The sequence below is a fragment of the Sorex araneus genome, chromosome X (assembly GCF_027595985.1).
Source record: "Sorex araneus isolate mSorAra2 chromosome X, mSorAra2.pri, whole genome shotgun sequence".
In the NCBI taxonomy this organism is placed as follows: domain Eukaryota; kingdom Metazoa; phylum Chordata; class Mammalia; order Eulipotyphla; family Soricidae; genus Sorex; species Sorex araneus.
Window position 1 is genome coordinate 100,213,180 of NC_073313.1, and position 72,089 is coordinate 100,285,268.

A 72,089-nucleotide genomic window follows, 5' to 3' on the forward strand; every position below is an offset into this window, starting at 1 on the left:
AATTGTATTACTGTATTTCATAAGAAGAAAATATCATTATCTACTAAAAATGAAAGTTTACTGATTTGAGAAAGATTAGTTATTTCTGAAAATACTCTTTACATTTCTCAAATAAATCTCAGTCTTTACAGGTCTTGTATAGTATGTCTGTTCTTTGTGAGACTTCTTATATAACATAAGAAAGAATAATTACTTGCTTAACACACAGGTATACTAGTAAATCTAACTTCCCTAACTTATGACTGGCAATGGCCAAATGAAGATTTTAGTAAGAACAACTAAAACATGTGAGTTACAGGGCACCCTATTTTTCACTTTTAAACATATCATCTTCATTATTTAATGTATCTCATTAAATAGCTGTACAGCAAGAAAAGAGCAGAAAAACCTGTTATAGAAATTTCAAGCAGTGTTTCTCAACATTTTCCCAACCGTGGTCTGCTTCTGACCTTATTTCCTTCCTGTGGTCCCCTTAGCTGCTGGTTGATCCCTAGTCTCCTGCTATGGATCTCCCATTTAAGTGATTTTTACCTGTGGCCTCATGGAATATCCTGGGGGGTATACCAGGGGCAATATGGCTCTGACTGGGGAAAGCTCATTTAAACAACCATTACTGAAAACTCAGAAGTTATAATTACAACTCTACCACTGCAATTATAGACTAATTTCACTGTACTGAACATGCCATGTGTTCTACTTTTTCATCCTTCTTTATACACAAAGCTTGCAAGCATTGATCTGTTTTGTTTTTTGGGGGGCCCCACACAACAGTGCTTAGGGATATTTCCTGCTCCTTGCTTAGGGGTTGTTCCAGATGCTCAGTGCTCAAGGACAGGGGATCATGCGGTGATCGAAGCATATAAGCTATCCCCACAGCCTCAAACACTGATATTACTGTCTCCATAGTTTTGCTTTTTTATATGTCTTATGGTTGGAATTATACAGTACATAAACCTTTCAGATTAAACTTTTTTCTCTTAGTGGTATTCATTTAAGTACCCTCCATGTGTATTTTTAAGTAACATTTTTTATATTGTAGTATATGTTTCAGTAGTTCTTTTTCATGTCTCTTCAAAAATAACTTGTTATACCACATCTGCCACCAAAGTGATGAAATCCCTCCATCACCATCTATCACCCTCTCTATAATTTTGTCCCCTTATTCCCTCTCCTACTGGCTACATGGACCTCTTTTTGCATGGAGAAATAGCTGGTGGTGCTCAAGGCTTAATCCTGGCTCTGTGTTCTGGTATCACTCCTGGCAGTGATTAGGAGACCACGTATTGTTCTGGTCATTGAATCAGGATCAATCACCTGAAAGACAAGTACCATAACATCTGTACTATTTCTCCTGCCCCTGGAAGGACCTTTTTCAAAGGAAAAATATATGCAAGCATTTATGTAAACTTTTTTCATATTAATATTTTTTCCTTAAACTTGGCTTGTAAATGAATCTCCATGAGATCAACGTACATTTCTCACCACCAATGTCCCCAGTTTCCCTCCTAATAACACGCCCCCACCGGGAGTCTGCCTTTATGGGCAGACACTTTTCTTCTCTCTCTCTCTCTCTCTCACACACACACTTTCTCTCTTTTCTTTTAGGCACTGTGGTTTGCATACTGTTACTGAAAGGTCATCATGTATATCACTTTACCTCCACATAATAATGTTTATTAACCACAAAACTAAATATAAATCTTGAATGTTCATAAAATTTTATAGGAATTAATACCAAAACAAATGTACAGGAAGTTCACAAATTAAACAAATATAATTTAATGTGACATGTGATGATTTCTCAACCTAAATTGTCATTAAAAACTTGGAAAAACCATTGACTGGTCAACAGATGTTCCTGGCTTTCAGCATGATTCTGTGCCTTACAAAGACTTTGTTTTCCCCATACTTTCCTCTTTTCAATCAGTTGCAAGACTTTCATTCATATTACAAACCATGTAGTAGAAGGCTCACCTTATTTTCTTCCTTACCAGCTGATGACAATTAAAGTAGTAGTACTTTGTGCCAACTTGATTGTAAAAGAAGACTCAAATACATGTTATAATTATGTGGCAGCTGTTATCATGCAGTCATTCAGATACTCCAGAATATGCTTAAAATTAAAAGCAAAAGTAAAATTTACTTGGACAAAACTAGCAGGCTGTCCTTAGACTGTAGATTGAAACACCGTACTTTCACTATTGTGAAAGTACCTATGTGTAAGTTGAAATTTTTCATTAGTTTATTAATATTTTCTGGTGATATTACCTGAATATCTATATGATTATGCAGCACTTGACTTGGTCAACTGTCTTCTGTTTGTGGGGATTAAACCATGGCTATTTCAGGCTCACTAGTCCCAGACAACTAGGAATTATATACACTTGTACCAGAACTCAAACCATACTCATTCTTATCTTCATGATTTTTTTTTGTTTTGGGCCACACCCAGACATGCTCAGGAATTCCTGGCTCTGCACCCAGAATCACACGTGGCAGTTTCCCAGGTACCAAATGGGATGGGATCGAACCTGGATTGGGTTTGTGCAAGGCAAACGTCCTACCCTCTGTACTATTGCTCTGACCCCTTCTGAATTATTTTTAAACGGATCAGTCCCATTCTGCTTTATTTGCTTATTTGAAGGGGATGTTGCAGCCTCACCCTGGGTGCTCAGGGCATACTCCAAACTCTGTACTTAGGGATCACTCCTATGGTGTTCTTGGGACCACATGCTGTGACAAATTTCTCACCCTGGACAGTCAAGTACCTTATCTGTGAATGCTTCCTTTAAAAGCCACATTCACAATACAGCATACCTTCTTGCAATCCAAATGAAAAAAAAAATAGACATGCTCAACAGTCAGATCATCAAATAGCCAAAGTAAGATGACAAATTTTAAAGGTGCTTGACAGTTGTTTTCATAAGAAGACAAGTCAAGGAGCTCAAAAATTTGGAGGGCTTTTTTGTATGGCTCCACTTCTCTTTTTTTATCTTCCTCCTGAGTTTTCACTCTTTCCCTCCTTAGCCACCTAGTTTTATGCTTGCATGTAGTTTCAGTGTAGTAACTTTTTCCTATAAATAAATGTTACTGATTTTTTTGCTTTGAGTTTATGGCCTGATTATTTTTATATGAAATGTGCTTCCTTTCATAAAAAGCAGTTTTTGTAAATTGTCTCAAAATGGATTCTCAACCTCTTAATTTCCTCTGAATATTGAAATAAAAATGCACGTGTCCAAAATCTGGGCCAATTTGTCTAGAAGACAAAGGAAGAAGAAATGAGAAGAAAGACCAGTCTGTGACACCTCCTGAACTGATTCAAGCTGAACAAGTTAAGCGTCAGATTGAATTTTTCACGGAATCATGGGCAGAAACACCGACTGACGTTTCGTTCAGGAGTCCAGGGTGGGATCACAGAGGAGACAACATCTGAACGTGGGCTTTGAGGATTAAGTAAAAGAGCCAGGTCTTTCGAAGCAGAAGGCCTAAGAGCAGTGAGAAGGCAGAGCGCTGCATCGGCCCGCAGCGCTGGGTACCCCGGTGGCTAGCGCCTGCAGTTCGCGGGCTCGTGAGGTCGGGGAGGAGGCTCGTGTCCTTTCCCCAGCTTTGTGCATCGGTGCTGGGCACTCATGCCTCGGAGCTCCATCGGGACTTGTTGAGCTGGGGCAGGGTGCCGAGCTGCGCTTTGGAGCGCAGGCCTCCCGTGTCTTTCTCACGCACCCACCGTGCGAGCTCGGCCGAGACCGTTTTTCGCGGAACGGTGGCTCGCGGCTCGGGCAGCAGTGGCCGCCGAGAGAGCCGAGGAAGCGGGGCGAGGAAGCCGGGCCGGGCGCGCGGGCGCGCGGCGCGGGCGGCGGTTCAGTTCCTCCTCCGCTCCAGCAGAGGGCACGGGGCGCAGCTTCCTGCCGCCCTTCCCTCCCGCCGGCCGCCGGGCCCACCGCAGCCGCAGTTCCGAGCCGCGCGCAGTGGGCGGGGCGGCGGCGGCGGCGCGGCTCCGCCAGGTCTTGGGCTGGCGGCGACCCCCGAGGTGGCCGCGGAGGCGCCGGGGCGGGGCCGGGGGGAGGTGCCGGGTGGTGGCCGCGGAGGCGCCGTGCTCTGCGGCAGCCCCTTTCGCGGCCGCGCGCGGCGTCGAGTCGAGCCCGCCGGGGAGCGGCGGCCGCGGCCGGGTCCGAGTGGGGGCGGGCAGAGGAGGGTTCCGGGCGCCGTCCGGGAGCCCCCGGGGGCCGGCCGTCTCCCACCATGTCCGACGAGGCCGCCGCCACGACTTCCTTCGAGAAGTTTCTCACGCCGGAGGAGCCCTACCCGTTCCTGGGCCCCCCGCGCGGCGCGGGCACCTGCCCGAGCGAGGAGCCGGGCTGCCTGGACATCAGCGACTTCGGCTGCCAGCTCTCGTCCTGCCACCGCACCGACCCGCTCCGGCGCTTCCACACCAACAGGTACGGGCGCCGCCGCGCCGCCGGGGACCCTGGGGCCGGGCCGGGGCCGCCTGGCGCGCCCGCTCCCTCCCGGCCCTCGCCGCCGCCGCTCCCCGCGCCCCGCGCCGTCCCCTCCCGGCCAGCCGGCATCCCCCCCTCTCTCCAGCCCCCCGCCCCCGGCCGGGCTTCTGAGCGCCGCGATCCCTCCCTCTCGGCCCACCACGCTCCGGAGCAGGCGAAGCCCGAACCCCCCCCCCCCCGCGCCCCTTGATTTTCAGACGCTCCCGGGTTCCCACCCAGCCCCGAAAGCTTCACCCCTTCCACTTCCGCCACGGAGCGCCCAGCCGCCGCCTCCCCGGCCACCCGGGGCTTCGGGGCAAGGGGACGCTTCTCGGCGCCCGGTGTGCCGTGTGTGTTTCTCCGTGTGTAGTCTGGCTCGGCCCCGTCTCCACTCGCAACACCACCCACCCAGTTGGAGCGCAGCTCGAGGAAACCAGACGATTCTCTCTTTTTCTTTCTTTCATTTTTTTTCCCTCCCGCCCTCCTCTCCTTCCTGAACTCTGCCTCCGCGCCTTAGGCCTTTCCAGAATGTGCAAGCTTTTCGATCTGGAGGATTTCTGGAAGAAATGTTGCCTTGGTTGGGAACCGCCACTGGAGGGATCAGGACTTCGCATAGGTTTCCTTGCGGGAAGGATAGTCGAGACTTTCAGGCTAGGTTTCTAAAGCAAATGCATGCGGAGGGGACATTCCTTCGTTGGTTTTATCGGAAGGCAAAGTGTGCTGTAGCGCTGTCTCACGCAAGCGTTTAAGTGTTACACCAAAATAGGGAGATTTCAAGATGTTTTATACATTGCCCCAAACTTTCATAGAGGCTCGCTCTCTCTCAGATGCACACACACACACAAACACACACACACACCACACAGAGGTGAACTATGAAGTAGGCATCTGCTTCTTAAATCTGATCCAGGTTTACAATACGAATATAAACAAATGCTTCTCCTTGTTTGGGTCATACCTGGTGGTGCTCAGGGCTTACTACTACCTCTGAGCTCAGTAATTACCCCTGATGGGGCTTGGGGGACCATATGCAGCGCTAGGGATTGAACCCATGGTAGGTTGGGGACTGTACCCAAGGTTGGGATATGACAGGCGCCTTAACCTCTGTACTATCTGTGATCCCTGATTCCTCCTTTTAACGTCCTTTGCTGCCCCCACTTTAAATCAGCTTATAGATGTACTGAGTTTATAATAGGTATATTTAAGGCATATTCTTGCCTTTCAGGCTATAATTTCAGTTATAGTCTGGAGCCAAGATATTATTGTTACAATACTGATTATGCAGAACAGCAGTGTAATGCATTTCAAAAATGAGTGGACTTAGATTTGTTAGGCTGTGCCAGATCTTGATTACAAAAATGAGGCCCAGAGAGAGTTCAGGGTCATAAAACCTAATAGGTAGGCAAAGCAAAGACTACTTGCTTTGGAGGCAGTGATGAAACTTGGGACAGAATTGATGGGTCCAATATTATAAATGATATAGTTGTTGACTAACAAAACGTGTTCAAGCCGTGATGTGACTCGGGTGAAATGTACCATATTTATGAAATCAAGCATGGTTAGAGTTATATACTTTGGAAAATAATACAGACTATTTTTACACATACTGGATATTTAAGTTTTGCAGCAGTAAAGCTTACAAAGGAAAGACAAAATGATATCAGGAGCCAGAAAGATAGAACAGGAATTCAAGTATGCCAGGAGTAGCCCCAGTGTACCTCTAGGTGTGCCTCCCCACAATTATTCCAAAATTGGTCAGCACTGATGAGTGCAGGTGATTGGGGACAAAAGATCAAAATAAGCACTGCCTGAACAGGTGGAGGTAATGGGAAATGAATTATGGAGATGAATATATTTCTTAAAGCTTTTTCTGTTGTTTTGTCATCCTCTGTTTTCCCCTAACCCTTCTCTAACCTCTCGGTGAGGTCAAAGTTGTTTTCCCAGACTGAGTAGTGAAGATGAGCGGAAGAGAATTCTGTTCAGACCTACATTGTCCAAGTCAGACATTTTCCCAATATACAGGCTGCTTTATTTAAACCTCCCTCTCCTCTCCTAATTTTTACAGGGTTTGAAGTGGCAATAGGGGATTTAATGTATCTTGCTCCCTACTCTTTTTCTGCAGAGATTGGGGGAAGTGGAATTAGCAGTAAATACAGAATATTTCTGCTCTAGGCTACTTTGCTTTTTCATTGTTTTCTTCTGGAATATTCTGCCTTCTTTCTCCTCCTCAAGATGGCATTTGAGAGGAACATATGTTTCCAGCCATTTCTTTTCAGGGAGATGCAAATAGCTAAATTAAATATGTGGGTAAAGTTTGGTTTCAGGAGTGATTTGTTTTGGAATTTTATCTGGCACTTTTCCCCTACATCACATTCCCCAATTCAAGCAGTACTCTCCAAGTCAAATCTGGGGTAGTAAGTACTGAAATTCTTCTTTGAGTTTAGTCTCATTATAAAACAAACGTTTGGGGGCCAGAGAGATAGTACATTGAATAGGGCACTTACCTTGTATGGGACAGGCCTGAGTTCGATCCCCGCCATCCCATATGGTCCCCTGAGCACTGCCAGGAATATTTCCTGAGTGCAGAGCCAGGAGTAACCCCTGAGCATCACTGGGTGTGGCCCCCAAATAAAAAACATAAATAAGGCAAATATCATTTCAGGTAGAAAGCTTGTTAGTGGATAGAAATGGTAGATAGTGATTTGCCTTTATTTTGTTGCTTGTTACCTAATAATAAAACTGTCTTTTTTTAAATACAGTTTGCCTCCATTATCTGAGAGATTTTTGTGTCTGAGAGTTGATCTTTTAAGTCTGAGAGCACTGTTACAATTGATTTGAATGAAATATTTGAGTATCCCCAGAGCCCCCCAAATAACTTACACCAAATAGGTGCACTTTACTTACAGATACCAGGGATAGTTTGTAAATGCTACCTTGATAAGGGCTTTATGATGACAGATTTATACCTGTTCATTTACTGGACTCTGGAATATATTTGCAATTCTCATTAATCAATTAACAATGGGAGGACAGTGCTACCGGACAGTGCATTAATTGAAAGTTTCTCACTCTATCTTATGATATCTAAGGTTGAATATTGTTAGTGCTAAGATTAGAGTAACTGAATTAAGTGGCTGTGTCTGTAGTCTAGGTTTAGTGGAAAAGAAATGACATGATCACAGCTAGTTTTCTAATAATTCGCAATTTCATATGCGTGCATTTTAGGGCTGAATTGGATTTGTCTGTAATTTGGGGAGAATCTTAATATTTAAATACAGTGTCATTATAGAATGCATGTTTATTTTTGCGTTTGTTTTTTTTCCCTTTGTATTTTGGAGCCATACGTGGCTGTGCTCAGGTCCTATTCTTGGCTTTGTGCTAAGAGAGAAGTCCTGGGGGTGCTTAGGGGAATGTATGTGGTGCTGGGGGTCAAATGCGGGCCAGCTGCAAGTATTTCAAGTGCCTTACCTGCTATATTATCTGTCTAACCCAATGTTGAAAGCAGTTTTGCTCTGTTTTGTTTTGGGGCCACACCCAGTAATGCTCAGGAGTTACCCCTGGCTTTGCATTCAGAGATCACGCCTGACGGTGCTCAGGGGACCACAAGGGGTCCTGGGGATAGAACCCGGGTCTGCAACATTCAAGGCAAGTGTGTGCTACACACGCTGTCTCTCTGACTCCCTGAAAACATTTTGTTTTGGGGACAAGATTTTATTTTATAGCACTTGTCCACTGTAACCTATTATACCATCATCCAATAAAGGGTGTCATTTAGCAGATTGAAAAGATTACAATAATGGTAGGGCCTGTAATTGTGAGAAGGAGCAGTTTAATATGAACTACTTGCTGTATCATTCTCTTCAACTTTCAGCTGTGTGTCAGTACTTTGACATTAAACAGTTGTAAAATGTGTGTGGGAAGACTGTGCCCCACTTGTGTATACTCTACTGGCAGAGTACGAAATGAACTGTTGTATAAATCAGTTATTCAGTTATGTTGGCTGAGAGCCTATTATCAGTTACCATTCATCAGAAAGAGGTAAAGACCACCGTGTACATTTTGTACCACCTTGTTTTCCTTTCCCATCATAGAATTCCAACTACAGAAGAGCTGTGAATTGCAGGTGGAAGAACTACTTCCCATGAAGTGATGCTGGCAAAAGAGGGAGAGAGAATTTGACTTAGGGGCTTGCTGAGACAAATTGACAATATGGACAAAGCTTTGGAGAACTATTGTGGGCTTGAAATATAAATCTTGGAGTACTCAAAACCAAATCCCAATAGTGTGTTAATAGAATAAGACTACAAAGTTTGAGATTGTGTAAAAAAATATACAATAAATTTGGTACGGGAGAAGAGATACACTATTTGCAGTGGTTTGGACCGGGAGAGGGTGTGTGAGAGTGTGTATGTGTGTGTGTGGTTGGTTGGTGGGGGAGGTGTGTGTGTGTGTGTGTGTGTGTGTGTGTGTGTGTGGTTGGTTGGTTGGTGGGGGAGTAGTTTTTCATTTAGCTTTTATTTTGGTTTTTCCAGAATAGAGATTTTTGTCTCTTTTGAAGCAACCCATTAGGGAAGGGAGAAATTGAAATGCAAGGAAGGGTAAGAGTCAGAGAGATAGCACAGTGGGTAGGGTGCCTGTCTCGCACACGGCCGACCCGGATTTGATTCCTCCATCCCTCTCGAGAGCCTGGCAAGCTACCGAGAGAGAGTATTCCGCCCGCACAGCAGAGCCTGACAAGCTACCCGTGGCGTATTCGATATGCCAGAAACAGTAATAAGAAGTCTCACAATAGAGGCGTTACTGTTGCCCGCTCGAGCAAATCGATGAACAACGGGATGACAGTGCTATAGTGCTGGATAAGATAAACATCCAAGCCAAATGGAAGATTTAACCTTAAAAATCAATTGAGAGTACTTCTTACAGAGGCTATAGAGGAGGTAGGAAAAATGGGTAAAGAATAATAGATAATTCAATTCACTGGAAGAAGAGGGTTATTTTTTTCAGGTGAGGGCTGGGGGTCTTCTAGCCAGTGGTCAAGGAACCTGGAGGCCACTCCTGGTGATTCTTGGTCAACAAGCTGATAATTTAGTGCTTGGGCTTGGGAAATGCAGTGCTGCTTGGGTCCAGAGGTTCGGGGTCAGCAGGGAGCCATTTGGTATTCAGGAAGCCATGTGGTGCCAGGGTATCGAACTTGGGGCCTTATGAATGAGAGGCATGCACTCGAGCCCCTTGAATTATCAGCTGAGCCCCCAAAGTTGGAACTTGACTATGTGGAATAGGGAATTTGTACTCTTACTTGGACGTCATGGGTTTCTGAGCTGCAGAGGTTAAGGTGGCTGTGTGAGGATTCTGGCAGGAAGTCAGTGATAAGTGATGCTAGGTGTCTGTCCTCTGAACTGAATACCCAGCATGAGTATGGAATGATTTGTAGCTGCTTGATAGTGGGATTTCGTTTGAATAGAGCCCACTTGCTGGATTTTTCATCCTGATGAGTAATGGTTAGTAGTACTCCAGAGAGGAAGAGTTTTCAGAAGAATATGTACATGATATGCAAGCTCAGGGACCATGCAGTACTGGGCATTAAATGGCTCAGTTGCATGGAAGGCAAGAGCCTTGGCCTTGTAGCATGCTCCAGCTCCTACACATGCTTTTCTTAATTGTACCAAAGGATCAGGAAAAGCCTGTGTACTTTATTTTTGGTTTTGGGTCACACACAGCTGCACTCAGGGCTTACTCTTGGCTCTGTTCTTAGGGATCCTTCTTGTTAGTATTCAGGGAACCAGATGAGGTGCCATGGATGAACTTGGGTAAGTCGTGTTCAAGGCAAGTAATCTACGTAATATACAATGACTCTGAGCCCGGGCCTATGTATTGTTTGTGAAAAGCCATGAAGATAAGTGTTCTTGGCTTCACTTTAAAAAAAAATAAAATTTGGCTAGTATACTATGTTTTTGACTTAAAACACATTTCTTTGTATCCATTTAAAGAATTAAATCACAGTGAGATACGCAGTCATCAAGTTTTTCATGATTGAGTTTCAGTCATACAGTGTTCCAACACTTCACCACTCTACATTTTTCACCATCAGTGTCTCCATTCTCCGCTCCCGGCCCCTCCGCCCCCCCTCCAGTCTGCCTCCATGGCAGACATTTTTCTTTTTTCTGTCTTTTCTCCCCATTCTTGCTTTTTAGGCACTGTGGTTTACAATACTGCTGTTACTGAAAGGGTATCATGCATATCACTTTATCTCCTCTTAGCTTCAGTTTGTGTCTAGAGTTATCATATCCGGCTGTCATTGTCATAGTGGTCCCTTCTCCGTCCTAACTGTATTCACCCTCCCCATTTCTGGCCCTCGTTTCTATTGTCTTTGGATATTCACATACTATGTTTTTTAAAAAATATTCTGTATCATTCTATGTTTGCCTCTCTCCAACAGACTTACTTCACTCAGCATGATACTCCCCATGTCCATCCACATACAAGCAAACTTTATGACTTCGTTATTCCTAATGGCTGCATAGTATTCCATAGTGTAGATAGTATTCCATTGTTTCTTTATCCATTCATCTGCACACGGGTTGTTTCCAGATTCTGGCTATTGTGAATAGTGCTGCAATAAAGGTAGTAGTGCACATGGCTTTTCTGCATTGTATTAAACGCCATTTCTTTGGTATTCTTTTTGCCAGGTTTATTTTATTCTTACTGTTGTAATAGTGTTAACGTTTATGCTTTTGGAGTATAGATTTATTACACCTCCACCACCACCGCCCAAGTGCCCAAGGCCCTTCACCACTGTCTTGATGTCACTTCTGGTTTGCCTCTTCCTCCCCTATCTCCCCATTGCCACCAGTTAATAACCTTAATTCGTCAATCAGCACTTTCTTTCAATATTTGAAAACAGTCCTTTGTGAGAAATTTTTGGCTCTAGCTAGGACCTTAGTGTTAGGTTTTTCTTAGTGAAATGAGAGATAAGGACTTTGTAAATTTGAATGATCTACTGCTGAGCACATGCACACATTCATTACACGTGTGACATGGACAGACTAATCTAAAAGACTCATACTCAGTTTTTTAATCACAAAAGCCCCTTATAGAAAATTGCATTCTTTTTGTTTTTTTTCCACATCCGGCTGTGCTCATGGCTTACTCAGGGATCACTTCTGGTGGTGCTTGGGGGCCCATACGGTTTGCCAGGGATCTAAACTAGGCCTGCTGCATGCAAGGGAAATGTCCTACCCACAACACTATTTGTTACAAGCCCTGAAAATTGCATTCTTAAGCAGAGCTATACAGATCATTCCTGATCCCTTTTCTTAAATAATAGTTTGGGCTAAAGTGATGGTATATCAGGTAAGGGGCTTGCCTTGCACATGGCTTACCTAGGTTCCATCCTTGACATTTTTTACGGTCTCCAAACACCACCAGGTGTTATTCCTGAGTGCAGAGCCAGGAATAAACCCCTAAGCATCACCTGGTATGACACCCGACCCCTCCCCTGCAAAAAACCCCAAAAGAGAACAGGGTCATTGTTGATATTAGGCTTTTTATATTCAAATACAATTAAAAATAAAGATTCAGGCTACATATTTAATTTGTGTCCATACTATTTGCACTTACCTAGTGTTGTCTTATTTCTTTGTTCTAGGACTGAAGAAAATGAGATGCTTAATAATTAAAAAGTACTTATTCACATGTTATTTAATTATTTCCCATGTTCTTAGGTATATATTTTTCTTTTCTGGTTATTACACATAATAGTTTTCTTCATGCTTTATTAATGCACATAGGGAAAATATATATACCTAAGAACATGGGGAATAATTAAATAACATGTGAATAAGTATTTTTTAATTATTAAGCATTTCATTTTCTGAAGCGATAGCCTAGCGGCTGGGCCATTTGCTTTGCACGCGGCGACCTGGGTTTGATTTCTCGCCCCTCTCGAGAGCCTGGCAAGCTACTGAGAGTAGCTTGCCCGCACGGCAGAGCCGTGGCGTATTTGATATGCCAAAAACAGTAACAACAAGTCTCACAATAGAGACATTACTGGTGCCCGTGCGAGCAATTCAATGAGCAGCGGGATGACACTGATACCGTGACAGTGACAGTGATTAATGCACTGTCATTTACAAAGTTATTCATAGCTGAGGTTTAGACATATGATATCACAGCTCTGATTCCAGTACCAGTGTCAATTTACGTCCACCAGTGTTTCCAGGTCTCCTCCCATATCCCACCCCCTGCCTCTCTCTCCCTTCTTATCACCCCCCCCCCCAACATGGCTTGCCCTCTTGACAGGCACCTTTCTAAGTTGGTCATTAAAGTTTGGGTCTCTTGATCTCAGAGTTGTTGACTCTGATTTGGATATTTAGCTGTCATTCCTTAACATCACCTTAGTACCGGACTCTGCTGACCTGGTCCCCCGTTGCTGTCTTTTAGTTTTAGCCCATGTGTCTTTTGCTGTATAGAAACTTTTAAGTTTGATGTAGTCTCATTTGTTTAATTTTAATTTTTAGCCTTTGCCAGTTGCATCATATCATTGAAGAGTTTTGAGGTCTACCTCTTGGAGCTTTCTGCCTATATTTTTCTCATTGTACTTTATAGATTTGGGTCTGATCTCAAGGTCATTGATCAATTTTGAGTTGACTTTTGTGTAAGGTGTGAGATATGGATCCAGCTTTTTTGTTCTTTTTGGGTCACACCTGGCGATGCACAGGTGTTACTCCTGGCTTTGCATTCAGAAACTACTCCTGGCGGTGCTCAGGGTACCATATGGGATGCTGGGAATCAAACCTGAGTCAGCTGCGTGCATGGCGAATACCCTACCTGGTGTGCTATCGCTCCAGCCCCAAGGAACCAGCTTTATTTTTGCATGTGGTTATCCAATTCTCCCAACACCATTTGTTGAAAAGACTGTCTTTATTCCATTTCATGCTCTCAGTTCCTTTGTCAAAAATTAGGTGATCATATATATGGGGTTTATCCTTGGATATTCTATTCTGACCCATTGGTCTGAGAGTCTTTATTCCTGTTTATTCACAGTGACTGTAGTATAGCTTCAAGATAGGTAGTGAGATTCCTCAGTTTCTTCTTTTTCAGTATGGTTTTGGCTACTTGTCTTCTATGATTTCACAAAAACTTTATAATTGACTGTTTTAAGTCTTGAAAAATGTTATCTGAATTTGATTAGGGATTGAATTGAATCTCCATAGTAGTTTATGTAAGATGTTCATTTTAACAATATTGATTCTTACAGTCCATGAGCATGGGATGTTTCTTTCATTTCCTGAGATCTTTAATTTCTTTGTTGAGTATTCTGAAATTTTCACTGTATAGGTCTTACCGATTTTGTTAAGTTGCTTCCTAGGTACTTGATGTTTTTGGACACTATTTTACATAGGATAGACTCTTTGATTACAAAAATAATAGTCATCTTTCTCCCAGATTTGTATTTGGGAATGGGAATAGATTCCTAGAAGGAAATGCTCTCTCTCTCTCTCTCTCTCTCTCTCTCTCCCTCTTTCTCTTTATCTCTCTCTCACACACACATACTGAGTCCAAAGGAATAAGCTTTTTTTTAAGCACTTGATATGGAGCTTGGATATGTAGCTCAGCAAAAGTGCACATGTTTGAAATATATGAAACCTTGGGTCTGATCCCTTACAGGCTCTATCCACACCTAACAAGAACAAAAAAGTTCTTGTCCAGAGTCATTATTTCCAGCTATCAATAAAAAAGCAAGAAAGTTAAGGTTCTTCAGTAACACAAGGGCCAGGAATATTGCCCCATATTTGGAAGCTCTCATGAGCTGGGGGAGAAGGCAGCTGGAATAGAGAAGGGATCACTAAGGCAATGATAGTTGGAGGAAAAGTTCAGGATGTGAGACGTGTGCTGAAAATAGATAAAGGACCAAATGTGATAACTTCCCTGTATCTATCTGTATTGCAAACCAATTCCCAAAAGTTGAGAGAGAGTATGGGGAAAATTATCTGCTGTGGAGGCAGGGGGAAGGTTGGAAATGGGCAATATACTGGGGACATTGGTGATGGAAAATGTACACTGGTTGAGGGATGGGTGTTTGATCATTGTATGATTGAAACTCAAACATGAAAACTTGTAACTATCTCAAGTGGTTTAATAAAAACACACATAAACAATGACATGGGGTGTAATAAATACAGACTTTTCCATTTATATGTACTATAAATTGCTTTTCATTAAGTAATGCCAGTTTAACACCCTTCTCAGTTTTGTTTCAATTTAAAAATTCCATCAGCAGTAACTATTTGGGTTTTAATCATATTTGTCTTAACAATAAAATATTAGCAAATTAAAAGATAATAGAAATTTTAACATTCTTAATATTAAAAAGTACTGTTTTCTTATTTTGCAAATGGGTTTTCAGCTGTGATCACAGTGGCCTTTCACTGTTAATTTTTTGAGAGAGGAACATAGCGAAAGCTTCTGAAAATAGACAGGAAATGAAATCATGGGTTGTGTAAATAGAGGAACATAATGATATTTCCCTAATATAAGAATACAAAAATCAAGCAAATTCCTGACTCCCCTGCCAGTGATTTAATCAGATCATTAAATTTTTTAAATAAGGAAAGTTGTTATTTGTTCATGGAGGGGAGCTCATTTCTGCAGAGTTGGGCTGAAAAGAAATTCTCATTAAGCACAGTTATCTAACAACTTTTATTTAGCACAGGACCTGGCATAAAGAATATGTGAATTGAATATTTATTCCATGAGTACATGTATAAAGGTAAAAAATGTCACATGCAGTTTGAAAGTATAAGAGGAAAAATAGTTTCTCAGAATATAATGTAGATTTGGTTTTCTATGCCTATGATGGATCTGGTGATCGCCATTCACTGCTTTTATGTTGCCTTTTTGCATGGGTCATTTAGCTAATTTTAAATTTGTTAAAAATGAGTTTAGGGGCTGGAGTGATAGCACAGTGGGTAGGGCGTTTGCCTTGCACACAGCCGACCCAGGTTCGATTCCCAGCATCCCATATGGTCCCCTGAGCACCGCCAGGCGTAATTCCTGAGTGCAGAGCCAAGAGTGACCCCTGTGCATCGCCGGGTGTGACCCAAAATACCAAAAAAATATGAGTCTATTTTATATCTAGAGTGTTCTTGAATTCTTAGATGAATTTTGTTTTATTTTTTCCTGCTTATAAATCTTGAAATCTACTTTTAATAGTTACTGAACTATAATAGTTCAGTGTATGTAATTATTTGTATTTTTAATTTATGTTGCTGCAATATGCTTTACAATAGTATTTAATATATTAATGTTTTTGACATATAGTGTTATGTATAGTGTTACTGGATCACACCCACCAGAGTTTACTTCCAAAATATACTTACAGGTAAAGATAAATGTTGTCATTACATTTTCAGTTTGTGGCCAGTGATGGTAGATCATGTATTTTACATCACCAAACTGTATGGTTTTCTGAGCACTTCAAAGAGTAAGCAACTGATCACCTCCAGGTGTGACCCAGAAACAAACAAACAAAAATTCAGGTTGCCCCAATTTTTTAAAATCAAGAATTTCAGAATTAAGGTTATCCATAAGATTAAAGTGGCTGAGGTAAATGAACTACATAATTCAAAGAAAAACTGGAGTTTTTTGGTTCTGAGTCACACCTTGCATTGCTTAGTAGTACTTCATCCGCACTCTGCACTCAGGGATCACTTCTGCCAGGCCTTGAGAAATCATATAAGGTACCAGGGACTTAATCTGGCTCAGTCACATGCAAGGCAAGTGCTCTGCTTGCTGTACTATCTCTCTGTCACCCAAAACTTGGATTTAATGAGGGATAAGAAACTAATAATAAAAATGGAAGTACCTATCTCAAGAAAAAAGTTGGCTTTATTTTTAAATTTTAGTCTTTTGTAAGATTTTATTATTGAATCACTGTGAGATAGACCTTTACAAAGCTGTTTGTGGTTAGGTTTCAGTCATACAGTGTTCTAACACCCGTCTCTCCACCAGTGTACGTTTCCCAGCACCAGGGTCCCCAGTTTCCCTCCCATCACTCTCCATGGCACCTTTCTCTCTCTTTTTTTTTGCTTTTTGGGTCACACCTGGCGATGCACAGGGGTTACTCCTGGCTCTTTACTCAGGAATTACCCCCTGGCGGTGCTCAGGAGACCATATGGGATGCTGGGATTCGAACCCGGGTTGGCCGCGTGCAAGGCAAACGCCCCAGCCGCTGTGCTATCGCTCCAGCCCCCACCTTTCTCTCTTTCTCTTTCTCTCTCTGAAAGCTGAAAATGAAGGATGAGAAATAACCTAATAATCGGATATGTAAATAAGCTTTTATTTGGGAAGATGTTATCTTCACGACTTTACTAAGTAATCACTTTAAGGACTAGTTGCCTAGAATACTGCCAAAGCAATGAAAATTATTATTACAAAGTTAGTGGAAATTTGTAGAAGAAAACAGATTAGTCTTAAAGTCAGGTTTCATATAACCTTGTACCAAGTAATCACTGTATCACTGTATCACTGTCATCCTGTTGGTCATTGATTTGCTCGAGCGGGTACCAGTAACATCTCCATTCGTCCCAGCCTGAGATTTTAGCAGCCTCTCCTTATTCGTCTTTTCCAAAGATTGGAGGCTCTTTCAGGGGAATGAGACCCGTTATTGTTACTGTATTTGGCATGTTGAATATGTCACAGGGAGTTTGCCAGGCTCTTCCCGTGCGGGCGGGACCAAGTAATGCAGGCAGAATTTTTAAAAAATATTTTTGGGTTTTGGGACACAACCTTACTACTCTTTGAGAGCAAAGAGGTACAGAGGTACTCAGGGACCACTCTTGGCAGGCTCGGGGACCACATATACGTGTTGCCAGTGATAGAATCTGGATGAGCCACGTGCAAGGCAAACACCTTACCTATTGTACTGTCTTTTTGGCCCAGATAATTATATATATTTTTATTATTAAATTTATTTTTAATTAGCAAATCACCATGAGGGTACAGTTACAGATTTACACATTTTCGTGCTTGTGTTTCCCTCATACAATGTTCGAGCACCCATTTCTCCACCACCAATGAACCCAGTATCCCACCCACCCCCAATCCCATCCCCCATGTCCCCGCTCCACCCCGCCTCTGGCAGGGCATTCCCTTTTGTTCTCTCTCTCCTTTTGGGTGTTGTGGTTCACAATAAGGGTACTGAGTGGCCATTGTGTTCAGTCTATACAGATGATTATATTTTAATTCACAAGAAACTCATAAAATCAATAAGGAGACTATTGATATAAATATATAGATTTTTAAGAAAAATAGATAATATTTTAGTTTGAATTTATTATAAGACCCCCACTCAGTGGTGGTACTGGGGGACATATAGGACCACTTGCAGTTGTTGCTCCACCTGCCAGAGCCAGTCTGACAGTTGTCACTGAGACATTTTTAGTGCCTGGAGTCCAACAGGGCATAAGTGGAATATTTTTATCATGATCTTGCTAGTAATATAAGAGATACAAATTGACATAAGAGTATGTCTTTCAGGTAGTTTTTTTATTTTCACTTTTTAAGTTTTTGACTTTTTGAGCCATACCTTCTCAGGGCTTACTCCTGGATCTGAGCTCAGGGATCATTTCTGGCAGTGCTCAGGGGACCCTATGGGGTGCTGGGGATGGTGCTGTGTAAGGGAATCTCCTTTTCTGCTTTATTATTGCACCAGCCGCTCAGGTAATTTTTTAAATGAAAGTCCCAGTGCTGTTACTGTGGTGTTAAAATGAACACCTTTACATATTGCTTTGAAGAATGTTAGTGCTGCATTTTGGAAAGATATTTAACTATGTATACTATGACCCTTAGAAGTATTCATATTCCCTGACTCAGTAATTCAAGTAATCTATACTGAGAAAAAACATGTAGACAAATATAAAAAAAATTTTTTTGCTCTCTCTGTATCTCACAGTCATTCAATTAAAAATAAATTATAAAAGAAAAAGGAAGGAAATGTAGAAATAAGCATTTATATTATTTTAGCTATAAGATTAATATGAAGTAATTAAATATCAAGGTCAGAAATTATTTTAATATGCCACTTTTCAAAATACAATATTTTAATTTCTTCACTTTATTCTTCCAAAAAAACAGTTTATCAGAAAATAAATACAAGTTTCAGTAATTAAATACCATGGATTTTAAATTTTAGAAAAGGATTCTTTTCAGTATTACTTGTAATATCAAAAATATTTGGAAACAGCCTACACATATTTTTTGTTTTGTTTTCTTTTGGGGCCACACCTGGCAGTGCTGGCCCTGGCTTGCACTGGCTTGGCCCTCAGGAACCACTCCTGGCAATGTTTAGGGGACCATATGGGGATGCTGGATATCAAACTTGGGTCAGTAGCTTGCAAGGCAAATGCCCTCCCTACTATACTATCTCTCGTTCCTCCCCAACTTTTATTATAGAATAAGGTTAAATAACTTGGTATGTTTAGTGAATTGAAAAGTATGTAGACGTTAAAATGTTTTCAAGTAATATACTTGGAGAAATGTAACATTACGTGGGGAAAAAGGCAGGATACTAAAACACATATATTGAGATTGTCGATTCTGTAAAAAAAATATGTACGTGCAAATAAGTACCAAGCTGTTAGAATTATTTATCACTTGGTAATAGAATTGCTGGCCATTTGTATCTTCTCCGTTACTTTCTTATTCCAACATATTTGCATTGATATGGTATACAAGCAATATGGAAAAGTTATTAATAAGAAACACTTGAGCTGCTACCAATGTAGTCTTTTTGTTTTGTTTGCTTTTGGGCCAAACCCAGCAGTGCTTAGGACTTATTCCTGGCTTTGTGCTCAGGGATTGAACTCGGGTCGTCTGCATGCAAAGCCCTACTCGCTGTACTCTCTTCCTCCCTACCCATGCACTCTGTTCGTGATTTTCTCTACAAAAAGCAGTCATGTATTGAGAATTTTTTATGTCTACTAAATGTTCTTTATACATTTCATGAAGACTTCACGATACATTTTTTTTTTTTGCTTTTTGGGTCACACCTGGCAATGCACAGGGGTTACTCCTGGCTCTGCACTCAGGAATTACCCCTGGCCATGCTCAGGGGACCATATGGGATGCTGGGAATCGAACCCAGGTTGGCCGCGTGCAAGGCAAACGCCCTACCCGCTATGCTATTGCTCCAGCCCCTTCATGATACATTTTAAATGAAAAAACTTTGAAAGTGTTTTTTTTTTGTTGTTGTTGTTTTTTGATTTTTTTGGTCACACCTGGCGATGTACAGGGGTTACTCCTGGCTCTGCACTCAGGAACTACTTCTGGCGGTGCTCAGGGGACCATATGGGATGCTGGGATTCGAACCTGGTTGGCCGCGTGCAAGGCAAACACCCTACCCTCTGTGCTATTGCTCCAGCCCCTTTGAGAGTGTTTTTTCAGATTAGACAGGCAAGGCACAGAGCAAGAGTTTGTTTGAACTTACCCTGGAGAGATTTCTTATAATGATATATATTTTGGTTTTGGATGAAAGTTTTACTTTATTCCTAATTCAAATGAAGTTCTCTTTAAAATATAAATTTTTTGAGACACAAGTAGAGATTTTCTTAGAGATAGTAGTTTAATGAAACCTGTAAAACCATAACTCACTTTCAATATGTGGCAGTGTGCTTTATCTATCCCTACCATTCCTGAGCAATTCGTCTTGGAGGGTAAATCCAAGACATATTCATAAATATTTTTGTATATGTAATTAAATGATTAGGGCTCTTTTGAGGACAATCACATACTTACATTTCTTATAACTGTGATAAATGCTTCCTATTATTTTTAAATTGTGTGGATTATGCAATTCCTGTTCTAAATTCTCTTGTGTTGTGTTTTTAAGGTGGAATTTAACTTCCTGTGGAACAAGTGTTGCCAGTTCAGAATGCAGTGAGGAGCTGTTCTCATCAGTTTCTGTTGGAGATCAAGATGATTGCTATTCTCTGTTAGATGATCAAGATTTCACTTCTTTTGATTTATTCCCTGAGGGGAGTGTCTGTAGTGATGTATCCTCTTCCATCAGTACATACTGGGATTGGTCCGATAGTGAATTTGAATGGCAGGTAAGTTTATAATTTTAAATTATTAACATCACTAAATTAGAACTGTAAATTTCTATTTTGATATTTTATCCCCACTTCATAATATATCTCCAGTGTTTATCCAGTCCTAGAAAGTCTTTAACAGCACTTTTAGGTAAAATGCTTGAGGAATTCTGAATAGATATCTGTGTACAGTGTTTTAGGTAAATATTTTTTCTTTTGGACAATGAATTACAAATGTGCCATTATAGAATTTAGGCATATTGTGTTCCAGTGCCAGTCTACTACCCGTGTCAGCTTCCTTCTGTTAATGTCTCTGGGTTACCTGCAATCCTGCAGCCTGCCTCTTTAATAGGCACATTTAAAAGTTTTGATATTACAGTTTGGGCCCTATACCTATGCTTATAGTATTGTTGACTCTGTGGTTCACATAAAACATATACCACACCTCTATGCGACTGATGTCTCCAAGGTCCCTGACCCTTGCTCCTGGTACCTCTCATCTGTCTGTTTTTTCTTTACTTTTCTATTTATCTCTTTCCCTGCCTTTTCATTTTTATAATGTAGGGCCAGAGGTTTGCCCACTTTTGATGCCTTGTATTCCTTGTCTTGATATTATATATACCGTAGATAAGGGAGATCAAACCTAGAAGCCACCAAAATGTCCTTTAATAGCTGAATGGATAAACTAATGCATTTATAAAATTATTTTTAGTGCTAAAAGAAATAATCAGGCCATTTAAAGTCATGAAGGCATCTAAAATGCACATTAATAAGAAAAACAATTAAATCCGAAAAGGCTACACATTATTTCAACTATATTTTTAGAAAAATTAAAACTATAAAGACAGTAAAAATTGTCAGTTGTAGGGGCTGGAGAGATAGTACAGTGGGTAAGGCACTTGTCTTGCATGCAGCTGACCTGGGTTTCATCCCCAGCGTCCCGTATGTTCCCGAGTACCACTAGGAGTGATTTTTGAGTGCAAAGGTAGGGGTAACCCTTGAGAATTGCTTCCTGTGTACAAAGTACCCAAAAAAGCGTCAGTGATTGCCAGGAACTAGGTTTAGAGGAAGGATAAATAGGCATATGACAGATTTTAGTAATGTGAAAATATACTATTTGATGTCATAGTAATTAATAAATGTTATTACACATTTATCCAAACCTAAATAATGTATAACATTGAAAATGAACTGTAATGTAAGTCATGAATATTTGGTAGTTATCCTATTATCAGTGTTGCTTTATTGATGTCAACAAATGAGCAATTAGGATAGAGATGCTGATTAAAAAAAAAAGAACATGATGTGGGTTTAGTGAGTCTTTTATTGCAAGGAAATGCTGATTTGTTTGGAATAATTTAGAATACTCAACAAAAATATTAGGTGAATGTGTGTCCTTTGTTTTTGCTACTATACCCTTCAGGTTTCTGATGCTACCAGTAGTACTGTAGATTTTAATATAATTTGATTCTGGCATAATGTTTTATTGTTATTTATCATCCATGCCTTTGTGTTCTTAAATGCAAGCAAATTTACTCTTTGTATAATATAGTAAATAGCTTTCATGTGTTTATAAAAAGCTAAACTGGGATCAAATTATATGTTTAGGGATACAAACCATTGTTACCCTAAGTATGTATTTTTTGATTCTGTTCTCAGAAATACAGTATAATTTTTTATTTTGTATTTCCTTTGTAGTGATGCTTCTTGCGTGACAGTGTTTATTTCTTCTTGTGGCACATAAATCAAGTAAAGTGATTTTGTGAAAAATTGTTTGGTAGTGCTGCCTTATGATGAATGCAGTATATCAGAAAATGTGGGTTTTGCAGCATACATTTTCTCATAGTAAAAGACAGAACATTTAAAGAATCTTTTCTTACATATATATTCAGTAGGCACTTGAATGTCTACTAGTAACTTCTGTGTTTGAAAGACATCTAAATATTTGAAATTTGTTTGAAATAGAAAGGCTTATTAGAATACAGAAAGGAAAGGAAAAGAAACTCCCCAGTCTAGAAGAACTTAGTGTAAGACTAAGTTCTGAAATTGGATTCTAAAAGAGAATGTCTTATTTCAAATCATATTATTATAGTATCAAATACCATCAAAGGAACAATTAAGAGCAAGTCTTTAAACTCCATTTCACTGCAACTATTATACCATTGTTAAGAGCTTGTGAAGATATAAGTAATTTTTCATAGCCTCAGAAATATGCAAATAGGATCACTAGTTTTTGGCTGTTTTACAATTAATATAGTTTATTATTTTTGATAGCTGACTCATAACTTACATAATCAGTTCCACAAAAATGGATATTTAAATTGGATTCCTATTTTTCTTATTATAAACAGTGGTATACTGAATATTAAGCTGTTCTTTGGGGGGCTACCCCCCACTCTTCTTGGGGACCATGCAATGCCAGGGAATGAACCAGTGTCAGACTCATGCAAATCAAGCACCTTACCCCTGTGGTGCGATCTCTCCAGTCCCTGAAAATGAAGAGTTTTTATTGTTTTTTAAGTTAATTGAAAAAATTTTTGGCCCACATTGGTGAAATAAGCTCAGGGCTTATTCCTGCCTCTGTGCTTAGGGATAACTCCTGGCAGACTCAGGAACCATGTGGGGTGCCTGGTCTCGAACCCAAGTCAGCTGCATGTAAGGCAAGCCCTTACCTGCTGTACTGTCTCGCCTGAAGAGATTTTGAAGAGGAAAAAATTAATCCACAATCCTCTGTTCATATTTTACTTCAGAGTCTTCTGTTTTATATGTAGTTATGACTATGACTTGGATAGAAATGTTAAAAGTTTTAACTTCAAAAAATTGTGATGAAATTTGTCATTTTAATAATTATAAAAGCAGTTTCAAGGTCTGCAATTTTTAATATGTTCAGAATGTTATACATCCATCACCACTATGATTTCAGGACATTTCAATCACCCTTAAAGAAACCCATGCCTATTAGCAGATAGTCCCAATTACCATACCCACACCCCATCCCCACCTGCACCTGGTAAGCACTAATCTACTCCCTCTATAGATTTTCTTTTCTGGAAATTTCTTTTAAATGAGCTCATAATTTATGACCTTTTTTGTTTGACTTCATTCATTAAGCATAATATTTTCAGTCTTTATCCATTTTGTGGCTTGTACTTAATTTTGTAGTCAGCTCTAGTTGCTCTAACAAAAACAACAGACTAACTGAAGAGATAATATAGTGGATAAGACACTTTGTGCATATGATGTGAGATAGGGTCCATATTCATTCTTTTTGTTATTGAATCACCGTAAGAACAGTTACAAAGCTTTCAGGTTTAAGTCTCAGTCATACAATGATCAAATACCCATCCCTTCACCACTGCACGTTCCACCACCAAGAACCCCAGTATGCCCCCTCCCACCCCAACCCTGCCTGTGTAGTAAATGGTTTTCATTTTACTCTCTCTTTATTTTGATTACATTCAGTTTTCAACAGAAAACCCACTATTATTATTTGGAATTTCCCCCCAACAGTCAGACCTGCTGAAAAGGCATCATTAGATAATTTGTTTTCTATTGCTGACGATGAAGAGCATATGAGGTCGCATGGCTGCGACAGCAGCCGTGTGGTTTTGGAATTCTGGTATTTTAGTAATTAAGTCCAGAGGTATTTCGACCAGCAGCTATTGTGTTCCAAGATTGGTTTGTGTGCCTCTGGGATCATGGCCGTTCAGGAGTGGAGGAGCTTTTCTTGGGTGGCCACTGGGGGTCTCCTCTGGGCAAGGAACAGGGCTGGTTCCGCGCCCTGCCCCCACCCATTGTGAGATTCCCTGTGCGCCCCATCACTGCAAGCTCCTACCTTTCTGTCCAGTTGGCTCTGAAAGGTGGCAGTCGCCATGCTGCCGCAAAGGGGAAAAGGCCAAGGGATAAAAACCCTTCTCCTCCCAGATCCGCATGGGGCCGTAGCTTAGTTCATAGTCCAGGAGCATTTTTGCCAGCAGCCGCTGTGTTCTGAGATTGGTTTGTGTGCCTCTGGGATCATGGCCGTTCAGGGGCGGATGAGCAGTTCCTGTTTTTTTTTTGTATATCAGGAAAGGTTGTGTGGCTATAGTCCTGGTCCCCACATACCGGAGCCATGTTTGTAGAAGCTCATGGTCGCCAGGATTCCCTCTGGAGAAGGCGGGAACTGCACCTGCTCCATCTGGGGCACCCTGGTGTTACTGGCTCAGTCTGGGGTCCGGAGCATTCTCCGGCGTTGTGGTGCCCACTGGCCAGGATTCTTCACTCCATATTCATTATTTGTTGTGTAACCTATTGCCCCAGCACCATTTGCTGAAAAGACTATTTTTTTTTCATGGTGTGGTCTTGGCGCTCATGTTGAAAAGAATTGGTTATGAGTATATAAATTTATCTCTGCACTCACAGTTCTATTCCAGTGGTACATATGTCTATATTGTTTTTCCCCATGGCCTCTTGCAAAGTGTGCACTCTAGTGCTGAACCACATTCTTGGGAAAAAAATGTTTATATTTTATGTCAGTAGCATGATTGAACCCATGGATGGCATCATGAAAAAAGCATGCACTATACTGCTGAGCCTCATTCTTGGTCTGATATTTATATTTTATGTCAGTAGCACACTTTTAATTACTCTAACTTTTGTAGTAAGGTTTTTTTTATAAGAAATATTTTATTGAATCACCGTGAAAAAAAATTACAAAGCTTTCAGGTTTAAGTCACAGTCAAATACTGATTAAACCCCCATTCCTTCACCAGTGCACATGTTCTACCACCAAGAACCCCAATACACCCCCCTCCCACCCCACCCCCATCTAAGTAGCTAATGATATTCCCATTATTCTCTATATACCTTGAGTACATTCCATATTTCCATACAGAGCTCACTATTATTGTTTGGAAATTTTCCCCAACAATCAGGCCTGCTGAATAGGCATCATCTAATAATTTATCTTCATTGCTGAGAGTGAAGACTTTCACGGCCGCGCGGTTTTGGGTTTCTAATATTTTAGCTCAGTTCACAGTCAAAATGGATGGCTGCAAGAATCCGCTCTGGTGCCAAAATGGGTTAGGAGACCTCAGGATCACAGTCTTTAGGCGCGGAGGGTCTGCTTCTCCTGCCTTGGCTCCAGTTCATCTCTGGGCAGAAGGCGCGCCGGGAACGCCCCCCCCTCCCAGGACCACCTACAGGCTACGTCACTAAAGAAAGTCCTACCTCCGGGTTGAGGGGTCTTAGAGGGTGGCTCTCACCACGCGGGTGCTGCCGCTGCCGCCATTTTTGCTCAGAAAATTGGGGCGGAGAGGGAAAATCCCTCCCCGGGCTGCACGAGGTTGTAGCTCAGTTCACAGTCAAAATGCATGGCTGCAAGAATCCGCTTTGGTGCCAAAATGGGTTAGGAGACCTCAGGATCACAGTCTTTAGGCTCGGAGGGTCTGCTTCTCGTGCCGCAGCTCCAGGTCCGACACTTCCAGTCTTAAGGAAAGACTTTCCCCTCCTGGGCGGGCACGGGGCCGAGGCTTCGTTCTCAGGCTGGAGACATTCTGCGAGGAGTTGCTCACACCGAAAGAGGTTTTGCTGGGTCTGGATTCACGCTTGTACAGCTGCGGAGAGGCCGCACATGCGTGTGGCCCCCGGGATCACATCTCGGCGGTCTGTAGTAAGTTTTGAAATAAAAATATCTTAGTGGTCTACTTGGTCTTTTTCAAGATTGTTTTGGCTGCATAGGGTGATTTTTTTTTTGTAATTCTATGTGAATTTTAGGATCATGTTGCCAGTTCCCACAAAAAACATGATTGGAATTTTGGTAGGGATTATATTGAATCTGAAAAACAACTTGGAGAATGTTACCATCTTAATAATATTAAATGTTCCAGTTCACAAACATAAGATGGAATATATGTATTTTTCACTTTTTCTTAAAATGTGTTTTAAGTTTTCAGTGTCAGAGTCTTCCTTACTTCTGTTCACTCCTAAATATTTTACTCTCTTGATGTTATTATAAGTGAAATTGTTTTCTTAATTTTATTTTTAGATTGTTCACTGTTAATATATAGAAATACAACTCATTTTTGTATGTTTAACGTTTATCCCACAGCTTGCTGAAGTAGTTAGCTCTGATTTTTTTCTATATGGATTTCTTCTGGTTTTCTATATTAGGATTATGTTGTCCATACATATAATTTTCCTTCTGCCTTTCCAACATTGATAACTTCTTCCTTCCCTCCTCCTCCTTCCTCTTTCTCCTCCTCGTCCTGTTCCTCCTCTTCTGACTCTGGACCCAGGTTACATTTCAGATATATTATTGAATATAGGACTGGAGTGATAGAACATCAGGTAGGGTGTTTGCCTTGCATGCGGCCGAGCCGGGTTCAATACCTACATCCCTCTCGGAGAGCCCGGCAAGCTACTGATAGTATCCTGCCCACATGACAGAGCCTGGCAAGATACCCGTGGTGTATTCGATATGCCAAAAACAGAAATAAGTCTCACAATGGAGACGTTACTAGTGCCCGCTCGAGCAAATTGATGAAAAATGGGATGACAGTGCAACAGTGCTACAGTGCTATTGAATATAAGTGGAAAAAATCAGGCATTCTTCAGAAATCTTGGAGAAGTTATCTTAGCCTTTCCCCATTGAGAATAATATTAGCTTTTTCCCATAGTTTTTCTTTATCATATTTGGGGATTCCTGTTGTGTTCTAAATTTGGTCATTTCCAGGAGACTCGTGGCATTTTTTTTCCAAGTACTTTCCCTATATATCCGTTGAGATGATGATGCAGTGTCTTTCCTTTATTAGTAAGATGTATTACAGGAGACTGAAGAGATAGTACAGTAGGTAAGGTGTTTGCCTTGTAGGTAGCCAAAAGGGTTCAACCCTGGTACCCCATTTTGATCCCCGAACACTGCCAGGAAGGTATCCTTGGGCACAGAATGAGGATTAAGCCCTGAGTACCGCTGGGTGTGACCACAACATTTTTTTAAATGATGCAAAATGGCAGTTGTTTTTGTGTATTGAAGGAGCACCACAGTCCTGAAATAAATCCTAAATGATCATATCATGGTATGTGTTTAAATAATAATCGGATCAATTTGGTTTGATAGTATTTTGTTGAGGATCTATAAGAGATAGTGTTCTGTGCTTTTCTTGTCATATCTTTGTATGACTTTGCCCTTGATAGGATGAATTAAATAATGTTCTTTTTGAGCCTATGTTACAAGATTTTATCATTTATCTTAAAAACATTATAAAATTCTTTAAAAAATTTTAATAATCACATTATTGGTAATATTTGCCAGAGGTTGTGAAGTCATTTCCATAATTATATGCTTCATTTTATTTTATACTTACGGATAATATAGTAGTGAGTGCCTGCTGCTATATTATCTTTTTACTTTGCTATTTCATTTTTTTCTGTTTCGGTTTTGTGCCATACCTGGCAATGCTCAGGGTTTACTTCTGGCTCTGCACTCAGAAATTACTCCTGGTGGTGTTTGCAGGACCATATAGGGTGCTGGGGAATGACCCAGGATGGCCATGTATAAAGCAAGCACACTGCCTGTTGTACTAATTTTCCAGCCCTGTTTCATTTTTAAGTGATTTTAATATCTAAAACCACATTGTAAGGACTTTTTATTTTGCTTTTTGGGTCACACCCAGCGGTGCACAGGGGTTGCTCCTGGCTTTGCACTTAGGAATTACCTCTGGTAGTGCTCAGGGGACCATATGGGATGCTGGGAATCGAATCCAGGTTGGCCACGTGGAAGGCAAATGCCCTACCCGCTGTGCTATCGCTCCAGCCCCCAGGACTTGTTTTTTTAGTGTTTGAGTTTTTTTTAAATAACTTGATTTACAAAATTGTTCATAATACAGTTGTTTCAGGTATTCAGTGTTCCAACACCAATCCCACCACCAGTCTGGCATTCCCTCCACCAATGTTCCTAATTCTTTCCCACCTCACCTGCCATGCCTGCTTCCTTGGCAGACACAAAATAATGTACTTGATATTGCTTGTTACACCATTTATCTCATAATGGTATTATGAAGGTCATTTTCTGAGGATTTACTGAGCTATTAGGTGCTAGTTGAACCTTCTGTGTTATTGTTTTCTCTCATTGAACTTAGTGGGCTTCTACCTAACTTTCCATCTAATTTGCTTTTATGCTACTGGGATGTCAGTACTATGAAATTTGGAGCTGTTGTGCAGCTCCTTATGTGGATGCATGCCCTAGGTAATTGTGGAACTGTGTGATTCAGCTCTTTCCTGTATCTTCAAGATTAATTATGAAGCTGGGCCATTTATATGCTGGAGAAAGTTGGGTGTGGGTGAGGGATTCTTAAGCTTAATTATGTGGAGTTTAAAAAATTCTAAGAAATGTATTTTCTCCTATTAGATGTGATTTAGAGTTCCTGTAAACCATAATTTGCAAGGCACAACATTTTAAAATTGAATTGCTGACTTTCTCCCTCATTTCACGAGTAAAGACAATTCCTAATCATTCAGTATCCTTAATACTCCTCTTCCTTTTCCTCTCCCTCCTCCTCCTCCTCCTATTATTTTCATTTGGGGTCTCACCTGGCAGTGCTCAGGGTGTTACTCCTGGCTTTGTGTTCAGGGATCACTCCTGATGGTCCTCAGGGATTGAACCCAGTTGGCAGCATGCACAGCAAGAGTGCCCTCTACTGTCTACTCAGCCTCCTGGCCACACTGTATTAATGTACTTGATTTACCACAGTATTTAGACAAAAAGAAGGCCTAACGTAATGTGTTTTCCCAGTTGTAAACTTGGAGTGTGGACACTCTGTTACCATGGAGATTTGCTATTTAAATATGGTGAAAGATTTAAAATTCTCCTTTGTCCTAATTGAACTTCATAATGATGAAAAATTATTTGAGAAGAGATTAGAACTTATGATTAATATAGAATTTTTTACTATAGTTTAAAATATTCTATTTTATGATTGAGAACCTCCTTAATTTCTATCTTTATTTCAAACACATATTTCAGGTACTGTCCCTGTCACTGTCACTATCATCCTGTTGTTCATTGATTTGCTCAAACGGGCACCAATAATGTCTCCATTCATCCCTGTTGCGTGCTAGTGTAGCCCAATGGCGTACTGGGGACTGTTTCAGGGTGAGGGGAATGAGGACCATTATTGTTTCTGTTTTTGGCATATTGAGAATGCCACGGGTAGCTTGCCAGGCTCCGCCATGCAGGAGGGTTACTCGGTAGCTTGCCGGGCTCTCCGGGAGGCATGGAGGCTTTTGGGGCGGCCTCTAATCGCCTTTACAGGTGTTCCCAGTAAGGCATATATATTTATTTCCCTCTATAATTTGTTGCCTACTGTCTGAACCCCATCAAATTACCACACCATTGTGGTAATTATGGAAAATGAGTTCAGAGTTTCTTACTCTGTCACGGCTGCACGGTCCAGGAATATGTTCACTCATATGTGAGGCTTGGCCTGAACATGTGAAATGTGGCCTAGAGCGTGGCAGTGGTTGGGTAGTGGAGGTTGGCTGCCGGGGCTGGGTCCCTTGGGGCGGGGAGGGCTCTCACCCGCCCCCCTCTGGGGCACCCTGAGTGAAAACAGCCTGGTGTGGAGTCCCGTGTCATAGTTCTGTGGGCCTCATTTTATGCTCCTTCCCCGGAGAAGCAGCCATGAGATCAGGTACTACTAAAGTAAATATAAATGATCTGTTTATTTTCTGGGACAAGAATTATTTGTTATTTGTAAGGCAGATTTTAACTTTAGAAAAGTAGGAATGTGGGGCCAGAGAGTAATATAGCAAATAGGGTGTTTACCTTGCATGTTGCCAACCTGGATTACATCCCTGGAACCAAATAATGATCCCAGAGTGTGCCAGGAGTGATCCCTGAACATAGAGCTGGGAGTAATACCTGAACATGATCAGGCGTGGCCCAACAAAGACACAAAAGTAAAACAGAAATAGAACTGCTTTTTAAAAGAATTTTGCTCTGGTAATTTTATTGGCAGTTCTTTTATTATCAAAATATATTTGACTACTGTTAGAATTTGAGAAGTTATTTTATATATTGAGCAGGAAAGCACAGAAAATTTAAGCATAGAAAACTTAAAAAGTGAGTAATTTAGCTGTCACACTTGAAACCTTAGAGCTACAATCTGAAATTACACATCAATTGTTGCAGAAATAAGCTAACTCATAAAATTTTGCCGCGTACTGCAGAAAATAGAGCAGAGGTTTGATTTAATTTTCCATGTTTGTCACAATTACTGATTATAAGCCCTACCAAATACTGTTTCCCATGGAAAATACTGGAGTAAGAATTATTAAGCATTTTTATCTTGAAATACATTCTCAGTTACAAAATAGAAAATTGCTAGTCTAATAATATACAGGAGCTCATAAATTTTGTTGAACATCTGCTACTCTAATCCAATATCTCCAGTAATGACTATTTGACATTTCCACTTGGATAATATTATTTAATGCTAACCTATTATCTAATCAGCAGTGCATCTTCCAGTTATAGCATTTCCATAGGAAAAATAGAGACTCTGCTTTGTAACATGTCTTACAGTGTAGTGTAAATGACCTGTCATTTAAAAGTACATTTGAGGGGCTGGAGCGATAGCACAGCGGGTAGGGCGTTTGCCTTGCACGCGCCTGACCCGGGTTCGATTCCCAGCATCCCATATGGTCCCCTGAGCATCGCCAGGAGTGATTCCTGAGTGCAGAGCCAGGAGGAACCCCTGTGCATCGCCAGGTGTGACCCAAAAAGAAAAAAAAATGATAATAAAAAATTTGATAAAAGTACATTTGCTTCTCTCAGTAACACTCTATACTCTTAATTCCAAAGTGGTATTATTCTCTTATTTCAAACTACTTGCATTTGAAAATACCCTGATATAGTTGAAAGCACTGAACTTGTACCCCAAAACTTTATTGTTTTTCTTTTGACTGTGCTAGGAATTGAACCCAGGACCTCAAACATGCAAGATAAGTATTTTGCCACAGATCTTTCTCCCCAGCCCACTTGTGTGCTACTTTAGGTACTGTCACTAATTAAATGTCCATACTTGGTCATAATTTTTCCATATTTATTAAATGCTGGTATTGGACTACTAGAAGATCTGTAACATTGCTTCAAGTCTCTTGCTATAAAAAATCAAGGTCTTAAAAAAAAGCAAAAAAAAAAAGGTCTTATGTGCATCGTGTTGGATGGGTTATATAACAGTTAAAATTCATCAGTTTTCAGTTATCCTGTTTGTTAGAAAATGATCTTGTAAGTCATCTTTGGTGTTTATTTCCGGGCCACCCAAAAAGTGCTGAGGCTGCTCCACACCCCTTACTGGTGATATTTTACCAACCAGCCTGATGGTTCAATTCTAGGAACAATGATGCAGTATTGCTCTGGCCTTGTTTTGCCAGGGATTATGCCGCGCCCCCGATGGTGCCCAGAGGACTCTGGAGATGCTCCTTGTGATGCTTCAGGGACTATCTGGTGCTGTAGATAAACCAGGGTTAGCCATAGTCAAGTCTTATGCTTTAACCTCTGTACTGTCGCTCTGTTCCCCAATTATTTGCACTGGAGAAATTTCTATTTGTTTCTTCCCGTTTTAAAAATCTTAATCTAGCCCTATATCAGAAGAATTTCCTGTCTTCTTTCCTATCTTTACTTTTTCTTTTTTGTCCGCATGCTGCTTTTTATTCATCTTCCCTCAACATCACTTTCATTAAGTCACTTGTAAGAAAAAATAATTGGCTGAAGTTACTTCTACATTCTCTAGAACAGCTTTTTGGTTCTTTTGTTGAGCTTTCAAATCCCTAGTCTTTCGTTTATATTTTAATTATATTGATATCATTCCTACTCTGTTTTCTATTTATGCTTTTATTAAATTATACTGCCTACCAAATTGCCTTTGGACTGGAGCGATAGCACAGTGGGTAAGGCATTTGCCTTGCACAAAGCAATGTTTGATTCCTCCATCCCTCTCGCAGAGCCCGGCAAGCTACCAAGAGTATCCCACCTGCATGGCAGAGTCTGGCAAGCTACCCGTGGCGTGTTTGATATACCAAAAACAGTAATAACAAGTCTCGCAAAGGAGATGTTACTGGTGTCCACTTGAGCAAATCGATAAACAACGGGACGGCAGTGCTACAGTGCTATCAAATGCCTTTACCTTTCTCCCATCATTTTTAGAGACTACTTTGTGAAATGGAACACAGTCACTTTAACAACATGTGACACTTATTGAGAGTTTGTACTATCATTTGTAAGAGTTCAAAACCATTACAACATATGAGGAAAGAAAAGTAAATTTATTAAATGTAACCTATATGTAAGCATATTACCTCATTTAAACTTTTTACTTAGAGATGGGTGGCATTATCCCTAACTACCCAAGTCTCTGAGGCTCAAATAAGCAAGCTTCCCTTTATAAGATGATAGGGCCAGTCACACTGGAGCTTGGATATGAGTACACTTGGGGGTCATTTTCCTTCTCCCTGAATGAAAGAACCTTTTTTTTTACAACCTTCCTGATTTTCCTATAAACATTTAACCACTGATAAAGACAGATAATATGGCACCTAACAAATATTCACTGGAGATTTTTTTTTTTGCTTTTTGGGTCACACCTGGCGATGCACAGGGGTTACTCCTGGCTCTGCACTCAGGAATTACCCCTGGCCATGCTCAGGGGACCGTATGGGATGCTGGGATTTGAACACGGGTTGGCCGCGTGCAAGGCAAACGCCCTACCCGCTGTACTATCGCTCCAGCCCCTCACTGGAGATTTTTATAACAGTTGATCTTAAATTTTGAGGATACAGGTATTTTCAGAGTTCTTTTTTGTAACAAATTTATTAAGGGAATTTGGAGTAGGAGAGACCTTTCATCTATTGTATTATTAAAACAATTATTATTTTCAAGGAGATCTTTAGTAATGTTGGATGTTTTTAAGGGAAAATTACAAAATCATTCTCTTTTACGTAAGGCTGAAAAAGAGATGGCCTTTATTCATTCAGCAGTCATTCTCTAATTATACCAAAGATAACATTAGAGCCAAGAGTGAAGAGTTTGGTGTTAGCAAATGAGATTTTAAAGACAGTATGCAAATTGTTAGAAATAATTTATGTACCGGATTGACCAGTGACATTCATCAAAGTGAAAATGTGCTGTTTCTTTACATAGTGATCACCTCTGTTTTATGACTCATTTGACTCCCTTTGCTTCTATATTTTCTAAGCAATAATCCTGCAGTTTCAGTTCATTGATAGATACTTTCATTTATGACCTGTCATACCAAAGTTAGCATCTGTTATGTACTATGTGGTATAAATTTCTGTTATTATTCCCATATACAAATGTACAAAGTACTTGTTTAAGGATCTTAATGACTTGCACTCTTGAATCCTCTGTACTGTGGGCATGACAGGAAACCAAATATACTTGTGATTGTAGTAATATTTGTTCCTAAAATAGTATTTCTGGTGATAACTTTACAAGCTAGAAATAATCCAAAACCAGATATAATTACAAAGTCTATACTTAATTCACTACAGTCTTTATAGAACACTACCTCCCTAAAGGGTGGTATTTTGTACTTTGTAAAAATGAAAGCATTATATCTGGAAACCATAGATGAAAGCATTGTATCTTTATGAACAGTGACTTTATTTTTTTATTTTTTATTTTTTTGCTTTTTGGGTCACACCCAGCAATGCACAGGGGTCACTCCTGGCTCATGCACTCAGGAATCACCCCTGGCGGTGCTCAGGGGACCATATGGGATGCTGGGATTTGAACCTGGATCGGCCGTGTGCAAGGCAAAACACCCTACCTGCTGTGCTATCACTCCAGCCCCATTGAACAGTAACTTTATTTATTTTTTTAAAGAAATATTTTATTGAATCACCATGAAAAAAGAAAAAAATACAAAGCTTCAGGTTTAAGTCACAGTCAAATACTGATTAAACCCCCATCCCTTCACCAGTGCACCTGTTCCACCACCAAGAACCCCAATACAACCCCCTCCCACCCCACCCACCATCTAAGTAGCTAATGATATTCCCATTATTCTCTATATACCTTGAATACATTCCATATTTCCATACAGAACTCGCTATTATTGATTGGAAATTTTCCCCAACAATCAGGCCTGCTGAATAGGCATCATCTAATAATTTCTCTTCATTGCTGAGAGTGAAGACTTTCACGGCCGCGCGGTTTTGGGTTTCTAATATTTTACAGTCAAAATGGATGGCTGCAAGAATCCGCTCTGGTGCCAAAATGGGTTAGGAGACCTCAGGATCACAGTCTTTAGGCGCGGAGGGTCCGCTTCTCCTGCTGCGGCTCCAGTTCATCTCTGGGCGGAAGGCGTGCCGGGAACGCCCCCCTTCCCAGGACCACCTACAGGCTACGTCACTAAAGAAAGAAAGTCCTACCTCTGGGTTGAGGGGTCTTAGAGGGTGGCTCTCACCACGTGGCTGCTGCCGCTGCCACCATTTTCGCTCAGAAAAATGGGGTGGAGAGGGAAAAATCCCTCCTTGGGCTGCACGAGGTTATAGCTCAGTTCACAGTCAAAATGCATGGCTGCGAGAATCCGCTCTGGTGCCAAAATGGATTAGGAGACCTCAGGATCACAGTCTATAGGCGCGGAGGGTCTGCTTCTCGTGGCGCGGCTCCGGTTCATCTCTCTGAACAGTGAATTTAAACACATTTATTTCAAATCCATTTTGGGGGTTCAGTAGATGATTCAGTGGCTAAGTACTTTCAAATGTGAGGCTTTGAGTTTGATCCAGAGTGCTATCATGTGTGCTGTTACTGATTGATCTACAGTTTGATGTTCAATACGTACCACACATGATCCTTTACAGTTTGTGCCTGGCAGTCCTGCTGTCTGAGATTCTTGGTGCCATGGGCAGTTTCTGACCATGCAGCAGCCAAGAGTGTGGGAGTATTTCAGCTAAAGGGTGCAACCTCCACTGAGTACTACAGTGAGACAGAAAACAATATGTGAGCTCTGTTGCCAGGAGTGCAACCCTCAGTAAGTACTGACAGGAGCCCCACAGTGACCCCATGATCACTACAACCAGAATGTATGTGAGCACCACAACTAAAGGACAGTGACCTCTAGTGGCATCACAAATCTGATAAATGTGTGTGTGCCAAAACAAAACTTGTGCCACTCCCAGTCATTGAGACATCATCAATGAGGGAAAGGAAAGGGGAAAACTAAGTCGTAGAAATGTAAATAATAATTGGGATTTTTGGAGGTAATGGATATGTTAATTACCTTGATTGTGTTATTTTTCTCTGCCATATGTCCAGACTCATCAAATTGTATACTTAACAAATTGTAGGTGTAGTTTATCACTTACACCTCAACAAAGTTGCTGAAAAAATAAAATCCATCCAACTGGCATTTAATAGGCAATTGAAATAAGGACACTTTTTATTTTGCTGTTCATCTCACTTTATTAACTTTTTTTTCAGGTATTATACCTAGCAAAGCTCTGCTTGGGCTACCCAAGTTAGGGTGGTTGGATTGTGTGGCCACAGCCAGTGGTGTCTGGGGGCCACCAGGACACACTTGATCTTGGGACTGGGACATATGGTAACAGCTCTCTAATGTCCTCTCTCACCTGAGCTGTGTCTCAACCCCTATTCATCTCACTCTAAATTACTTGATTATGTATGAGACGTTGCATTTTTTCTTTTTAATACATAATGCCCTAGCATTTTTCTTGTTTCCTTTTTAAAAGATAATGCTTCTAGCCTTGGAGCCAGAGAGATAGTCAGTGGGTAGGGCATTTGCCTTGCACGTGGCAACCCTATTTTGATCCTTGGCATCCCAAATGGTGACCCCAGCACCACCAGGAGTAATTCCTGAGTGCACAGCCAGAAGAAAGCCCTGCTCATCACTGTATGTGGCCCGAAAACTAAAACACAAACAATGCTTCAGGGTTTGAAAGTGATTTGTTTTATATTATCGATGTAGTTGAAATTATTTTAATTTTCTAGTTTGTTAGTATAGACATGAAGTCAAAGGTTGTGATTTGTGTTGATATTGGCCATATAGCTGGAAAAGATCCAGGTAGTGGCAGAACATCAGGTCCCCTGGGTGGAAACCAATCTTCCTCTTTCATTATTCTGTGTGGACGCTAGCTTCTATTTGTGTTATGAATTTAAAAGCTTATTGATGTAGTTGATAAAATGGCTCTTAGCATTTTATCAAGTCTTTGTTATGCTTTTAAGTTTTTGGAAACTATATCTTCATTGGATAGGTGACTATATAAACATTGCTGTTTATAAGCAGTGTTGCTTCTTTGTCTAAACATGAGTCAGTCAGAATATTTTTATGCTCTATTTGTCTTATTAAATAAAATGTTAATCACTTTGAAATATTTTATACAATGTTAAATATATTTGAGAAATTTTGCTTTCACTAATCCTCCTTATTTTAATGAAGTTACCAGGTAGCGACATTGCCAGTGGGAGTGATGTGTTTTCTGATGTCGTACCCAGTATTCCAAGTTCACCTTGCCTGCTTCCTAAAAAGAAAAATAAGCACCAGAATTTAGATGAACTTCCTTGGAGTGCTATGACAAATGATGAGCAGGTAGAGATCTTGACTTTTTTTCCATTTGTATGTGTGGAGAACATGTGATGCCCAGTTTATTGCCTGTATAAAAATGCTGGGTAAATGTGAATTTCTTAATCTGTGTTTGAATACTGAATATTTTGTAGGGAGCGTATATATTAAGTGTTTTTTTTTGGTGTGGTGTTGGGGATCGAACCCAGGGCCTCACATGTGCAATACCTCAGGTATCACTGAGCTACCTCCCTGTCCTTTTCTTGCTTTAGATATTAAAAGCATGTTATAAATAACACTAAAAGATTATAGGTTTTGACATTGATCTTGTTTATTGTAATTTTTTTCATAACATAGGTTGAATATATTGAGTATCTAAGTCGTAAAGTCAGTACTGAGATGGGTCTTCGGGAGCAACTTGATATTATTAAAATAATTGATCCTTCTGCTCAAATCTCCCCTACAGACAGTGAGTTTATTATTGAACTTAACTGTCTCACAGATGAAAAACTGAAGCAGGTATGTAAAGAAAAGAATACATGTACAGGTATTGAAAATGTAATTGTTTGATAAAACACAGATTTGTATAATTTTTAATATGTGGATAATTAAGGTCAGAAACTGCTTTGAATGTATTTTTTGAAAAAAGGATGTTAATATGTGACAATACATGGTTTTAGAGGGTTTTATATATAGCTTTCCTTTATGGGATCATGGGAGTTATTTTACATTTTTTTTAATGATCACCATGATGTACAGTTACCGACTTACAAACTTTAATGCTTACGTTTCAGTCATACAGTGATCGGGTACCCATCCCTCCACCAGTGCCTGCTCTCCACCACCGATGTTCCCAGTATCCCTCCCATCTCCCCCACTTCCCCCCCCCCCCCCGTCTCTGTGGCAGGCGCATTCCCTTTTACTCTCTCTCCTTTAGGGTGTTGTGGTCTGCAATGCAAGTATTGAATGGCCATCATTTTCGGTCTCTAGTCTACTTTTGGCATGCAACTACCATCCCGAGTGGGCCCTCTAAGAACCTTTCACTTGGTATTCCCTTCTCTATCTGAGCTGCCTTTTCCCCCAGCATGTGAGGCTGGCTTCCAAGCCATGGAGCAAACCTCCTGGTACTTATCTCTACTATTCTTGGGTGTTAGTCTCCCATTCTGTTACTTTATATTCCACAAATGAGTGCAATTTTTCTATGTCTGTACCTCTCTTTCTGGCTCATTTCACTTAACATGATTCTTACCTTGTTGATCCACTTATATGCAAATTTCATCTTTTCTAACAGCTGCATAGTATTCCATTGTTTATATTTACCAAAGTTTCTTTAACCAGTCATCTGTTCTTGGGCACTCGTTTTTTTGCAGATTTTGGCTATCTTAAACAGTGCAACAATGAACATATGAGTGCAGATGTCATTTCTGCCATACTTTTTTGCAACTCCGTGATATATTTCCAGAAGAGCTATTGCTATTGCTGGAAGCTCAATTTCCAGTTTTTTGAGAAAGGTCGATACTGTTTTCCAAAAGGGCTGAACCAGTTGGCATTTCCATCAGCAGTGAAGGAGAGTCCTTTCTCCCCACATCTGTGCCAACACTGGTTGCTTTTGTTTTTTTGGATGTGGGCCAGTCTCTGTGGGGTGAGATGATATCTCATTGTTGTTTTGATCTGCATCTCCCTGATGAATAGTGATGAAGAGCTATTTTTCTTGTGCCTTTTGGTGATTTGGATTATCTTCTTTGAGAACATTTCTGTTCATTTCATCGCCCCATTTTCTGATGGGGTTGGATGTTTTCTTGTAGAGTTCAACCAGTGCTTTGTATATGCTTGGTATCAACACCTTATCAGATGGGTATTGTGTGAATATCCTTTCCCATTCTGTGGATTATCTTTGTAGTCTGGTCATTGTTTCTTTTTTTTTAATTTATTTTTTAATTAGTGAATCACTGTGAGGGTCAAGTTACAGATTTATAAGTTTTCGTGCTCGTGTTTCCCTCATACAATGTTCGAGAACCCATCCCTTTATCAGTGCCCACTCTCCACCACCAATAAACCCAGCATCCTTCCCACCCCCCAATCCCATCTTCCCCCACCCCACCTCTGTGGCAGGGTATTCCCTTTTGTTATCTCTCTCCAATTGGGTGTTGTGGTTTGCAATAGGGGTGTTGAGTGGCCATCCTGTTAAGTCTCTAGTCTAATTTCAGCACGCATCACCCTTCCCCCGCATGGCCTCCAACCACAGTGTACTTGGTGTCACCTTCTCTATCTGAGCTGCCTTTTCCCCAGAGTGTGAGGCCAGATTCCAAGCCATGGAGTCAACCATCTGGTACTTATTTCTACTATTCTTGGGTGTTAGTCTCCTACTGTGTTATTTTATATTCTACAGATGAGTGCAATCTTTCTATGTCCGTCTCTCTCTTTCTGACTCATTTCACTTAGCATTATACTTTCCATGTTAATCCACTTATATGCAAAGTTCATGACTTCATTTTTTCTAACAGCTGCATAGTATTCCATTGTATAGATGTACCAAAGATTCTTTAACCAGTCATCTGCTCTAGGGCACTCGGGTATTTTCCAGATTCTGGCTATTGTGAACAGTGCTGCAATGAACATATAAGTGCAGATATCATTTCGACTATACTTTTTTGCTTCTCTGGGATATATTCCCAGCAGTGGTATTGCCGGGTCAAATGGGAGCTCAATTTCTAATTTTTTGAGAAGCGTCCATATTGTTTTCCAAAAGGGCTGGACCAGTCAGCATTCCCACCAGCAGTGTAGAAGGGTCCCTTTCTCCCCACATCTTCTCCAACAGCAGTTGCTTTTGTTCTTTTGGATGTGTGCCAGTCTCTGTGGTGTGAGGTGGTATCTCATGGTTGTTTTGATCTGCATCATGTGCCTTTTGGCCATTCGTATCTCTTCCTTGGGAAAGTTTCTGTTCATTTCTTCGCCCCATTTTCTGTTGGGGTTGGATGTTTTCTTCTTGTAGAGTACAAACAGTGCCTTATATACCCTTGATATCAACCCCTTATCTGATGGGTATTGGGTGAATATCCTTTCCCATTCTGTATATTGTCTTTGTATTCTGGTCACTGTATCCTTTGCAGTGCAGAAGCTTTTTAGTTTAATGTAGTCCCATTTGTTTATCTCTGTTTCCAATTGGTTGGCCAGTTGCATGTCATCTTTGAAGATACCTTTATCTTCAATATAGTGGAGGGTTTTGCCGACCTTGTCTTTGATGTACCTTATGGTTTGTGGTCTGATGTTGAGGTCTTTAATCCATTTTGATCTGACTTTTGTGCATGGTGTCAGGTCGAGGTCTAAGCCCATTCTTTTGCATGTGGTTGTCCAGTTGTGTCAGCACCATTTGTTAAAGAGGCTTTCCTTGCTCTACTTCACATTTCTTGCTCCCATATCAATTATTAGATGGTCATACATTTGGGGTTTTGTGTAGGGAAATTCCACCCTGTTCCATTGGTCTATGGCTCTGCCTTTGTTCCAGTACCATGCTGTTTTAATTGTTACTGCTTTGTAGTAAAGTTTAAGGTTGGGGAGGGTGACGCCTCCCTTTTTGGTCTTTTGCCCAAGAATTGTTTTAGCTGTCTGTGGGCGTTTGTTGTTCCATATGAATTTTAGGATTGCTTGATCCGTTTCTTTGAAGAATTTCACGGTATATTTATAGGGATCGCATTGAATCTGTATAGTGCTTTGGGGAATATCGCCATTTTGATAATGTTGATTCTCCCTATCCATGAGCAGGGGATATGTTTTCATTTCCTCATGTCCTCTTTTATTTCATGGAATAGTGTTTTATAGTTTTCTTTGTAGAGGTCTTTTACTTCCTTGGTTAAGCTGATTCCGAGGTACTTGATATTCTGGGGCACGATTGTGAATGGGATTGCTTTTTTCATGTCCCTTTCCTCTGCCTCATTGTTTGTATATAGGAAGGCCATGGATTTTTGGATATTGATTTTATAGCCTGCAACTTTACTGTATGCATCTATTGTTTCCAAGAGTTTCTTAGTAGAGGCTTTATTTAGGCTTCTCTAGATATTGTATCATATCGTCTGCGAATAGTGACAGTTTGATTTCTTCCTTTCCTATCTGGATGCCCTTAATCTCTTTTTCTTTTCTAAGAGCTATTGCAAGTACTTCCAGTACTATATTGAAGAGAAGTGGTGAGAGTGGGTATCCTTGTTTTGTGCGTGATCTTAGAGGAAAGTCCCTTAGTTTTTCCCCATTGAGGATAATGCTTGCCGTAGGCTTGTGGTAGATGGCTTTGACTATCTTGAGGAAAGTTCCTCCAAAACCCATTTTTGTGAGGGTTTTCATCATGAATGGGTGCTGGTCTTGTTAAATGCTTTCTCTGCATCTATCGATATGATCATATGGTTTTTATCTTTTCTTTTGTTGATATGATGGATTATGTTGATTGATTTCCGAATATTAAACCATCCTTGCATCCCTGGGATGAATCCCAGTTGGTCATGGTGTATGATCTTTTTGATGAGTTGTTGGATCCTATTTGCTAATATTTTGTTCAGGATCTTTGTGATCATTGTTTCTTTTGAGGTGCAGAAACTTCTTAGTTTAAGATAGTCCCATTTGTTTATCTCTGATTCTACTTGCTTCGCCAGTGGCATGTCATCTTTGAAGTTACCTTTAGCTTCAATGTCGTGGAGGGTTTTGCCGACCTTGTCTTCAATGTACCTTATGAATACTGGTCTGATGTTGAGGTCTTAAATCATTTTGATCTGATTTTTTACATGGTGTTAGGTAGAGGTTTAAGCCTATTTTTGATCAAGTGAGTTTAGAATTTGCTTTTTAACCATGTAGGCTTTGAAGCAGTATTATCACTTAACGATTGGTTATGCTAAGATAAAGATTTATTCTAAATCATCTTACAAAAGGTTCATTGACAGAATCAAAGTACTTTATTGATAGCTATAATTGAGTGCACATCTGAACTGAGGAATTGGAGTAGTTTTATAGAGTGATTTTTCCAGACTAGTATAAAAAGTAATGAAATTTCCTACTGCTATGCTTTTCTAGTATCTTCTAAATATAGTTTTCATTGCTCACTTTACCTCGTACATAACTGAATAAAATACATAAGCACTACTCTCAGTTTTCTGCATTTGTAATTTATCAAAATTTTGATTTTATTTTTTAAACATCCAGCCCATTTTTACCAGTGCCCACTAACCTCCACCAGTGTCCTCAGATTCCCTCCCACTCCTTCTGAGACAGGCACTTTTCCCCTCCCCCGTTGTCCTAGTGTTCCCTTCTCATTTCGGTTGTTTCCACATTTTGACTGTTGTTTATAGTGCTGCAGTGAACATAGGAGAGCAGATGTGTTTTGTGTTTTGTGCTTTTGGGCACTGGGGTGTATTCTCCGGAGTAGAATTGCTGGGTCATATGGAAGCTTAATTCCTAGTTTTTTGCGGAATGTCCAGATTGTCTTCACAGAAGGCTGGACCAGCAAACATTCCCATCAGCAGTGAATGAGGGTCCCCTTTTCCACACATTCTCACCAACACTGATTGTTCTTTTTGATGAGTGCCGGTCTTTGTGATGTGAGGTGATATCTCATTGTTGTTTTGATTTACATTTTCCTGATGGTTAGTGACATGACACATTTTTTCATATGCCATTTGTATTTTTCATAGGCCATTTGTATTTCTTCTTTGAAGAAGTTTCTGTTCATTTCTTCTCCCAATTTTTTGATAGTGTTGGATTTTTTTTCTTATAGAGTTCTGTCAGTGCTTTATTTATCTTGGTAGACACCCGAATTTTATTTTATTTATTTTTAAAATTTATTTATTTTAAATTAGTGAGTCACAGGGAGGGTACAGGTACAGATTCACATATTTTCGTGCTTGTTTTTCCTCATGCAATGTTTAAGAGCCCATCCCTCCACCAGTGTCCATTCTCCACCACCCATGAACCCAGTATCCCTCCCACCTCCCCAGTCCCATCCCCCACACCCCACCCCGCCTCTGTAGCAGGGCATTCCAATTTGATATATCTCTTTCCTTTCGGGTGTTGTGGTTCCAAATATGGGTATTGAATGGTCATCCGGTTCAGTCTCTAGTCTTCTTTCAGCACGCATCTCCCTTCCTGCGCAAGATCTCCAATCGCATATTACTTGGTGTTCCCCTCTCTATCTGAGATGACTTTCCCCCAGCGTGTCAGGCCAGCTTCCAAGCTATGGAACCAACCTCCTGGTATTATATACTACTATTCTTGGGTATTAGTCTCCTACTCTGTTGTTCTATATTCCACAGATGAGTGCTATCTTTCTATGTCTGTCCATCTCGTTCTGGCTTATTTCACTTAGCATGATACTTTCCATGTTGATCCACTTATATGCAAAGTTCATGACTTCATCTTTTCTAACAGCTGCATAGTATTCCATTGTATAGATGTACCAAAGTTTCTTTAACCAGTCATCTGTTCTTGAGACACCCGAATTTTAGATATAATCAGCAGCTCACTTGAAGCATCTCAAGTAGAGTCCTAAAAAGGCCGAATCTCATCTACATTCTTTTGAGTTTTTTCTGTTTTTTAGTGATAGTTTCTTATAACTCTAAATTCTGGAGGCCAGTAAATGACTATTTTAACTTATGCTTTCAAAGTCTATCTCCATAATATATATTCTAAATTGTATAACAATATCATTTTTGGTGCTTGTTTCTACACATAGATAATGATTTAATCTTTATCTTCAACTCTGTTCATCTTTAGTGACTTTATTTTTTAGTTTTATGCAAACACCATAAAATTTGTTGTTCAATTTTCGTCATCCATCTAACACCAATCCTACCATGAGAGTCAACTTCCCTCCTGTTTTTCTTTAACATTTTGGGGTAATCCATGCAGTTTCTTCTTTCAGCCAGTATTTTCAGGATAGGCATTCAAGTTGCAACACTAAATAGTGTGTGTTTGTGGATTCCAAGGTTAGAAACTATATAAAGGAGCATAGCCCTCGCCAGCGGCCCACACGAGAGGCCTGGAAGAGAAGCAACTTTAGTTGTGCCAGCATCAGTGGAGTGAGCGGTGCCAGTGCCAGTGTCAGCAGCAGCAGCGCCAGCATGGTCAGTTCTGCAAGCAGCAGTGGGTCCAGTGTTGGAAACTCTGCTTCAAACTCCAGTGCCAACATGAGTCGAGCACACAGTGACAGCAACTTGTCTGCAAGTGCAGCAGAACGGATTCGGGATTCAAAAGTAAAATGACTAATCGATACAAAACTTTACCTTTCAATATTAACATTAATACTCCATCCTAGATTTTTCTTGAAGAGTTAAACTTATCCTATTCCCCTGGATAAGTTTTGCCATAAATTTATGCCGTGGGTTTTGGCTTTAATTGAACAAGCAGGATGCCTGCTATTGAACAAAACCCCTCTGGGCTAAGTGCTTTGTAGGACTCTTGGGCCTACAGTTATATTCAATCTTATATGATTTTTATTTCTGTTTTAAGTAAATTGAATTGATGAAAATGAGTGAGTCTCAAGATTGCAATGTTGACTGCAACTCACTACTGAAAACATAGCATAATGTTGCTAATGTTGCTGTCTATGAGCTCCCAGGAATGTTGTATATGTCTTTTGTGTGTGTTTAGTATTTTCGTAACTGTTTTCATCTTGTCTGTTTCTTTTGAGCTCTTTTTAAATGTAATAATGTCTTCTCTAATTTCTGTTTAGCCTTCACACTTGAAAGTTTTTTGTATAATGTTATTGGTTGCATAAAGAATAGGAAGTGTAAGTATATATAAAAGGGGTTCTGCCACCTCAGGATAGTTCAAATCCTTGGCGTGGAACAATTTGGAGCTCACATACGGATGGTAAAGGTTTCTCTGCAACTCAGTGATGACTAGAGTATACCCTGATGTCTAGCTCTTACCAAAGGAGCAGAAACATAGCAGTCTTGTAGATTGAAGAGATTCCTCTAGATATGTGGCGGTTCCTATGTGACATCTGTTCACTGGTGGCAAGGGGTAGAGAGTATCTAACGGACTCTAAAGATGCTATTTGTCTAAAATGAATAATAAAAATGTGATTCCCTTCTGTTGTAAAATTTCTAGTGCACTTGGATAAAAGCCACCTTTAAATAATAAGGATTAGAAACTTTGACAGTAATCTCTGTATTTGTGTCCAGAGTTGCTTAATACATGTTCATTCTGCACTGACACCAGTTTAATTTCGCACCGACACTGTTTGATTTATAAAAAGTCTAAAATGGTTGGTAATCTATACCATTCCTTATCAGAATATTTACCAGTGAGATGCCATTAATAAAAAATCTTAATCATTTTCAAATGCAACTCCCTGGAACTGAAGTCATATTGAAGAGGAGTTTTAACATAATCTTTAAAATTGGGAAAATGGAGTTTGATTTGTAAGAATTACTGATTTTGATTCAGTCTTTTCAGTGAATAGAACATAACTGACCCTTACTGATTTAAATTTTTTTCATTTTAACAGAAGCGATCCAAACAGCGGAAGTTACAGCAGAAGGCCTTACGCAAAAGACAGCTGAAAGAGCAAAGGCAGGCTCGGAAGGAGAGGCTCAGTGGCCTCTTCCTGAATGAAGAAGTGCTGTCCTTGAAAGTGACTGAGGAAGACCATGATGCAGATGTAGATGTTTTGATGTAATCAGGGTGGCTTTATCTGTGTTTTTTCTAAGCTTTTATGTATTCTGTTTTGATTTGTTTACATGCATCTTGACCAAACTTTTTGGTTAGGGATCTGCTAATGTGCCATTAATAATTTAGGCCAGTGATTCTCAGTGGGTGGTCCCTGGGCCAACAGCTGCTCCATCATGAGAAATAGTTAGAAATGTATGTATTGGGTCGCATCCTAGTTCTAGTGAATCAGATACCCCAGGGTTACCAGATACCCCATTGTCTTTTAATGGGCACGGGGTTATTTTATGGCACACTTGTTTTAAGAACCACTGATTTAGGTAAATGTTTTGACTATTTAAACTTCAACATGGTTAAGTGGACTTTTTTCAAAGACTAGTAGTATATTCTGACAGTTTAGGAGATGTGTAAGTACTGCTGACAATTTGTGTAGAGATTATAATTCAGTTCCTTTTTATGTTGCTATTTCTTGGTTTACATTTTCTAGAGGGCCTTAGGATCATTAAAAATTCTTAGTGGAAATGTTTTTCAGGTGGTGGAAGTGGGATGTGGTTTGCTGTTTACAGTAGTGCCTTCATTGGGTTTATTTCTACCTGTTTCCCTTCATTATTAACAGGTATAAAAACAGGCCCTAATGTCTTTACTGTTTGATTTTAATTTTTCACTTTATGTAAATTCAGAATCCTTTATGTAAGTGATAACTACTGAGGAAATAGTTACTTGTAGGTGAACTATTAGACGAGATGCTGTGTTAAGAGGAAGCAATTAAGAAAAACAACCAAGTCAGCTTTTGCAGTGTTTTCTAAAATTTTAGGCGATCAGACTATCTCAAAATCAGAAAGTCTCTTATTTTCTAGTACATTTTTCCCCAGTACAGATCAAAATTTTTAAGTAATTTGAAATAAAAATTTCTGGCATATGAAAAGATTATGCTCAAAAATAACTAAAAGAAAACCTTACAGATCTTCTAAATTTCTCTAAACTGATAGAAATACATGGAGTAGAAAGATAGAAGACATCTTAGTTTTTTTTACTATTAATAGAATTCTGATTTTAAGTTTTGAAATCATGTACTTTAAATATTTTAGTGGAGAATTTGTTACCAATATTAGCAGTAGGATGGTTCCTTTTGTTTTATCATGTGTTTAAAGATTACATGGGTTAAAGAATATGGGAGCTGATACTACTGACAATCAAGCTGCTTTCTGAGTTTCACAGTTTTCTTATTGTGGACAACCTTTGGAATGGTTCTGTAGAAGTTAGAGTATTAAACTAGAATTAGAGAATAATAGGATTTCTTTTCATTTTAATATATTTTATCATTAGAGAAAAGATTAGCAATTAAATTCTTAATTATCAGTTGACATAAGTCTTAATATTAACCATTGCATACTTAAAATTTTTTACTTTAATTTTAGTTCCTTGAATGTTCAAGAATTGAAACCAATAAAAATAGATCCATTGAGGAGTGATCTATAGAGCTATTAGTTGATTTTTTTGGTACTGTTGTAACATTTTAAATACTGCTACATTCATTGATAGTTCTTAGAATCCTTTAAGCATTGGGGAAATAGTCATCTTTGTATTTTCCTTCTATGTATAAGAAGAGTAAATTTGCAGAAGAATAAATGTAGAGAAGAGCAAAGACAACTGAATTCTCTGCCTGTTCTTAGCAAAAATTAACTCTCGAAGATTGATTGTTCTTGATCCACTCCTTGGTACACTCTTCAATGAAATTAGGCAACTTTTGGATACTTAAAGCAGGTTAACTATTACATACTTGAAGCCAGTAAAATAAAATCTTAATTATGGACGTGATATAATAAAGCCAATTCCTCCTAACAGTCACACAGACTTAGTACTTTAGATTAAACTTTTTAAAAATAGATTTTATTGTGGTACCAGGTTTATATACTGTTAATTATCCTTTTCATAGATGTATCATTCCAACTCCACACCCAAACCTTATATTTGATGTAAGTCATCATTAAATGAGCTTACCAAAGTTACACAAAGCCAGATTTTAAGGGTTATAAAGACTTTAATGGTTATAGGAAAGTGTTCCATAAAAATTTGTATAAGTCCGAAATATTTTTACAGTAGTATATATTAGAGATAGTACATAAAATTGTTTTGGATATTGAAAATATTTCCTCTGAAAGAAGAACATTAAAATAACTTTCATTCGCTAATGATCAAAGACAGAGATTAAAACCCCTCAAATAGCACAAAAGAGATAAAGCTCTTGCCCTTAATGTATTATATACTTTTTTTCTGTCTTAATGCCTCATGCAGATCAAGTTTTTTATGACTTCTTAAAATAAGTAATTTAATTTGGTGTATATCTGAGTACACTTTTTTTGCCAAACCTGGCAATGCTCAGGGGCTACTCCTGGCTGTGCACTCAGGAATTACTCCTGGCAGTGCTTGAGGACCATATGGGATGCCAGGGATTGAACCTGGGTCTGCTTCATGTAAGGTGAGCACTCTACCCGCTATACTGTTTCTCCCACCCCTCAGTTAATTTTAAAGCAATCCAGCTTAATTTTTTCTTTTTAAATATAAAGTTAAAATGTGAAATGTCAGTTTTAATATTGACATTGACTTGATATTGGAGCAGATAAATCTTCCTCCCATCAGAGCTATCTTTGGTTTTGTTTTGCTTCTTTTTTGGTTTGTTTTTTAACTTTTTGGGGGGACAGCACCCGTCTGTGCTCAGGGATCATTCCTGGCAGTGTTGGGGGGACCATATGCAGTGCTGGGGATCAAGCCCTGGTTGTTGGCATACAGGGCAAACATTTTACCCTCTGTACTATATCTCTGGTCCCAGAAATGACTTTGTTAACTGAGGGCATAATAAAGTGCACTCAGATTTATCCATACACATGTTATTAGAGGTTTGTGAGTAGGTCATTTTATATCTCAGAAGTGGAAGAATTACATTTTTTGAACCTGTCAGACACCACCATAATTTTAAAAGCATGAACCTAGAATTGAACAAAAAGGTACATCTTCTATAGTTTTGCAATTGAATTAATGCAGTATTGTATTCAGTGAGTATAATGGACTATTAATGGACTAATTCAGACTGTCCTAACAAGAGCTTATAATAAAATGGTTTTTTTAATGAGATTTGTCTCATTTTTTGTTAGGTGGTGGCAGTTTTGTCATGTTCTTAGTTCTTTGGTTAACTAGGTACTGCAGATTAATCCAGGAAACTGACTTGTAATTTAATGACTGTATGGAGTAGGTGTACATCTCATGTAGCTCTTCAAAGTGTTAAAGCACCTCAAAGAAGAAACCTTTCAAGAAGTTGGTGTATAGCTATCCAGAGTATAGTGAGCTTTAAAAATTGTGAAATGTATCAAAACATCTTTATATTTAAGCCAAAAAATGTTAGTATATGACAAATATAGAAGTTTTATCTTGTTTCTGGATTCTCTAGCAGAAACTATTTGTTTGTCACTTAACTCTATATAGCCTCATGTGCCTTAAAGGTAAATGCCGTAGTTTTTGTCAATTTTAGGCTTTTCCAAAATAAATAATGAGATGTTATCATTCATTTTATAAAATGCCCTGGATATTGGATATCAGTAAACAAGGCCATCAAGTTTGAACCAATTAATATTAATAGAGCATATAACAAAGCAGAAATCTTCAGATCTTTAATTTACTTAACTTTATCTTAACATGAAAGGTCATTGAATAACAGTGAAACATTTCTAAAGTATAGCTTAATGTATTATTCCTCTTTCCACCACCCCTTGACCCAGAAAATGTTATAAATCAGAAGGATTGTGAAAAAACAGGTAACTATGGATAACTTAAAGGATAAGTTTCAAGGCAAAAAGACTTCAAGAACAGAGATTTTATAACAAATTAATTATCTTGTTAACTTTAGGGATTATTTAAATTCATTTTTAGTAATAGCTGGAACACTCTTCTGTCCTTTAACAAATTACCTTCTAGCACTTGTAGCTACAAGAAAAACATTTGCTTGGAATGGGAGGAGGATACTTAAAGTCAGTTTATAGTTTGAAAGGGTTGATAGGAAAATTCCCCGTTTCATTCAGATAATAGTATTGATGTAGAGTACACTGACATTCAGTATGTCTAAACTTGGAGGTTTATTTAATCCTTAAATGGACTTGAGTTAGAAAATAAGTATTTGTATATATATATACATATATATTACCATGGTAACTTTGGATTCATTTTAAGTCTGACAGAGTAAGATAAAATTTATCTTTATAATCAGATTATGCTAAATGGGTGATAACCACTCAAGAGATTTAGGCTTAGGCATCTCTGTCAATATAATGTCTGGAACATCGCTTATTAAAATGTTTATTTCTAATTTCTTTGTAAGATAATTTACTTATTTGAAAGGCTTAAGAGGAATTCAGAATATTCTTCTGATCAACTGGCTATTAAGAGTTTAAAATTTTTTCTAGTATTTGTTCTTAAGTCCCCTTGTATTTTAAGTTAAGGGTATTAGATCTAACATAGGTGACATGATGGTAATTGCTTTTAAATTAAGTAGATAACGTAATGATGATTTTTTAATTACCTAGGTCACATGGTAATTTTGGTGGGGCCACACCCAGCAATGCTCAGGGGTTACTTCTGGCTCTGCACTCAGGAATCACTCCTGACAGTGCTAGTAGAACTACATGGGATGCTGGGGATCAAACCCAGTCAGCCGTATGCAGTATGAGCGCCTTCCCTGTTGTACTCTCTCTCTAGCCCCAAGAATTAATTTTTAAGTTAAAAGTTTGGCTGCTGAACTCAGAACTAATTGGCTTTCTCTAATTTCAATACGTAGTACTTTTTCTTATTGTCAAAATTTCTTAATCTTTGTTGTCAATGGAACCTGTGGAAATCTTTGATCTTTTTGTGTGTGTATATGTGGTGAGGGATGGGGGTAGATAAAGGGAGAATTGCTCTAACTATACATAATGCATTTTGACTATGTAAAGGTAGATATAGAATAAATATGTATAAATGAAAGTTGACACTGAATTGTTCTAAGGGACAGTGGCCTGAAACTATGCTGATTTGTGGAGCTGCTGTTCTTTAATTGTAACTGATTGAAAATAAGTTGAGACTTTGGAATTAGGGTATTTCTATGAGGTTTTTAGAAATGGAGCAGACCATGTTTGTTACTATACTGGATCAATTTAATTTCCTCTTTGAGTACTCTAGATTGTAGTTATTATACATTCTATATCTTTGTGTTGGGATTTTAATGGACTTGTCAAAAGCTACTAAACATAAACTAAAGTATATGTAAGACAATTCATAGATGGTTAAAATTTTAATTATTTTTTTAGTTTCAGAATTTAACTATATGGCATCAGTATCATAACCAAAGCAAGTAGGAAATTGACTAGTTTGGAGAATCTTCAAGTAGTCTTCAACACTGTAATGTATTAGATTGTTAACAAGGATTTTTTCCTGTATTTCTGCTATATGTATTACTACATTAATGCACTTTTGTATAGATAACTTCTGTATATTCTGCACTTACTAGTGTTTATACAAGCTGCTTTTCTTGAATCTGTGAGAGAAAAACAATAGATATGACGTGTTTCTACTTTGAGTTTCTTGTACTAGAAACTAGTAGTTCAGTTGTTAAGTCTAAACGAATATGGTTGTAATTAAAACTGGCGATGTAGCAGAGCTGTCTTCTGAAAGTGACTATCTGAATGAAAGTGTTGTTTTGGTTATGAGACCGCTAATAATTTGCATTGATTCTTTTGATGTATTTTGAATTTTTTTAAACCCCACTGCTGCTTATTATTACTACTGTATACTTCTGAATCTATCTTTCAAGGAACATACATAGACCCAGGAACATTTGTAAAGAGAGAAAAATTTCTCTCCTTTGCTCACAGTTTGGTTAAGCCTCCATAAACATTTGTTTAATGAAAGTCCCAATTTCCCAAATGTGATTAACAAATTGTTTCCTTTCTTGTGAGATATTTCTAGAGGTATTAGCATTCATATATGTGAAAATAATTTCTGCTTTTGTTTACAAAAATCTATTTTATTTTCCTTATATATAATCAAAAATCTTAAAGTGATAATTATGTAAAAGAAATGTCTGGTCTTGTGAACAGTTTTAGAGAGAAGCAATTAAGCTTTTCAGCAGCAACTCTCTCTATTGCCACTAGAGGGAGGTGTGTGGTTGCTCTCTCTCCTTTGGGAAATGTCAGCTGCTTTTGTTTTTAATTTCCAAAGTTGGAATCAACCTCATTCTCAAAATGCCTTTTGTGATATTAAGTGCTGTCATTTGCTAGTCAAGGTAATTTAATTAGACTTGTTTGATAAACAAGTCTAGCTTGTTTATGGTTTTATGTAATCTTCTATTTGTAATAAATGTTAGATATGAAGTGAAATGTGTGTATTTTTCTTCGCTGCTCATTGTCGTACCTAATGGTTATTATGGGCTATTTAAGTGAGTAAAAATTAAATAAAATTTAGTTCCTTGACTAGTTGACATTTGACAAACTCAGTAACTAACCACATATCATGAGTATTTTCTACATTGGAAACAACAGGATGTGGGACATTTTTTTTTCAATCTGCCTTCATTTTCTTTTCTAAAATTTTATTTTAATGAGTCACCGTTAGAGGCAGTTACAGACTTACAAATTTTCGTATGTTCCAGTCAATGCTAAAGCACCCATCCCTCCGCCAGTGCCCATTCTCCAACACCAATGTTTGCAGTAACCCTCCTGCCACCCCCACCCCTTCCCACCCCCTGCCTCTGTGGCAGACACATTCCCTCTTACTGTCTCTCTCCTTTTGGGTGTTATAGTTTGCAATACAGGTACTAAGCAGCCATCATCTTTGGTCCATAGTTTTACTCAGCATGCATCTACCATCCCGAGAGAGCCCTCCATTTTCTTTATCATAGAAAGTTCTGCAAGACAGTGTTGGTCAGGCGATTTGATGGATTATGTAGATACCCTCATTTTACCAGTGAGTAGTACTCAATGACTCAAAACTTCAGCCCATAGTTAATTTGTTTGTGATTGGTTTGAGAGGAAGACCAAGTTGTATTTAATTTTCTATTTCATTAAAGTCTCTACTAAAGATGGGAACTTGGTGATTTAATGGAGAACTTTTAAAATAATGATCTAATTTCACTAAGAGTAAGATTTTTTATGAGTAATATTTAGTGTTTGAATAATGTAAGAACTTTGATGCCAGTTTCTCTTCAGTTTTTGTTTTCGCAAAAAGTGGCCACATGCAGCTTTCTCAGTTCATCCTTCTGTGATACAAAAATAACCTTATGTGGAAATGCTGTAACATACATTTTTAAAGACTCCGTTTTAAAATCTCTACAAAAGTATGCTTATGAAATAAGCATGAAGTTACAGTATTTTTGTATTGTGAAAACCTTGGGGTCACTGTTATTGATAAGATCCTCTGCTTTCTCTAACAGTTTGGATTGCATATGTGTCATGACATAGTACATTGTCCATTTTTCTCAGCAATAGGTTGATAATAGGTCTTAGGTACAATGTTATTTTTCTTTGTAATAACATCTTCAGTATTTCCTTGTTTCGTTGTCAAGATCCCATTAAATGCCAGTTTTTCTCTTGAAAAGTAGCAACTATATTTTCAGCTTTGTTTTATAAAAACTTTAATTGTGTTTTGGGCCACACCTGGCAATGCTCAGGGCTTACGCCTGGCTCTTTGCTCAGGTATTGCTCCTGGTAATGCTCCTTAAGTATATGTGGTGCTGGGGATTGAACCTAGGTAGGCTGCCTTCTAGGAACGCAGCTTAACTACTGTACTGTCTTTCCATTCCCAATATTATAAAATTTTTTAAGTATACCAGTACAGTAAATTCATACATTCACACATCTTTTATACTTCTCTAATCGCTAATCCAGTTTTGCTGTCCTTCACCTTACTTCAGCTCTTATGATATTATGTTGGGGACTGCTCAGGACCCTGAACAAAAGAGGACCCCGAAACCTTTACCCTGGACAAACCGGAAAATTCCATTACCAGCTTTGCTTGACCTGAGGCAAAGGTGCCCTTGTGACAAAGGAAATAGCCAAACTCAAGAGGTAAAAGTAGCCCAGGGCAGTTAACTAAGAGACGCCATTAAGCCCCCCATTAAGTAGAATACCTTCCTCTACCTTGTGCATTCCTCCTGCCAGATGCTCCTGCCAGATAGACCCTTGCCTTCCCCTCCCCACTATTTCTCAATCTACTCTTGAAGAATGTTGTAAGCCCACCTAATACACCCCGAACCTTTCCTTATTTGGTCTGAGAAGACACTTCCCTGATGATTGACAACTTATGTACCAACCCCCTGCTAAGAAAAGTATAAAGCCAGTGTGGCAGTTAATAAAGTTGCCCTTGATCGGCATGTGTCGTCTTGGGCCCCCTGTTTACTAACCTCACTAGTCTTATTTCAGGTCGGGACCCTCACAGAATCCACCCAATTAGGAGCGCTTTCCACTGTTGTCTCTCCGCGGGCCGGAGAGATCTCCAGGGGAACGCGCAACTGGCGTATAAGCACTGCACTGTAGCACTGTCGTCCCATTGTTCATCGGTTTACTCGAGTGGGCACTAGGAACGTCTCCATTGTGAGACTTGTTGTTACTGTTTTTGGCTTATCGAATACACCACAGGTAGCTTGCCAGACTGCTGTGCAGGCGGGATACTCTCCGTAGCTTGCTGGGCTCTCCAAGAGGGATGGAGGAATCGAACCTGGGTCAGCCACGTGCAAGGCAAACGCCCTATCTGCTGTGCTATCGCCCCAGTCCTTGGTAATAATACTTAAAAAATATTTTAGAGGGATAAGGCACTTGCAGTGCATGGAGCGGACTCTGGTGAATCCTTGACACTGCATATGGTCCCCAAAGCACCACCAGGAGTGATCCCTGAGAAGAGAGCTGGGAGTAATCGCTGAGTACCTCTGGCTGTGGCTCCAAAGCAAAGAAAAAATGTTATCAAAAATTTAAAAGGACAGTGCTACTTGATACATACCTATGACATACCCCCAAAAGTAATAATGGCCTAAATCTCAAATACCTGATCTATATAATATCAGACCCATAGCCATTGGTCTTATTTCAAAATCTATGGGTTTTGTTAGCATAATAATATTAGGGGGCTGGAGAGATAGTACCTAGTGCTTTTAAGTCGTTAGGTTACTATGGGGATATAAGGAAAAATAGATTCTAATCCTTTACCACAAAAATTTAGACCATTTAAAACAAATACTAGACTATTGGTTTTGGTTTTATATTCTAATTGTCTGAAGTATATACTTTACAAATTATAGAACTTAGGGATTTGGAATGTCTTAGTTTCATAGTTTACAGATCTGAGTGTACATCAGAATTCCCTGGATATCTTGTTTAGACATGTTGATGAGTCCCACCCCTGGAGTTTCTAATTTAGTCGTTGTGGGGTGGGGCCTCGGGATTTGCATTTTTAAGGAATTGCAGGATAATAATAATGTTGCTGTCCAATGAACACACGGAACCTTTGCTAGAGCTGAAACTCAATGCCTTTTGCTTCTTTTCCTCCATTTAATATTTTTTGCAGGTAGGTTCCCAAGAGGTGTTCAGGATTTATATCCACGGTAGGCAGGCAACTCAATGAAATACTTGTACTCATCTGGTGGGTGGTCAATAGTACTGTGGACCATCAGGCCCAGGATAGAAGTGATGGTGGGATGTTTCAAGGGCCACACACACATACTTTGAACGTCATGTGATGCTGAGGGTTAAATTCCAACCTTAGCAGTATCCCCCGGCCTCCATTTCTGAAATGAAATTTTCATTAAAATGGAAGTGACTTCTTGGTTCAAAACTGGTTAGTGACATGTCAATTAAAAATACGGAGTTACAGTATGACAATAATAGTTGTAAGTGATCAAGGTGGACAAGAACTGTGTTAAAAGTAGGTAAAGGAATATACATAATAAACTTTTAGTATCTGTATTACAAATGATAATGCCCAAAAGGAGGGGGGAGGGGAGAGAAGAAAAGTGCTTGCCACAGAGGCAGGTAGCAGGGGAGATGGTGAGAGGTGATGGGAGGTAAACTGAGGACACTGGTGCTGGGAAATGTACACTGGTGGAGAGATGGGTGTTGGAACACTATGATTGAAACTTAATAAACAGCTTTGTGCGGGTCTATCAGTAATTCAATTAAAATATATTAAAAATACAGATTTTTATCAACATCAAAATCCCACTTTATATTTGTTTCTTATTGACTAGTTGCTTCCTTTAAGCCCTTGTCACTTGTCTTCCCATTGATCTTCGATATGCTCGAGCGGGCGCCAGTAACGTCTCCATTTGTCCCTGTCACGTGCTAGTATAGCCCAATGATATCTGCTCACTCTAGGGACAGGAAGTGCCTCAAACCATTCATTCAGGGTTTTGACGAAGAAGTCTGACCATCTCGTTGGTGGGTGGCCACGCGGTCTTTTGACATCCCATGGAATCGAGTCGGTAACAGCTCTAGTCCAGTGGTCCTCTCTGAATTGCATTATATGTCCGGACCATCTGATTTTTGATATCTTGGCAAACAAGACAGCATCCTGATTATTGACCATCGACTGAGGTCGGAACACCAGATTCCTTCTCTCACTTGAGTGAGACATGATATTCCTAGCATAGATCTTTCGATTCCTCTTTGGGATACACGAATAGTGTTCTCATCTTGTTTGCGTAGGGCCCAGGTCTCTGAGGCGTACGTTAGTACAGAAGAATGGTGGAATTGAAAAGATGTGCCTGGAGCCAGAGATCCTTTGTCCTCTTAACCACTTCTACGCTCTTGAAGGCTTTCCATGCTGCTCTCTTCCTCCTGTGCAGTCCTGGCGCCAAGTCGTTCCTCATGTTGAGTTCTTGACCCAGGTACACATAGCTGCTGCATTTGGAGAAGTTCGTTCCATTGAGAGCAAATGGAGCGTCAGGGACTAGTTTGTTTCTCATGAGCATCGTCTTGTTGAGGTTCAGCTGTAGTCCAACCTTTCCACACTCACGGTTGAAGTCGGCCAGCATTTGTGCTGCTTGGCTAATGTTTGGCATTATGAAAATTATATCATCAGCGAAGTGGAGGTGGTGTAGTTGCCGACCATCTACACTCCCATTCCTTCCCATTCCAGTCGTCGCATGACGTTCTCGAGGGTGGCACTGAAGAGTTTCAGTGAAATGGTATCGCTCTGCCAAACCTCTCTTTACTTCAATGATCACTTCCTTGTAGAATGGTGAGACCCTGGTAGTGAATCCACAATACAGCTTGCAGATGATCTTGATGTACTGAGTTTGAACACCCTGTTTGGTTAGGGCTTCAATGACCGCTTCAAGTCTCAAAAGAATCAAAGGCCTTCTTTAAGTTGAACGTTAGACAGCAGCATCTTGAACTCTCGTGGAACTTCAGTGTGTTTGGTCACAATGTGGATATGGTCGCTCGTGCTGAATCCTTCGGAACCCAGCTTGCTTGCATGGTTGTCCTTTGTCTAGTGTTCTGCCAATTCTTTTCAGGATGACTCAAGTGAATAACTTGTAAACGATGGACAACAGGCAGATTGGGCAATAGTTGCCGATGTCATGGATGTCTCCCTTCTTGTACAACAGAACGGTCCTGCTGGTTTTCCACTGGGACGCAACCTTGCATTCAGACAGGTAGCGTGTGAAGAGCCGAGCCAGTGTATTGATGAGTACTGGTGGCAGATTCTTCAGGTGTTCGGGTCTGACCTTGTCTGGACTGGGTGCTGTATGCATCTTTACCAACAAAATGGCATGTAGGATTTCGGAAGGGAGGACATTGGGAATGACATAACCATCCTGCGGAATTTGGTATGTGGGCAGGTGGACATGGCTGTCAAAGAGATCCGAGTAGAAGTCATGAATAATCCTCTCCATTGCCTTTCTGGAAGATGTGATAGATCCATCGGGACGTCGGAGGGCAGTCATCTTGGTCTTGTAGTTGGTGAAGGACAGGCAAGTGTCGTGAATACTTTTCCCGGCTTCTGTTGCATCAGCAAACACTGCTGTCCTCTCTTTGAGGTCTTCCTTTATCGCTTCTCTGCACAGCTTTTCGAGCACGGACGTTAGCTTGAGGTTGCCTGAGGCTCGTGCCAAACCACGTTGATGAATGAGTTTCCCTTTAAGCACTATAAATGGATTTTTAAATTTCTTTGGCAATAGCAAATCTGTTTGAAAGTAGGAGTTGCTAAATTGGCATCTAGGAATTAGAATTGTTGGCAAAAAATTTTTGTTGTTTGAATCAGAGTGATAGCACAGTGGGCAGGGCCCTTGTCTTGCATGTGACCAACTCAGGGTCATTCCCCATCACCCCAGTAATGTTTCTCAAGCCCGCCAAAAATGATCCTTGAGCACAGATCCAGGAATAAGCCCTGAGCACTGCTGGGTGTGGCCCCAAAACAAAAACAGTTTTGTTGTTGTAAATTATATTTTTCTGGAAAAAAATTTATATCTTTTATCAAGTCCTCAAGTGAATTTTCTTCTTCGTAATTGCTAAGATGGTGCTCTGTCCTTCTAGGGCAAGTTTGGTTTTGAAAATAACCATGGATTATTTCAAGACTAGTGCTTAAAATGGGTGACGAAAGTGGGAATTGCTACATTTGGCCAAAGAGATGTGATTTTAAAGTAATGAATCTGGTTTTCTTGTGTGATCTGAAAATTTGTATTGCTGTGTCTTGAAAGTATTCCAGAAATGTTTTGGGCAATGACAGCATTATTGGAATAGGTATAAGGCGATGGCATGAAATGGAAATGTTACTGCTTTGTATGCACTGATTATAGTCTTCATTCTTCATAGTCATCAAATGCGTTCTAGAGAAAGAATCTTGCACTAATGTTTTAGAAATAATTTGATTACGTTTGATGTAACTGATTATCAAATCAGAGATAACAGAATTAGATGCTTATCTGAAAATCTGAAAGACTTTTCTATTTAAGGACCATTAACTGGTCTCTATTTTTCAGCTGAGAAAGGATAAGGGGTTAAAGTCTTTTATGTAGGTCCAGTGACTGAATGATGATTAAGAGCCTGAAGTTCCTTGAGCTATAGGTTCTTTCTGCTGCATCACATTGCTTTATAATATCTTGCTGCTACTTTTAACAGTGGTTTGGGGAGAAAACACCTTCATATTTTGGCAGAGAGCGTAAGTAAAATCAACACCACCTGAGAACTGATGAAAGACATACATTTTGAGGTCCAACTCATACTTGAATCAGAAACTCGAGGGGTGGGTTCAGTCACTTGCTGAGGGAGAAGGCAGCTGAATAGAAAGGGGATCACTCACTCAATGATGGTTGAAGGAATTATTTGGGATGGGAAATGTGTGTTAAAAGTAGATAAAGGACCAAACATGATAGCCTCTAAGTATCTATTTTGCAAACCATAATACCCCAAATTTGAGAGAGTATGGGGGAAATTGTCTGCCATAGAGGCAGGGGGAGGGTTGGGAAGGGTGGGGAGTAATGCTGCGAACATTGGTGATGGAGTCTGTGCACTGGTGGAGGGATGGGTGTTTGATCATTGTATGACTGAAACTCAAACATGAAAGCTTCATAACTGTATGTCACGGCAATTCAATAAAAAAGAAGCACCTTCTCTTAGAATTATGATTCACAGTCAAGTTTGAGAATCACTAGAATGAGGATCTACTCTGATTTTACAATCATTTAGGGAACTTGGTGATGCCTAACCACCACCACCCTCAGTTACCAAGACAAATAAGAATCTCAGAGGTAAAGTCTGGGCATATACTTTGTAATACATAGTACTTTTGGGTGTTGGGTGCACTCAAGCTATGCTCAGGAGTCCCAGGGGCTCGATCCAGTGATTCTTGATCAACTGGGCTAGCAGTTCAATGTAGGGGCCTGAGTATGCAGTGTAAGACTCTACTGAACTATGGATTATTTGGCCACTACAAGTAGTGCTTAGGGATCTCCATGGCCGCTATAAGGCTGGGAGACTGCAATGCTGTGGATAGAACTGGGCTTAGTGTTAATGCAAGGCACATGCGTTAAATCCTACGCTATCTGGTTCCTCTACTATAAGCTTTGGAATAATTTTACGTTTACCACAAAATTGTGGGGGTTTTGTTTGTTTTTAGGCCACAGCCAGCAGTGCTCAAGGTTTATTCCTTGTTCTGCACTCAGGAATTATTTTACTATTATTGTGTTTTAGCCACTCCAGTCCCCTATTTACAACAAAATTGTAAAGATTTCACAGAGAGTTCCTGTATACCTGTTTATAGTCCTCTAACGTAACATTTTTGTATAATTGAATACATTTGTTGAAACTAAGAAATTAACATTGGCATATTACTATTAACCATAGAGGTTTTTTCAAATTGTATTGGTTTTTCCACTAATGTACCTTTCTGTTACAGGATTTCTCATTGCAAATAATTTTCATGTCTCATTAGCTTCTCCTGGTGTGTGAGAATTTCTCAGTTGTTCCTTGTTTTTAATGATCTTGATAAATATTAGGAAAATTGGTCAGGTATTTCGTGAAATGTCAGTCTCAATTTGGATTTGATATTTTTCTCATGGTTATACTGGGGACTTGGGAGAATTATCCCAAAGGTGTAAACCATCTTTATCAATATGAAGGATACATATTAACATAATACTAGTCAAGCTAACTTTGATCACCTGACTAAGGCGGTATTCACTAGGTTTTGTTGCAAAGCTACTGTATTTAACTCACTATATTCTGTTTGGAAAAAGTCATTCAGTTGAGCCCACACTCCAGGGAAAGTGGGTTAATAGTTTACACCCCTGAAGAATGGAGAATCTGCCAACATATCATAATGACACATCTTCATGTAACATCATTGATTATTTATTGGAAACTGATTTTGAGTCTCTTGCCCGCGCGCCTGGCAGTCTTCCCCGGGGTCCCTAGGACGGGGTGGGCTCCAGCTTCCCTCCCTGTCCCGAGCAGAGCTCCCTCAGCCAAAGACCTCCGGAGTCTAGCCAAAGCCATGCTCAATGCCCCTCTCCACACGTTCGGATGAGCCTCACGCATGAAGGTACCGGCAGAGGGACTCAGGTCTGTGGGGCCTGGGGCTGAGACCTCCAAGCCTGCTCGGATCGGGACTGGGCCTCTTCCGCCCAGATTTCCCATTTTCCAGTAGCTAGGTAGTCACACCCAGGGACTGCCCCCGGCGCCCTGTAATCCCACCAACGGCCAACATCCAGAGACTTAAAACCAAGCTCCCGGGAGCACGCAGCCAACATCTTATAGCCTACTTCTCCCTCTGGGAAAGCCTGGCAAGCTACCGAGAGTTTCCTGCCCATATGGGAGAGCCTCGCAAACTCCTCATGGTGTATTCATATGCCAAAACCAGTAACAATGCTGGGTCTCATTCCCCTGACCCTGAAAGAGCCTCCAATGTGGCATCTTTGGGAAGGACGAGTAAAGAGAGGCTTCTAAAATCTCAGGGCTAGGACAAATAGAGACGTTACTGAGACCGCTCGAGAAATTGACGATCAGCAATTGATGATGATGATGATGATGATGATGATGATGATGATGATGATTTTAAGTCAGACTACCAGAGGAGGTCCTTGAGTAACTTTTTATTCAGCATTAGCCAAGATTATTTTTCCCTCATTAATGTTATGGGGAAATTATATTGGACAAAGTGACATTATTTGAGAAAATGCTATGCGTTAGTTACTTGGAATTCTATGTGGAAAATTTGCTTCTCCATTGATTTATTCAATATTTTAGGTCAATATGGATTCATGCATATTTATTTTATAATTTGGGATTATAGCAAAATGTTACATTATTTTTTTAGTTTTTGGCCATATCTGATGTTGTTACAAATAGTGCTGCAATGAACATAGGCATATGTATATATCTTTTTACATTAGTGGTTTTCTGTTGTTTGGATATAAACCTAGGAGTGGAATTGTTGAGTCATACGATTGTTTTATTTTAATCTTTTAATAAATCACCACACTCTTACGTAGAGCCTAAACCTGTTTTCATTCTCTCCAACAGTGAACAAATTTCTTTGTTTCCACATCCCTCACAGCACTTGTTTTTTCTGAACTTTTCAGACAGTGGTTTTGGGTGATAATTCATTGACACTTTGATTTGCATTTGCTTGATAATATGTGAAAATAAGTATATTTTCATGTGCCTGTTACCCATCTTTTTGGAAAACTGCCCCTCCCCATTTTTTGAGGGCTATTTTTATTGTTTAATTTTATGAGTTATTTATGTTTCTTTTATGAGTCATATCTTTTTCCCAGGTATGCTTTATGCATATTTCTATCATTTTGTATGTCTTTTCATTATGGCAATAGTTTCTTTCATAGTAACACTTTTTAATTTGATAAAATACCACTTGTTTATTTGTTTTTGTTTTCCATACCAATGGATTAAAATCTTGTAGACACCACTGAAGCCACTTTCATTAAGTGTTTTGTCTGTAATTCCTCTATGAGATATTTTTGGGCTCAGGTCTAACATTTTGTCTTTAATATACTTGAAGTAAATTTTGTACAGTGAATAGATAGTGCTCCCATTTTATTCTTTTGCATGTGGCTATCTAGTTTTCTAAATACAGTTTTGAAAAGCCTTTTTTCCATTTTGTGATCTTGGCTCATTTGTCATAATTAGCTCTCCATATATCTGAGGGTCTATTTCTGTCCTGTCAATTCAACTTCATTGGTTAGATTGTCATATTTTGTTCCACTACTACACTGTTTTTATTGGCATAGCTTTATAGTATAAAATTTGGGAATACAATGCCTTCCATAATGTTTCTCAGAATTATTTTGCTTATTCAGAGTTTTGTGGTTCACACACATTTTAGTAATGGTTTCTTGAAGAATCATTGGAATTTTGATAGGGATTGTATTGAATCTGCAAAATGATTTAGGTAGAACAATCTTTTAACAATATTTATTCTTCCAGTCCTTGACTATGGAATTTTTTTCACTTCCTCATGTCTTCTTTTTCATTTTTACTTTTTTTGGAAGAGGGAGTTGGGTCACACCCACTTGTTCTCAGGACTTGCTCCTAGTTCTGTGCTCAGGACAAGATTTGGAGGAATTTATTCAGTGCCAGGGATCTAACCCATGTCAACCAAATTCAAGGCAAACACTTTACCTGCTGTATTATCTCTGTCCCATTTTTAAATTTATTTTAATGATTTAAATTTTTCATTGTAGAAGTACTTTACTTCCTTCATTGATTCTAGTTCATCAACTTCATTATTGTAGTTCTTTTTGATGCAATTATAAATGTGATAGATTTCTTTCTTTTCTAGTTTATTGTTTCTATGGAAAGACAACAGATTCTTTCTTGATTTGGTAGGCTGCTAATTTTCTCTGTTATATTATTTCTAATAATTTTGGGTTAAATTTGTATTATTTTGATTTATTTTATTTTGCCTAATTTCTATGGTGAAGACTTCCTATATTGAATAATTGTGGTGGGAGTGAGCATATTCATTTTGTTCCTAATTTTTAAAGTGAAATCTTTCAGTTTCTTGCTATTAGTGTTCTGTAGCTGTGGATTTGCTATATATGGTCTTTACTATGCTGATGTATGTTATTTACCTTTTTCATTTAGAAGTATTTTTTAAAATAATCTTATTGAGAGTTTTAAATCATAACAGATGTTTCTTTCAGAATCTTTATCTGTATCAGACGTTAGCTTGTGGTTGCCTGAGGCTCTCGCCAAACCATGTTGACGAATGAGCTCGAGACTTTCCAAAGACAAGCGTCTGTTTGTGGCTTTCTCACTCTCGGCATTCTTCGCACAGTCATGGAGGTGCTGAGCCAGTTGATCGTATTCCTCCTCGATGTTGTCAAGGACGGCATCTCCCACATTGCTGCAATAGTGTCAAAGAGCTCTCAGTTGTGGTCATTCTTGGAGTTTCCTTCTGAGACTTAAATTTTGCAGACTTTTATCCCCGCTCTGTGAAGTAGAATTTTGCACGAAGGAGACGGTGGTCCAATCCCGTTTGGAATTTTGGGACAACAGCGACATCGGTCAGGCAAACCTTCGATTGAATATGATGTGGTTAATTTCATTGTGGAACTGTCCACAGGGAGACTCCCATGTCCAGCATTTAAATTCAGCCTTCTGGAACTGCGAGTTACCATGGATGGTCTTGGTCGACATGATGAATTCAGACAGTCTCTCACCCTGATCGTTCCATTCTAGGCCATGTGTCCCAATGTGGAGTTCTTCGGGTGACCTTCTCGGCCTATCTTGGCATTAAAATCACCAACAATGAACTTGTAGAAGGTGTGGTCTTCTTTATAGAACGTCTCTAGTTCCATGTGGAGCCTCTCAATTTCTTCTTCATAGTAGTTGGAAGTTGGTGCATAGACAACGAAGATAGAAACTGCAGGCAGCGAGCCACATCTATTCATGCGTAATCGTCCAATTTGGGTTGTTAGGCATTCGAATGAATCGAATGAGTCTGAGCTCACAAAGCTGTGCAGAGATGCAATAAAGGAAGACCTCAAAGAGAGAAGAGCAGCAGTGTTGGCCAGTGCAGCAGAAGCCAGAAAAGTATTCGCAACGCTCGCTTGTCCTTCGCCAACTACAAGACCAAGATGACTGCCCTCCGACATCCCAATGGATCTATCACATCTTCCAGAAAGACAATGGAGAGGATTATTCACGACTTCTACTTGCGTCTCTTTGACAGCTATGTCCACCTGCCCACATTCCAAATTCCACAGGATGGATATGTTGTTTCCAACGTTTTCCCTTCTGAAATCCGACATGCCATTTCCTTGGTAAATACGTGTACAGTACCTGGTCCGGACAAGGTCAGACCCGAACACCTGAAGAATCTGCCACCAGTACTCATCAATACACTGGCTCGACTCTTCACAAGCTACCTGTCTGAATGCAAGGTTGTATCCCAGTGGAAAGCCAGCAGGACCGTTCTGTTGTACAAGAAGGGAGACATCCATGACATCAGCAACTATTGCCCAATCTGCCTGCTATCTGTCGTCTACAAGTTATTCACTTGAGTCATCCTGAAAAGGATTGGCAGAACACTAGACGAAGGACAACCATGTGAGCAAGCCAGGTTCCGAAGGGGATTAAGCACGATAGACCATAGCCACACAGTGACCAAACTGATTGAAGTTTCGTGAGAGTTCAAGATGCCGCTCTGTCTAACGTACATCAACTTAAAGAAGGCCTTCGATTCTGTTGAGACTGAGGCGGTCATTGAAGCCCTCGCCAAACAGGGCGTTCAAACTCAGTATATCAAAATCCTCCATGAGCCGTATTGTGGATTCACCACCAGGATCTCACCATTCTACAGGGAAGTGATCATTTATGTAAAGAAAGAGGTGAGGCAGGGTGATACCATTTCACCGAAACTCTTCAGTGCCACCCTTGAGAACATCATGTGCATCATGTGCGATGACTGGAATGGGAAGGAATGGGAGTGAAGATAGACGGTCAGCAATTGCACCACCTCCGTTTTGATGATGACAGCATTCTCATAACACCAAACATCGGCCAAGCGGCACAAATGCTGGCTGACTTTGACCACGAGTGTGGGAAGGTCAGATTGCAGCTGAATCTCAACAAGATGATGTTCATGAAATACGAACTGGTCCCTGAAGCTCCATTTGCTCTCAATGGAACGAACATCTCCGAAAGCAGCAGCTATGTATACCTGGGTTGAGAAATCAACATGAGGAATGACTTGGTGCCAGAACTGCGCAAGAGGAAGAGAGCAGCGTGGAATGCCTTCAAGAGCATCAAAGAAGTGGTTAAGAGAACAAAGAACCTCTGACTCCGGGCACATCTTTTCGATTCCAATGTTCTTCCTGCACTATCATATGCCTCAGAGACCTGGGCCCTACACAAATAAGATGAGAACGCTATTCAGGTATCCCAAAGAGGAATCTAAAGAGCTATGCTAGGAGTATCACGTCTCACTCAAGTGATAGAAGGAATCCAGGTTCTGACCTCTGTCTACGGTCAAGAATCAGGGTCACTGTCTCGTTTGCCAAGGCATCAAAAATCAGATGGGCCGGTTATATAATGCGATTCAGAGACGACCGCTGGACTAGAGCTGTTACTGACTGGATTCCACGGGACGTCTGAAGACCTCATAGCCGCCCACCAACTAGATGGTCAGATTTCTTCGTCAGATCCCTGAATAAATGACTCGAGGCTCTTCCTTTGCCTGGAGCAAACAGATATCATTGGGCTGCTCTAGTATGCGACAGGGACAAATGGAGACATTACTGGCACCCGCTCAAGCAAATCGAAGATCGACGGGATGGCAAGTGATACAAGTGATATCTGTACCATTTGTGTTTTCATAGGATTTGATTCATTTACTTGGTATGGTGTATTACATTAACTGATTTACATTTTTAGTGATCCATGCATCCATGAAATAAATCAGTTATGATGCAATGTCCTTTTGATATATTATTTATTTTGGTTCACTCAGATTTTGTTCTGGATCTTTGCATCTATGCTCATCAGGTATATTGTTCTGTAGTTTGTGTGTTTTTTGGGGTTGTTGGTGGTGATATCTCTGCATTTGATATTAAAGTAATTTTTGCCCCAGAATCCATATTTAAATATTCTATGGTTTTCAATTTTTGAAGAATTTGAGGAGAAGGATTGGTAAGAGGTCAACTTTAATGTCTTAGTAGAATTTACTAGTAAACCAATCTGGACTTGGACTTTTGTTTTGGGGGATACTTGTCATTGTTTCGGGTTCTTAATAAGTAGATGATATCTCGATGTTTCATATTTTTCAGTCTTAGGAGATTATGTCATTCTGAGAACTAATCTGTTTCATCTAATTTCTCCAATATAGTGGTATAAAGCTATTCATAGTAGTCTCTCTAAACCTTTGTATTTTTGTGATATCTGTTGTAACTTTTTTCTCTTTCATTTTTAATGTATGAGCACTGCTACTTATTCAGCCATTGATTAAGCTGATTGAATTGGGCATGAACTCCAAGTTATTTTTAATTTTTTAAAATTTTATAAGTACACAATGTTTGATTACATTCAATATTCAAACACCAATCCCACCACCATTACATCTTCCCACCACCAAATTCAGGATGTTTCCATCCCAAACCCCAATCCCTGTCCTAAAACACAACCGAAATAGTATATTTCGTATTGTCTGTTATGAAGAACTGCTGAACATGCTTACAAAAAAGTGTTCATATAGGAAACAGTGTGAAGATTGTTCTATTTTGGCAGGAGCCATTAAGACATCCTATGGGATATCACTAACATGTTGTTAAAGTTTGGGTGATGTGAGCTTTGGTATATATATATATATATATATATATATATATATATATATATATATATATATGAGATCATGAGATAGTTACAAAGCATTCATGTTTGGCTTCAGTCATACAATCATCAAACACCCATTCCTTCACCACTGCACATTTTCCACCACCAAAGTCCCCAGTATTTTCCCTCCCCACCCTTCCCCTGCCTGTGTTGAACTTATATAGCTGAGCTGGAGGTGGTTTGTGGGTGTGTCTCCCACATACCTAACTTTTGGCCTTTGAATTTCTTGGTAAACTTGGTCCCAAGTTGTTGGGGTCTGGCCAAAGGCACAGTGACAGTTTTGGGGTATCAGGAAGCCTGAAAGCACCATCAGGCTGCTGATGCACTCACCCCACAGGTGAAGGTTGATCTGATGGTGGCACCATACCCCCTCTCTTTTATTTTTGATTCTATTTATTAGGGTTCTTATCTTTTTTCTTCCTGTGCCTAGGTTAGTGTTTTGTCAATCTTGTTTATCCTTTCAAACTACCAGATTTTGGTTTCATTGATATTTGTATTGTCTTTTAAAATTCTATTTTATTTCCTATGCTCTTAACTTTTATTTCCATCCTTTTTGTAACTTGAGTTTGATTTGTCCTTTTAAAAATATTTTAGTTATGTGATTATTTATGTTTATTGTGGGGTTGGGGTGGGCCACAGCTGGCTATGATCAGGGCTACTCCTGGATCTATGTGCAAGGATGTCACTCCTGGCTGTGCTGGGAGGACCATATGTAGTACTGAGTATCCAACTTTATTTGATAACATGCAAGGCAAGGACCTTAACCTGTGTATCTCTGACCCCTAATTGCCTATATATTCTTGTTTCATTACAAGAATTTCTTTATTTTTCTTTGATTACGTCATTGACCCTGGGCTAGAGCGATAGCACAGCGGGTAGGGCATTTGCCTTGCACGCGGCTGACCTAGGTTTGATTCCTCCGCCCCTCTTGGAGAGCCCGGCAAGCTACGGAGAGAATCTCTCCCGCACGGCAGGGCCTGGCAAGCTACCTGTGGCCTATTCGATGTGCCAAAAACACAAGTCTCACAATGGAGACGTTACTGGTGTCCGCTCGAGCAAACTGATGAGCAATGGGATGACAGTGATACAGTGATACAGTGATACCTCATTGACCCAATAGTTACTCAATAGCATATTGTTTTGAAATTTTTCAGTTTTTTCTAGCTTTTTTTTTCTTTTTTCTTTTTTTTTCTTTTTGGGTAACACCCAGCTATGTACAAGGGTTACTCCTGGCTCATGCACTCAGGAATTACTCCTGATGGTGCTTGGGGGACCATATGGGATGCTGGGAATCTAACCCGGGTCGGCTGCGTGCAAGGCAAACGCCCTACCCGCTTTGCTATCACTCCAGCCCTCTAGCTTTCTTCTTAATTTTAATTTCAACCTTCTTAGCTTTGTGATCTAAATACTGCATTTGACTTCAGTCTTTATTAATTTATTGAACACTAGATTTTTGTCTTGGCATATAGTATATTTTTCTTGGTGGAAGAGGCACCACCCAAGGGTGTTCAGGGCTTACTCCTGATTCTCTGCTCCAGGATCACTCCTGGTAGTGCTCAAGGAACCACATGTGGTGCTGATCAAATCAGAATGAGTAGTGTGCAAACACTTTAACCTCCAGACTTTATTTACAGAGTGCATGTGATCTGTATTAGAGAATATCTGTGTTATACAAGAAAGAATGTGTATTCACATTTTCGGAGGGTGGAGTTGCCTGTAAATGCCTATTAAGAACAGCCCTTTTAGGGTGTAAAGTCTCTTGCTACTATTGTGTTGCTGTGGACATATGAGTAGGCCAATTATTAGTTGCTTTATGAATTTTGATGTCCCTTTATTTGGTGCATATATGTTTATGAGTGTTGTTCTTTTTATGTAGTGACCCCTTAATAATTTTACAATATTTTTTGCCTGTCTTTTATTATCCTTTGTAGTTTGAATCTATTTTGTGTAAGTTTCACCATCCCTGCCTTTTTTCACTAACATTATTGGTTTATAATACCTGATTTTCAATTACATGTGGATACTTGATGATTGGGCAGTGTGTCTTCTTTCTGTCCCTTTCTCTTATTTTCCCCTTTTGAACTTTAATATCTGCTTTTTGATTAGTTCTATTTGTCCCTGCTTGCTTCTTTCTTCTAAGTACTTTTTTGTAAGGTTACCATGCAGTTAATTACAGTTTTAAACATATTCTGTTTTAAAATTTATAACAAGTTCACTCTCACTGTATCACTGTCATCCCGTTGTTCCATGATTTACTCGAGCAGGCACCAGTAACGTCTCTATTACACCCAGCCCTGAGATTTTAGCAGCCTCTCCTTACTCGTCTTTCCCAACGATTGGAGGCTCTTTCTGGGGCAGGGGAATGAGACCTATTGTTACAGTTTTTGGCATATCGAATATGCCACGGATAGCTTGGCAGGATCGGCTGTGCAGGCGGGATACTCTCGGTAGCTTGCCAGGCTCTCTGGGAGGTATGTATGTATCTTTTACTGTATTTGGGATATGAATATGCTATGGGGAGATTGCAAGGCTCTTCCGTGCGGGCAATAGACTCTTGGTAGCTTGTCAGGTTCTTCAAGAGGGAGAACAGGGCTATTAGATGGCTATTAGCAAGTTGATACTGAGTTTATTCTTAATGTCCTCAATATTATTCCTTTCTATGTTTTATGTGCTTTTTTCATATCTTGCTAATTCTCAATGAAGTTTTTTTTTATTTTATAGACGTATTTGTTGCAGATTCCGTTTAATGACAATGAATCCCTTTAAAATCTTGTATGTCTGAGAATATTTTTATCATTCATTTGAATCTGAGTGATAACCTCACTAGATAGAGTATTTTTGGTTAAAGTATTTTCCATTCAGCCCTTTGGATATATGCTATTCCTTTCCTACCAATAGGGTATCAGTTGAGAAGAACTATGAGTTGTTTTTTTTTTAAATTTTTTTATTAAGTCACCATGTGGAAAGTTACAAAGGTTTCAGGTTTAAGTCTCAGTTATACAATGCTCGAACACCCATCCCTTCACCAGTGCACATATTCCACCACCAAGAATCACAGTATAGCTCCACCCCATCCCCCACACCCTTTGCCCCCCCACACCCCTAGCCCCCCCCGCCTGTGTAACTGATAAATTTCACTTTACTTTCACTTTGATTACATTCAATATTTCAACAAAACTCACTATTATTGTTTGGAGTGTCTCCCCGCTAAAGTTGGACCTGCTGAAAAGGAAGCATTTGATAATTTGTTTTCCATTGCTGAGAATGAAGAGTTATGAGGTCGAGTGACCACACTTAGCGGCCTCACGGTTTTGGGTTTCTGTATTTTAGTATTTTAGTTACTAAGTCCAGAGAAATATCTGCCAGAAATTGGATCACTGCCAACTTGTACTTCTCAGTTATATTATATTCCACATATGAGTGCAATCGTTCTATGTCTGTCTCTTTCTTTCTGACTCATTTCACTCAACATGATACTTTCTTTTTTTTTAGTTTATTTTTAATTAGAGAGTCATCGTGAGGGTACAGTTACAGATCCATACATCTTTGTGCTCATGTTTCCCCCATACAAAGTTCGATAATCCATCCCTTCATCAGTGCCCATTCTCCACCACCCGTAAACCCAACATTCCTCCCCCCCTCCCAGTCCCGTCTCCCCCCACCCCACCCTGCCACTATGGCAGGGAATTCCCTTTTGTTCTCTCTCTCTGATTAGGTGTTGTGGTTTGCAATAAAGGTGTTGAGTGGCCATTGTGTTCAGTCTCTAGTCTGTATTCGGCCCGCATCACCCTTCCCCCACATGACCTCCAACCACATTTTACTTGGAGGTCCCTTCCCTGAGTTACCCTGAATGAGAGACCAGCCTCCAAGCCATGGAGACAATCTCCTGGTACTTATTTCTACTATTCTTGGGCGTTAGTCTTATAGTCTATTATTCTATATTCCACAGATGAGTGCAATCTTTCTATGTCTGTCTCTCTCTTTCTGACTCATTTCACTTAGCATGATACTTTCCATCAACATGATACTTTCTATGTTGATTCATTTATATGCAAATTTTATGACTTCATGTTTTCTGAAAGCTCCATAGTATTCCATTGTGTATATGTACCAGAGTTTCTTTAACCAGTCATCTGTTTTGGGGCACTCTGGCTCTGTGCTCAGGGATCACTCCTGGCACGATTTGGGGCACCAGGTGGGATGCTGGGAATTGAACCTGAGTTAGCTGTCTGCAAGGCAAGCTTCCTAACGGCTATACTATTGCTCCAGCCCCATTCTTTGAGCTTCCTTGTTCTCAGTACTTTCCTCTTCCCTCGTTTGGCACAAGATTTCTGATACTATTTATTTAATAAGAATCTTACCCTCAAAATAGGGTGATATCCCAAAGTGGTTTTGAGTATATGTTTCACAAACTGGAGTCCCGAGTTTGATCCCCAGAAAGGTATGTTGTGTCCTAAGCACTAAGCTGCTTATTATGGGTTTTGTTCTTCTTTATTTTGGTGTTGGAATTATGTGCATGAGAAACCATTATTAATAGAATTTTGTACCTCTTAATGGTGTCTTATATGTTTTTTGTTTTCTTATTTTATTATTTTTAAAGTACTGAGAATAACAAAGTTTTTCATAATTGAGTTTTAGTGCAGCACCAGTGTCAACTCCACTGATGCTCCTAGGTTCTCTCCTATATACCTTCCCCTCCATCCTCCCCTTTGACAGGCAGCATTTTAAGTTCAGTTGTTACAGTTTGGGTCACTTGATTTCAGTGTTGACTTTGTGGTTTGAATAATGTTTTTTCCCACTCTATGCAAGTGAATTCCTTCATCATTGTGCCTTGGGTTATGCAAGGTCTTGGGTTGACCATCTGTTTTCAAGCAGAGCTGGGCAGTGATGGGATGTCCATGATCACAAATTCCAGGCCATAGCTGTGGTTCTTTA

At 39.8% G+C, this 72,089-nt stretch overlaps 1 protein-coding gene across 2 annotated transcripts; it reads left to right on the plus strand.

The window, feature by feature from the left end:
* Nucleotides 1-3,986: 3,986 nt before the first annotated feature.
* On the plus strand, nt 3,987-48,922 carry FAM199X (family with sequence similarity 199, X-linked). 2 transcript variants are annotated; one of them, XM_055122253.1, is made up of 6 exons: nt 3,987-4,436; nt 20,362-20,581; nt 37,021-37,170; nt 37,501-37,662; nt 44,106-44,372; nt 45,632-48,922. In XM_055122253.1, exons 1-6 carry the CDS (start codon nt 4,240-4,242, stop codon nt 45,800-45,802), a joined length of 1,167 nt encoding a protein of 388 aa, XP_054978228.1. In that variant the 5' UTR covers nt 3,987-4,239; the 3' UTR covers nt 45,803-48,922. The 2 variants fall into 2 exon arrangements, with proteins under 2 accessions (XP_054978228.1, XP_054978229.1); XM_055122254.1 differs by having other exon boundaries at nt 44,106-44,243.
* The last annotated feature ends 23,167 nt before the right edge of the window (nt 48,923-72,089 follow it).

What these genes read in the sequence shown, in the direction of transcription:
- FAM199X (XM_055122253.1), top strand. Translation starts at nt 4,240, where the DNA reads ATGTCCGACGAGGCCGCCGCCACGACTTCCTTCGAGAAGTTTCTCACG. An exon ending in CGGCGCTTCCACACCAACAG is followed by an intron (nt 4,437 to 20,361) that starts GTACGGGCGCCG and finishes TGTGTTTTTAAG; the next exon opens with GTGGAATTTAACTTCCTGTG. An exon ending in CTATGACAAATGATGAGCAG is followed by an intron (nt 37,171 to 37,500) that starts GTAGAGATCTTG and finishes TTCATAACATAG; the next exon opens with GTTGAATATATTGAGTATCT.